Here is a 72,089-nt window from a genome sequence, read left to right as displayed (position 1 = left end):
TGTAAAGAAAATGAGCAGGCATGGGTTGCATATGAGAGCTTGGGGTCCTAAATATTTGGGTTATGTGTACGTAGAGTTTGCTATATGGAAGGATACCAAAAGGAAACAATAAAAGAGGAAGGGAGGGCTTTTTACAAACCTAGGTTAATAATGGACTTTCTGCACATGTTTTAGAGCTTTTACAAAGGCTGAAAACACCTTCAGCATACATTTGTCCTGCAACATCATCTGTTATAAATAAATGGGTGGGAACAGAAAAATGCAAAGGAGGGAATATGCTACAACAGTGGAATAAACAGGCCTTGTTGTGACTGTGTGGTGAGAGAGAGACTTTGTGTGAGGTATAAGCCACATTTCTACCAGATGGCATGGGCAGCTGTCCTGGAGGAGAAGGGATATGACAGGGCCCAGCTGTTAACTCTTGAACCCCCAAGTATCATTCTGATTGTGGAACCATGCAAAAGAGAATTTTGGGAAATGTAAGGCCATCTTCTTTCTTTCCTACACATTCTCCAGGGTGAAATTCAGAAAGGAGCTAGAAGGACAGCTCCAGATGTAGGCCAAGGAGGTCCTGTGAGGATTGGAGACATTCTAACCTAGTGGATATTTGGACCTTTAACTACCATTAACTCACCTCCATTGAGCCACAGCTGCCTCTCCTCTAACACTGTTTCATTATCTCCTGTTCCTTTCAATGTTCCTTTTCTTCTTATCTTTTCTTTTACTTAGTGTTTTTCCCCCAAGTATCACCTCTCTCTGACACTATCACCAGTCTGAGATCTGCTGCCACTCCAGGGGTAATGTTTGTGTTTTCAAATCATTCAGGAATCTATCTTGTCTGTTTAGAGTAGATGCTTTTAGCAGCAAGCTGCAGCTGTGGTTCTTCCAGACCTGCCTCCTAGGTCGGTTTAATGTGTAGTTATTCTCCATTGTTAACACATAGGAATCAATAAACAAGAAATCCATCTTTTTTATTTCTCCCAGTTCCAGAATCACCTTGGATGTCTTATTGGATGGCCAGTGCAGTTAGATGTGATGAAATAACAGAAAATTTTATTTTCCAATAATATTTCCTAATGTGGAAGTTCACTTTCCACCATTTCCCTTCTCTTAATAGATGTGTTTTGCAGTTTCTGCGAATTAGTACAAAAAGTAATAAATTACTTCAGAATCTCTTACTGATTGGGAAGATGTTTATATATGTATTTGAATATAGGTAAATGAACTGTAAATATTTTTTAACCATGGAAACCTGGGTTTGCTGATGACTTCACTCCTACAGAACACTCTAGTGATCTTCTCAGTTTTCAAGGGAGGGTTATATTCACCAAAAGCTTATGGCAATGCTGTTGGGATTTACAGGGCTCATTGGCTGGCACATCTGAAATAGCATTTTTTTCCTCTACTGTACTGCTTGCAAAGATAGTTCACAGTACATTTTAAAATGTGATTATTATAATGTAATTCAATGGTGTAAGCAGTGTGCCTGTTACTTGTGTCTCTGTAGTCACACAGCTACACAAGTGGAAAAAATTGAAACCACGGTAAAAATGTACTCAGAAATAATACAAATGGGAATAATTTGTTTAAGATGCAAGAACATTGTAGAAATTATGCAGTTTATAGCACGCAGCTTTGCGCAAATCTCTTCAGATATGTGTGGTTACTGTCCTTATGAGTGGCAAAATACTTTGGAGAAACAAACAAAACAAAAAAAAAAAAAAAAAGAAAAAAGAAAAAAGAGAGAAAGAGAAATTCTAGTATTTTATTAGTTACAGCAACAACAATGTGTGTCCTCATACTTTACTTAATTCTTATGAAAATGTTCATTTTTGGGTACTTGGAAATATATTTCAAAATTCCCCTTCTGGTCAAAAGGCAGTACAAGTAGACTGGGAATTTTTTTCAAACGTTGTATTTTAAAGTAATATTTGAAGATAAAACTGGTGATTTTAGAGAACAGGTTTTGGTAGAACATGTTAAGAGAGTAATCAAACAGGTAAGTAAATACAAGAAGACTGAATGCTGTAGAGCAAACTGATACTCATCTCCTACAATCCACTTAGCAAGAATGGCACTTCTAGATGACATGACAGGAAAATGGTATTTAGTAGTATAAAAAGTTTTGATTTATTAAAAATTCAAGAAGTAAAATAATGTGTGCTTGCGTCTCTGTCTGGGAATATTTTCCTCATTTTCTTTCCTCTGTTTTTCCTGTACACTCCTCTGCACCATTGTTTGGAAATATTTTCATAGGGTTTAAAGACAGAGTAAAGATCTCTGGCACTGAAATGCAAACTTTTTATGTGGCAAATGTTCTTCAAGCACATCTCTTGCAATCATTTCTATTCTGTTATGTGTGAATGTAGACAGCATTTTTAGAGTGAATTTTAAATTTATTATTTTTAAACACAACTAATTTTTTCTTAGTGTGATGCAATTTCTCACTTAACCATCCACAAGCCTTGTGAAGTCAACTGGTAATGGTAAGAGCTTAGGACCTTGGAAATTCTTGCCTGTTACTGTCTAACAACTATCCACAATAAATACGATTTTTGAGCATGGGTCTGTGAGGCTTATGCAGCACAGAGGGCTTCTGGTGCCTTTAGAGGACCAGTTCTCCACTGACACCTCTCATAATTTCTTCACACTCCTGGAGGGTGACATTCTGCCTCATGGCAGGTACTTCATCTTACCCCTTCTATTCTTCTTCTGCCTTCTCTTCATGTCCCAGTAACAGGTTCCTGGGTTGAGGAGAATAAATTTTACTAGCTTGAGACCAATTGAATAGGAATTCTTAATTTATCTTTTTTTTTCCCTTTGTACCTAGTTTGGATATTGGTGGTTTTGGTTTTGTTTTTTTTTTTGGGGGGGGGTTTGTTGTATTTTCATTTCACTTGATATATTACTATCAAAAAAACTCTTTTTTTTGGAGAACTTGCCTGTACACAGGCAAGCAGCAGAAAAGAGGGAGTTCCTAAAAACAAGCAGCAGATAGTTCCCTCTTTATCTCCAGTGTAAAAAACCCTGCAAACCCAGCTGTTTGATGATAGTGCAGCATTTAAACCACAGTACTATTTTGCTTTTTTAAGAGTTGAAATGCTGCATAAGTACTGAGAGCAGTATACTTTTTCTTTGGCTTTGGATAATACTGGTTTACAAATAACTTGTGCCTATTCTGCCATTTTTATTGGACATTCTGCCATCATATCTGCAGACTCTCTTGAGATCTGACTACTATTAATATGCAGGAATTAGCTGGAAGTTTCATTTCAAGTGACCTTTTTGCCTTAAGATATGATATTACTTATTACTCCTTAAAGAATATTTTCACTTATGCTCTTCAAATTAAAGACAATCCTCTGATATCTAAGTCATTCAAAACACTGTGTATATTACTCATGTTATTGAAGTACAAAATGTCTTTATATTTCATCAAGTATTTTAAACCAAAAACAGGCAAAACATTCAGAATTAAAGCTTTCATTTTGTCCTCAGTTCAGATAGTTTTTTAACAAAATACTGTTTTTTTATGAAAATAAAACAGGAAGAGTTGTGAAATTAGATGTGAAATCTGAAATACTGGGGAAGGAAACCAAAGCTGGCTCCTCAAAATGATGCATTAAGAGTTTTATAGAGTGGTTCTCACTGCTGCTGGCATTCCTTTCCTCCTATAGGCTCAAGAATGCCCTTGGCCTTGCTCTAAAAGAGGCACTTTTGCTGTGACGGAAGTATTTTTAATAAGTTTGATTGGTTGTTGTTTTTTTTTTCCTCACAGGAATGCAGCTTCAGTTTCCTTTTGAGGCCCAAACTTGGCCTGTTGTGTTTGGATAGTACTATTATCTTAACTCCTTTCTGGATAAGGAAGAATTTGAACCTCTGATCACTATAGTCATTTGGAACTCAGCGCAACACCAAGAACTGTTTCACTACAATAACTACTATAAATGCTTCACCTTATCTGAAATAAGGAAAAGTGTTGGTCTTAAAGAGGCAGTATTCATTTGCAGCCTTCTCAGCTTCCAGAAAGTGATTCAAGACAGCCAGCCCAGCTTCACCATGGGCGAGTCCTGTCTGACCAATCCAATGATATTCTGTGATTGAGTGACTCCAACAGTGGACAAGTGGGAGGATGAGGATGTCCTTTATCTGGATTTCTCTAAAGTATTTAACATCATCATCCCCAACATCCCTCTCTCTAAACTGGAGAGCAATGTATTTTGTTCGTGGCCTCTTAGATGGATAAGAAAGCAGATGGATAGTTGTATCCAGAGGATAGTGATCAGTGTCTCAGAGAGATGGACATCAGTGACAAGTACTGTCCCTCAGGGATCTGTACTGTGACCAGTGTTATTTAATATCTTCATTGATGACACAGATGAAGAGGTTGAGTGCACCCTCAGCAGATTTGCAGATGACACCAAGCTGAGTGGTGTGATTGCCACACCTGAAGGATGAGATGCCATCCAGAGGGACCTGGAAAGGCTTGAGAAATGGGTCGATGGGAATCTCATGAGTTTTAAAATAAGACTGAGTGCAAGGTGCTGCACCTGGGGCAGCTCCTGGTATCAATCCAGGCTGAGGGATGGACAGATGGAGAGCAGCCCTGCTGACTTGGGGGTGCAGCTGGATGAGAGGCTGGACACAACCCAGCCACCCACAGCCCAGAAAGCCAAACGTGTCCTGGGCTGCATCCAAAGCAGTGTGGTCAGCACAGGAGGGAGGGGATTCTGCCCCTCTGCTCCTGTGAGACCCCACCTGCAGGGCTGCATCCAGCTCGGGGGTCCCCATACAGGGACAGTGACATGTAGTAAAAAGTCCAGAGGAGGCCACCAAGATGATCAGAGGGATGGAGCACCTCTCCTATGAGGAGAAGCTGAGAATTGTGATTTTTCAGCCTGGAGGAGGCTTAGGGACATAATTGTGGCCTCCCAGTACTTGAAGGGAGACTACAAGAAAGGTGGAGAGAGGCTATTTACAAGAGCATGTAGTGACATGACCAGAAGGAATGGCTTCAAATTGAAAAATACTAGCTTCCTTAATATTAGGAAGAAATTCTTCTCTGTGAGGGTGATGAGACAATGGAACAAGTTAACCAGAGGAGCTGTGGCTACCCCATTCCTGGAAGTCTTCAAGTCCAGGTTAGATGAGACTTTGAGCAACCCAGTCTAGTAGAAGATGTCCCTGCCCATGGCAGGGGACTTGAAATGAGAGCCTGTTAAAGGTCTCTTCCAACATAAACTACTGTGATTATACAAAATTGAAGTAACTTTCAGTCCTCTTCATATTTTGATTTTAATTTCTTCATGTCTAGTTTCTCTTTTGTCAATTGTAGTTGACAATTTAAGTTGTCCCATTTTCCATAGCAACACAAAACAATGGAAAGCTGTCTGTGTACACATTGGAAAAGGCAGAATCAGAAAATTTGTGATTAGTGAGAGAACTCCAAATCACTAATCAGTAGCAAAAGTGTTTGGCATTAATGATGAAAAGCTCGCTTTCTTTGGCAACTGGCCTAAAACTGACAAGTTGGGGCAGACTCCTACACCCATGGAGAGGCCAAGGTTCCCTGCTGATATTCACATATGAAAAAACAGTTCCCCACTGGAAAAAAGGACAATAGGACATCTCCATGCTTCTGGCTTCAATTTAAGTTAATTTTTTTCCTAGTTATACAGTTTCCTAACTGCAGTTATATTTGTATTCATATTCTCTTATGCATAATTTGGTTTATTCTACTAAATATTTAAGCAACTCTCATAGCACAAGTAGTATTTTATGACTCTCCATAGCCGAGATCCATAAAACTGCATTTCATTTGCTCTGTTAATAATTCCCAATTTTTTATCTTTACTTTTAGCTGGTTAGCTGTCTGTTCATTAATTAATTTTAAGGAAGCACATAGAATGTTAATATGATTTTAGTTAGCAAGACCTAACACTTTTTAGTAACTCAAACACTGCTTTTTTGTCTGTTTACAAATGATATTCATGAAGGTCCAGTAGAATTAGCAGTAAAACACTTCCAAAGGATGTTTATAAAGGTAGCATATTTACAGTGCTAAAGGTGTTAAAACAGGCATCTTACTGTCTCTAACATTTATCAGCAGGCAAACCATATAATAATGAAATTATTAATAGCTTGCAGCCTTCTATTTTTTCAAACCTACACTGATGTGGTCACAGCAAACAGAAGAATGATTCATTGGCTTTTAAGTAAAATAAAGAGAAACCATCCATTCAACTGGGTGCTCAGCTGCTAGGATATCATCAGCAACCCCAGAAAAATGCCCTAATTTTCAGATATGAACAGATATGGTTCAGCAGGTTTGTTCAGTAATGAGCAAACCAGTACTGGGCTAAGATTACAGACAATATATCTAATAATATGTGGGTTATATTTTAGTGTTTAGAGGAAGAAAACTATTCCCTGCTAATAATTTCAATTTCGTTTTGTGTCCACACTTGGGCATATCTACAAGGTGGATCAAGAAATATGAATGTGCATGTCAAAACCAGTATGTTACCTAATATTTACAGTGCTTGGATTGACTAATATTTATGACCATCTTATAAGGTATAATTTTAACTCAGACTAATGCAAGCAATAATTTATCTGTGGGATCCTAGGGGTTGCCTGTCTTCATGAATCATATCCAAAATCTCAAACAGCTGTAAGCATGTTTAGAAAATATGAAGTTGTTCCTAAGATTCAGCACCTGTCTATAGAAATCTCTGTCTGAGAAAACATGAGCTGGAAATTGCATGCACCTATGGGAATTAAAAGGTATTTAACCAAGACTGAATTCTGAGTTAGCACTAAATTTAGGTGCATTTAGGGGCAAAATATTTTCAAATATTCAACCATGTTGTAAATTATTTTCCTTTTTTTTTCTGTGTTTGTTTTTACTGAATTTATATACACATGGAAGTTAGTTCCAATCAACATCTGAATGTTACCTTCTGCAGAAATTGCAACAACATATTTTAAAATCACTGAGAGAGAACAAGTCAAAGGCAGAAATGATACATCTTTGAAAGCTAAGAATGTTACTCAAGTTTAGTGACTTTTGCTGTTTTCTAGTTGCTGCCTTTGTCAATATCCTTGTATTTCCATGAGTGCTGCTAAATATAAAGTACATATTTCTAAATGATTGTAAGGATGGAACATAAAAATCAGCCTTTCAAATGTCACTTAAATATATATAACTCTAATATTAGTATTTGTACCATAGCTCCCAGAGAACTGAAACAACAAATAAGCCTTGTTTTCATGTAACTAGATAAATATCTGAAAAGAAACACTTATAGTCAAAACCCAACACAGTTTACAGCCTTAAATTTCCTATAGTTTCAGTTTTTAGGTGGCAGAAACATTTTTTCTGGCATAAAACTTTTCTTACTTGATATTTAGAAGCACTCCTAGTACACTGAAAAGCAATAAGCAAAAGAGTGGGGCTGCCAAGAAGCCCATGCATTCTGTCTGGATAATTTGCTAAACATGTTTTCACCATAAGTGCCTGGTACTCTGCCCATGGTAATAACATAAAACTCAGCATCATGAACATACAGCAGTATATAACATGCTATTTCAAAGATATTCCCTACATGAAGAACGTCAGGCTAAGGAAGGATAATGTGTGAGATACTGGAGCTGGGAGATGTGAAATTGTTTAATTTTTTAGTGGAGAAAAATGCAATCTGGGCTAAACCCATATTAGTGAAATTAATGGTCCTCCTAAACATGTTCTGTGAAAATAAAAATACAAACCTTTATTAAAGTGTATGCAAGCCAACACTTTTTCAGTACATGAAATATCTGCTCACTATTCCACTAACATTTTATTCATACAAGATTTCATAGTAGCCTAAATTTTCTAATACCATTCCCAAAATATATGCTTATACCCAGATTTGTGGTCTCATTTCAGAAAGACTGAATTTTCCCATATGTCCCAATGAACAATCACAACTGAGCTGATTTGTGAATCTGACCTATTTATTTATGGTTCTATCCAACACCAACTGAAAGGGAGAAAATCTTTTGTGTGTGATAAGATGAATGAGTTTGCTATATCCTTTAAATTTAAGCGCTCACACAAAAGTTTGTAGAAAGAATCTTTAAAATACAAGAAGAAGAATGTGGTTAAGGAGTTTGGGTTTGGAGAAAGTTATTATTTCCGATCATTGACACTTATTTTGGGAAATGTGTTTCTAAGTCTTTATTATTGTAATTTATCTTTAATAAAAAGAATTTGGGAAAAAAAATCTCTATATTATTGTACTTCTTACTCAGAATATCACACTCACACAAAAATTTTCCTTCCAAACTATTTGTGAGAAAAAAAGTATTTCAGTGTTCTGCCATAAGGCAAAAGATGTGTATCTCGAGAATAATGAAAATAACCTTAAGCAAATGTACTATAATAATATGAGCAAATGCACTATAATAATACTATTCAAACTATTTTAATTTCTCAGCCTATTAATGCAGGGAGTTTTCTCCTGACCTCTCATATAATCTGTTTAGTGTCTGTCTGAACAATATGTGACTGAGCATAGTATTTATTTTACTTTTACATTGTACTGGAAAGCGTTCATTGCCCTCTTTTAAATAAGCATTTTGAACTTCCTGTGGCTTGTGGAAAAAAGTGTTTTTTTAAATTATGTGCAAAACTGGATGAGTTTGGAGAAAAAAAATCACTTAGTGAATAACTTATTCCGAAGAGCAGAATTATTTGTTAAATAAACCAAACTAAAGTTATTAAATATGTGAAATAAATATGGGAGGAAAAAGCCTTATTAAAAAAAAAAAAATCATGCAATGCCTTTCTAGTAAACAGACTTGCTTGCTAATTTATGAATGTCCATGAGACTTCTGCTTCCCTTGGGGCCCATCCTACATAAGCTACAGAAGCTTTCCAACATGCCTCTGACAACCTCTTACTCTTCAGTTCTTATCTTACTCTGAGAAACCCAAAAACTACAACAAGGTAGCTGCTGAAATGTCCAGCCAAGGTCAGAGAGCAGACAGGTTGCTTTTAGTGGCCTCTGTACCATATGCAGTCTTGAAAGGAATCTAGCACTAAATGATATTATTCCAGTGCATTCCACTCTGTCAGTTATCTGTCATTTAGAGATTTTTAGGAAGTCCACTTTTAATTAAGAAACTTGGAACATATCTTATTATTCAGCTCTGAAGTTACTCTGAGGAACCCAAAAACTACAACAAGGTAGCTGCTGAAATGTCCAGCCAAGGTCAGAGAGCAGACAGGTTGCTTTTAGTGGCCTCTGTACCATATGCAGTCTTGAAAGGAATCTAGCACTAAATGATATTATTCCAGTGCATTCCACTCTGTCAGTTATCTGTCATTTAGAGATTTTTAGGAAGTCCACTTTTAATTAAGGAACTTGGAATTTGCCTTGTGACAATGTGGGTTACTTTGTCTAGGAGTGACCAGAGAAATTTGTCAGTGTGAGAGAAAGTAGAAAGAAGCATTACCATGTGGGAATGTTCAAGTATACACATTATTAAAATCTCGTTGGTGAAAAATGGGGGAAGATATCACAAAAATATCTGTATCAGGGGAGGAAAATTTTAAGTGGTTTAGTCTGGTGAGCAATAAGTGTAGCTAGGATTTTAATATTTCTCCATCTAGTACTCTTCTTCCCCCTTTTCTGTTTTATCTTCTGATTTCCTCCTTTAATTTATTTAATATTTTAATTTATTCCCATCCAATTATCTGTGTGATGCATTTTTTTTTCAAAAGAGATGCCTATTCCTAGGTACCACTCATTATTTATAGCACTATGTGCTAAAGCATAAACTTTTCAAGGCATATATATTTTTGGTTACTGGACTGCCTTATATTTAGTGACATTTACTACAAAATATAATGAACACAACTACTTTGCATTTTCCGTTTTCATCCTCCAATAAGGGCTTTCACAAGTAAATATCTGGATTGCAAACAGTCTCCTCAATGCCAGAAAAAAACCTGTGCTGTCTTTATATGATTCTACAGTTCTGTTGAGTCAAAAATTTTAAGTTGCCTGGCTATTCTTTCATGCCTAAAAATCACATAATTGTGTGTCTCAGCATTAATATGTTTCCCCAGTAACTGGTTCATGTGAAATGGGTTGCTATAAAATCTGCATCCACGATTTCATTGTACCAATGAAAAGGAAAACTCAGGCTCTGTGGCATTGCAAATTTACTCCAGAACTTTTAACTTCAAATGCATTAACAGATAGGAATATCTTTTTTCACCAAATTAAACAAATCATAAGATTTCTCTGAAATAATATGTGCTTCCCATTAAATAGTCACAAATAATCTCTGCAAGGCTAAAAAGAACTGAATCAGTTCCATTAAAATTACTGCTGTAAGCCCAGTTACAATAGGTTGGACATAGCTTTATATTAAATTTTATTCTGCAATATTTACACCAGACAAACTGAAGAAACCCAAGACTGCAATCCCTCAAGGAGAACAGCAATCTTTCTGAATGACTTATTTGTTGTGAAGTCTCAGAAAAATCTTTTACTGCAGAAATTCGAAGTGGATGTCCAGTGTCATTCATTTGCTGTTAAATGTTGAAGTGTTCAGAAATAACCTCCCCACCAGATGTATATTTCTGCTGCTGATCACTTCCTCTGCCTCCAAGACACACACACAATGGAGCTTGGCTCAAATCTGATCAGAACTGATTCACTGGGTTCTGCTTATGTTTACTGAAGAGAAGTGCCTGTGGAGACTTTGGAGCAGTCTTCCAGTAACCCATTTTAAGATTTAATTAAGAGAATCTGGGGGAGAATCATAAATTATTTGGATTGGAAGAGACCTTAAAAATCATAAATAAAAGAATAAATAAAAAATAAGAACATTTGGATGAAAAATGTAGCAAGCAAAATAGTTAGAGAATTAACAGTTTGGAGAACAAGAAGGAAGTGATGACACTTCAAGTACACAAAATGTTGCTATGAAGAAGACTGTCATGAAATGTCTCGTGAAAGTAGAACAAAATGTAATTGGCTTAATTTGCAGCAGATACTCATGTTTGGGAGATATTGGGAAAGATTTGCTAACCGTCAGTAGAGCTGAGTAACTAAGTTAGGCAGGAATAAAATAAATGTGCTTGTACAGGAGTTACTTGGAATCCAGGAGAACCAAGCTTTGAATGAAATTCTTTCCGCAGAATTTTTACATGGAACAGGATGTAGAAAAGCGGTCCATAGTAAGAATGGAATCTTTCATTGATTTTCCATTTGATTGTGTTGGTTGATTTAAAAATACTATACAACCTCAATTTTGGTTCTATTAAATATTTTTGTACTTTTTTAACACACAATTTGGAAAGTAAGATTTCTTCTCTGATGATTTTGTGTCTTTTTACCTTCAAAGAGATAGATTATTATAAACACAAAGAAAATAATATTCAGAAAAAATGGTTTAATTCTACAGTTTCTAAAACATAATACGTGTTGATGTAAAACCATTTTTCATGGTGATAGGAAATATTCTTTTGCCCAGTTACTGTCTATATACAATATATTCTCCAAGAGCTGGGAGATGGAATGAAGAAACGGATGCACAGTTTTCTATATCTTATGTAATCAAGCTTTTATCGGTCTTGGACTTCTGAAAAGCTAACACAAAAATCCAAAATCCAGTAAGCAACAGATCTAAACCAAAACCAAGCTTGTACACTTAAGATAAGCCTGGGAAAAGGGCACACAGTAGGTCAGAGGTTGGTAAAGCCATTGTACATGTCATATCAGTCACTTCTGTTCACCAGCTTTATACGAACAAAATGAAACTAGGGAAAAAATGAGGGTTAGGTGTTCTGAATGTCTAGAAATGCTGTATTCAATTAAGTCACATTTTGTACTAATTTACCATTAAATTGCCAGCTGCCCTAAGTCAAGAGTTCATAGTCACAGGAGTCATAGGGTCAGCACAATATTTTTTATAGTCCCACTTAGCAACCAACACAAGACTTATCTGTCCTCACCACCAAAACACAATTCCTTCTCATTTAGTCTACAAACTGGCAAATCCCTAAATGCACATCACATCTTAACCAGACAAGACGAAAATATACCCTTATATCTTGGTTAAAAACTAGAGTGTGTAAAAGGTAGAATTCACATTTTTCAGGATAGGTCCAGGAATTCTCAGACTGGTAAATATTGTACAAACTTTTGTCACAAATCTGTTATTTGACTCTCTTTTTAATTGATGAAAGACATCCAGTGTTATTTTTAAAAAGTTCTGCCCTGAAATACAACAATGTGAATTTTCATCATCTACAGCTGCTGATCTTTTTCTACAAAGGCAAGGTCATATTATGACTTTGATTTTTAGAAATAAAATATACTGAGATATACCTTTTAAGAAAAGCCATAAAGAAATTGTAATCTAAAACAGGCTGAACCTTCTTTCAAGATTCAAATACTTTTATGAACTACAAAACCCATTTTGCCTTCTCAAGTGTATTTGACAATTACATTTCATACTTTTTTTTGGCATCACTAATATTGTTCTCCTTTAATCTGAAACATACTGTAACAAATGATGAGTTCACTCTTTGAAAAAGAAACCATACAAAGAAGCTGCTTCATTTGGAAAATAGCACCAAACTGTTTCAATGAACACAAGAATGGAGAGGCTGTGGGGAGACTTGCTGGAAAAAAAGGGAGAGTTTCAGTAGATGGTGCCAGCTCCATAACTCTGTACTAAATTCATATAAAATGGCTGACCAGCAACATTTGTGGATGGGAGTCAGAACATATTCAGAAATGAGACTGTGTGCCATGGTGACAAGGGGTGACATTGAGATCTACACACAGAGCAACGTTTTGTTGTCATTGTAGGTGGACACCTGGGCTCAACAGACAAATCAGGTCTTTGAGCCTCTTAGGCTGGCAATGCTTTCTCCTGTGTGTCCTGGGAACAGTTATAACAAAGTGGAGAAGAGATCCCAGTCACCTCAGGTTTAGCACTTCAAAGCCACAAAAACAAAATAATGGTGTATTAAAGTAATTCTAAACCTAAGCAACCCTAGCCTGTCCCTGCCAGCCTGCTGTAGTCCATAATACAGATGTTTATTCTGTTAGAGCCAAGGGAATGCAATATCTTTGGGTCACAGGAAGGAAGAGAGGGTTGCAAAATGAAGGCATTCTAAAATATATATGCTACAGGCCTGGATATTCCCTTGGCAAATATATGGTGATTCTTAGTTAGGCATTTCACGCTAAATATCAGGTGTCCTTCAGGCTGAAATATGACCTAACCTATAGCCATAGTGGGACTTCTGGGGAAAAAAAACCCAATGAAACAAAATAAAGCCACAAAAATAAGAATTTTTTGAGACCCAAAAGGTTCTACAGAGATACCAATATTCAAATCTGATCATAACTTCCCAAAAAACTTATCAACCCACTTCCTTATCAACCCAGGACAACAAGCCACTAGCATTTTCTTGGATGTATTTTAAACCTGCCTTTCTCACCTCTAATAATTTGTATAATAATTGTTTATTTTCTCTGACTTAATTCCATTGTTCCTTTTGTCCACTTTTTCTTGTTTTAAATTGACACCAGAATGAATGGCATTGCATGCTGAAAGTGGGTTAGATACAGCCTGAACTCCTGAGAGAGATGAATTTTCTAATTGTGACTGAAAGATAGGCATTTCCTCTTGTGAAGCTGATTCAAATTTTTTGGAGGAGATACAGTGTGCAGGAGCACAGTGAACAACATTTTGAGAAATAACTGTTCTAACCCATCCCAGTCTCAAGATCCAGTTTGGAGAGGGTTTTTTTAACAAGTGAGAACAGTCTCTGAACAGATTTTTCCTTGCAGGCACATGTGTCTTCTTCAGAGGCAAGCTTTCCATCTTCCAATAAAAAGCTGATACATTCATTTTGAAACATCCTATGTAAGTTTTACAATTAAAGCACAATATATTGATCCTTAAATCTAGTATGTAGTTTCTAACTGGTACAATACACTGATTTTTTCAAAAGCTGTTAGAAGGCATGGATGTCTAGCTGTTTTCTGGATGTGTCCATCCTCCAGTGCATTATATAATGCCTGATTTTCAGAAACTGCACTTTGAAAGTCTCTTTGAAAATCAAAATTTATCAGAGGTATTTCAAAAAACAGTTAGTGACTTTTAGAAATCTTTACTTAGACTTTTAAGGGTTTGTGTTCCTCATATATTTTGATAGATGAAGATGAGTCAAGAAAATCAGTGGCTAGGTTGTGAAATGGCATAAAACACAGGATGTTGTAATTTCAATAAGAATAGAATGATTTGTGTCTTCTGGAGGTGTGTCCCAGCATGCTCATAAATTCATCTATTACATATGCAGATCTAAAAAAGAAACCAAGCAAGAAACAAAAAGTGAGACAAATAAATGCAAAACAAGAATATTCATATAAGAGCAGTTTAACTTTTATTCAGCTGAAACACAATGGATGTGTGATATCCTCTAAATTAAAATGTAGCCCATCTTTTTGGAACATAATATTCCCAAAGATAACTCACAAACAAATTATAAAGAAGGAAATCAAACAATGACTAATGTAGAAGGAGGTCTAGAAAAAAGGATAACCTTATTTTTTTTTTCTGATTACCAATTAGCATTCTGCTGTAATTCAGTAACTGAAGGAATTACCATCACATTTAAAGTTTTTCCATATATAGAATTAAACTCTGATTCATTTAGGAATGTTTTGTCCAGGTTGGCTATGGAAAATTTCTGTTGAGGAACATTAGCACAATTTCTTAATCAGCAATCCTTTGAAGAGCTTATTAACAAGAATAAAAGTGAAATATATCTATACACTTTAAATAGTAGTCAAAGAAAAGCTCATATGTGGTTAAGGCAAGTTAAAGTGAATGACTCTTCAATTACTTAAGGTAATACAATGGGTATTTAAAAGACTCTTCCCAAAATACCCAAGACTTTTATTTTTAAGTCTTTATATTGTAAAAATCAATTTGAAAGCTTCTATTGCATTATTTTATAAACTTCCAGTTCACCCTTCTTTCCTCTTTAATGGCAACACACAGTCCATACAAAACTGGGAAGTTTTATGATGACATTGCTTAAATTTTCAAAGTCACCATTTTGTAAGGTTAACTGAAGTTTTTTCCTCAACAGATTGCCAAAAATGAGCATTTTAATACAGAGAAAAAGATGCAAAACCTTATGTAAATGTCAGGGTTTTTTCTATTCCACTCATTTTTCTGGACTTTCCCCAGTAAAACAGTCACTATCTCCCCCTGAACAAGTTTACTCTCTGTGATGACTAAATTGGAAATGCAGGCTAACCCTTGTATTCACATGTTTTTCATAATCTGGGAATAGGCTGTTCAGAGCTGCACAGGATGTGCCTCATTTCTAATGCTGGTTCAAAACCCATGACTAAAAGAGTACATGCAAGGAATACAGTTACAACATTTGCATGAATTACTGTCATCCTTTTCTAGGGCATTGTGTAATTCAGCTGGGATGACGAAGCTTATCCAGAGCATGATCTAAGGGCCGTCAAAATGAGAATTAAGGTTTGTATTTTTCATCTGAACCTTGGAAAATGTTGGAGTGCATCTCAAGATACTGCAAAATATAGAGAAAGGCCAAAATCTGATGAAAAAGCTGCTCACTGGAAAGAAAATTAATCTTCTCTTACCTAAATTAATCCTCTCTCCTCTTCAGTCATCACTTCCTTTTTCACAACCCACACTCCCAAAATGATACTCTTTTCTGGGAAATTGTCTTTCTCAGGGACTTGTAGATTCCTGGAACCTTTGCTGATGTCAGCACACTCTTTCTTTCATATAAGAAATTTTCTGGACGACAGAAGACTGGTGATGCTCACCTAGAAACCAGGCAGGAACAAAATTTAATGCTGTCTGTCATTGAAGCACAGCAAACGGAACACCTGAGTACTGATATTCTGTCTATCAATGAGTGTGAGAGCAAACGTTTTTGCCTGCATTTTCAATTTCTTTAATTAAAGCTGAAGAAGTGAAGTCGGAGTGAAGTTCTGGGATCTTTGGTCCACAACTGCTTTTACTTTTCCCTCATTCTTTGCTTGTAGCAAGGCTAGGAGCTTGTAGGACTCATACAAAGTCTAGTTTTACCTATTTCCTACACTTTTGAGGGAGAGAGGTAAGATCAATCTGAAAATGTACATCTAAACTACAACAACATGAGGAATAGGCAGGAAATGTTTTCTCCTCAAGGGTAGAAGTTAAGTTCAGAGTGTTTGAAATCATAGTGAGCAGTAAGGCTACATCAATATGTGGTTAACTTCGACTGCTCCTAGAAAGACCTGGACAACATTATGTGATTCAAGAGAGAATAGAAAAAACAGTGGAAATGAAAGCCAGTGTCGAGTTTAGGAACAGATAGGCCTTTCCAAAGAAAAGAGACCAAAGTGAAGGATATGATCACACTGGTCCTCCGAAGAGAGAACTCTGTCTTTTGAAGTTTGACTGAATTTTATTCAAACAGTTATACAAGTATTGCTTTTCACAGAAGCATGAATAAAATGTTACTGGTAGCACACATCCAAAGTCTGATACATTAGCCCTTTTGATCTGTAGAAATGTGAAGGAGTTTAGGCTGATAATTTCTGAGGTCACAGAGCACTGAAGGAAACTTTCATACTCAGAATATCCAGAAATTACATTTCTTCTCTTTAACTACCTTGTTAGGCTGTGCCTGGGTCAATATTTACCTGGATCAGTGTTTACTAAGCTGGGGTACATATTTACTCACATTTTTAGCAAAGGAACTCCACTGCTAGCTGTGAAGAACAGTTTATTACTCTTAATGGGAAGAAATGATTCTGCCTAGTGTGGAAAGAAGAGACTGTAGTACCTAGTGAATGTGGAACATTAAATGCTGTTCATAAACAGCTGTTTATAGGTGTAAGATACCAAGGAGCTGGAGAGGGTTCCCATGAGACAGCCAAGCAGGAGATCTGATTTCACCCCTTCCTGATGGGGATTGGCACTTACCTGATGGGGACTGGCACTTAACTCTCTCTTTTATGAGGACTTTAAAGCAGACTTGCCTGCCCTTCTTTACCACAACAACCACAACAATGCTAACCAGTCTTTGATCATCAAAGCCGGGATTTATTAGAAGGCAGCCAAGAAAATGCCTTCTTCTCTAGTGAAAACTTAGAATTAGTAAGAATCTGTATCTCTGGGACATAGGACACCATGTTCCTGCAGAACAGATCCTGTCCTCCTGCTTTTGTTTCATTCCAGGAGTTTTCTGGAGTGCAATAAATGTTACCCATTTTTTCCCAGACTCCCTTAAAAAAGCCTTTCTTTCCACACCCAGGGACAGATTATGTCAGTTCCTCTGAGGAGTCTTCAACCTGTTCTGGCAGCACTGAGTGCCTGCTGGACATGCCTCCCTTCCAGCCTAGCCGCATGCTCCAGGAGCAATTTCCACAGGAAATGCTTTCTCCTCACAGGGCAGTGTTCATCTCTTTCCTGCAGAGACTTCCACTGGACCCAGGTTAAACCCTTACCAGCAGAAGGGCTTCCTGCCTTCTTTCCCACCACTGCACTTTGAAAGGTCCACGAAATAAGCTAAGAGCAAATGAAGCAGATGCTATCCATCAAAATTTAATAAAAATATTGTTATATAAATAACATTAACATGCGTTGCCTGTAACTTTCTGGGAATCAGTATTTGGAGCAGCATGTAGCCCTAAAAGTTTGTTAAATTTGAGTAATAAAATCACATAGAAACCAAGACTGTTCTAATGATGATTTCTTATATTGACTAAACAGCAGTCAAAGCAGGTCAGAGTGGGAAGGCCAGCTGATTGACAGCTGTGTATGATCAAGGGCCGTAAAATTACATAATCACTTAATATTGTTCTTTGGTTGGTAGTTTTTTTTTTATGGTTGTTTATCTTCTGTGCAGCACAGCAGGGGGCAAAGAGTGGGATTAAAGGAATGTTTGTATCAGAAAGCATCCACATTCCCATGAAAGCATGAAAATACTGTGTGCGCAGAGAAGGGCAATGAAGCTAGTGAGGGGTCTAGAGACTAAGTCCTAAGAGGAGCAGCTGAGGGAGTTGGGATTGTTTGACCTGAAGGAAAGGAGGGTCAGGGGTGACTCTCAACAACAAACTGATGGGAGAATCTGGCCAGGTGGGGGTTGGTCTCTTCTCCCAGGCAACCTGCAGCGGTATAAGAGGAAATAGCCTCAAGCTGCAACAGGACATGTTCAGGTTGGACATCAGGAAGAATTTATTAATGGAAAGGGTGGTTAAGTATGGGAATGGGCTGCCCAGCAAGATGACGGAGTCACTATCCCTGGAGGTGTTCAAGAAAAGACTGGACTTCTCACTTAGGGCCATGGTCTAATTGACAAGGTGGTGATCAGTCAAAGTTTAGTCTCAATGACGTTGGAGGTCTTCTCCAACTTAAACAATTCAGTGCTTCCTTGATTCAAAACTATTAATAGGATATTACATCGACATTCAATGTCATAAGCCCTCTCCCATTCAGTTGCTCTGTTCCACCTAGCTCCACTTTCCATTTCAGGAAGGGTTGGACACCTAACACACAACTCTTCTAAATCTGGGTATCAAGAGGTAGCATAAATATTTTCATTGTTCCTAAAGCTCTTAACATCTTTTCCCCTCTGAACTTCTTGGGATGGACTTCATGAAAGAAAACAGAGCTCCCAGTCCATCCAGCAGGCACCCTGTACTCCACCTGTTCCTACCTATATCTTCATATTTTGGTTTGACTCCTAACAATGCCTAAGACAAGGAGAAGGAGAGATGGCTGTTCATCCCTGCCCTGCCTCCAAAGAAATTACTGAGGCATTCAATTACAGCACCTTTCAACCCTATGACAGATATCAGAACAAATGCATTAAGGCTTTGCTGCGAAAGGATATGAATGGGTTTTGTGAAGCAAACTGACAACAAGTTTACCCTGACCTGTTCCTCATCAAAATCTTGCTTTGAAATGTTTCTAAACACCAGATGCAGCTGGTGACCAAGGTTCAAATAACTGACATTACTAAGATGCAGCCAAGATTTCAGCAAGCCTCATGGCGACACTTCTGGACAAAGATAAGGCTTTGTTGTAAGCATGAAAGCTTGGAACACCACTAATCATATATAGGAAAATGTCACAACAAAAACCATTAGCAGCCTTGAATCCAGTGGAGAGGCAGGGAAAAGAAGTTAGCTTAAGGACTAGGGGTGAATAACTGATCCTTAACTTTTAGAGTGAGCTATATAAGGAATCTGTAATGTAAGATGTCTGATTACACCTTTGTTCTACAGAGACCAAAACTAACAGACAATTATTCTACCATGCTTTCTTCCACCAGAGGAGAACAATTATAAGATCTATTATAAGGGCTCTTGAATTTAAATGAGAAGGACGGCTAAACTTTCAAGAGTGTGTTTCTAAAAAATTCTGACTTCTTTTAACATCATTTTACAGGCTCTAATTTCAGATTTGCACCTGGTCTTTGCCTAGGGGCAGAAATAAAAAGGATGCAAGTCAAAACACAGAGACACAAGCCTTCAGTATTTAGACAGGACAGCTAACAGCACAGTGAGGCTACACATGTTCACAATGTGTTTGGATTACTAAATAAATAGCAATTATTGTATTTTCTCTCATTTCAGTTCACTAGACTTTCAAAATTATGTAGGAATAAAGAAATTGCATTTTGGCTTCCAGTGACATTTGCATAAAACCAGAAATTGCTAAAATAAAATATAAATCTAAACAATAAGTCAGATGTATTTTTCCTCCCACGTTTTTTAAAAAAAATCTCTTCTGTCTTAAAAAACCCTAACTAGCAAAAAAAAACCCCACTAAAAAATTAAAACACACAAAAAACCACCAACACAAAACCCAAACAGTTAAAGTTAATTTCCCCTCTGTTTTGCTATCCTGGTGAGAAGGCAGTGAAGGAAAAAAAAAAAAGAAAAAAAAAAGAAAAAAGCACAAAGTTTATATAAAGCAGCTCTAACCACAAATGTTAGAATCATTTTACTAATGAAAACATGATTTTCATATATATCAAAACCATGTTGTCATTTGAAAAAATACATACAAACTCTATTATTAGACAAGATAATAGTATATTAAACTATATACTACTTAGTTTGACAATGCTTATAACATAGAGCAAAGGCAGGTTGATATCTGTTTAAATAGTTTTACTAAAAGCTAACCCTTTTCTTCTGATATTAATCTCTAGTTTGCCTACCTCAAAGATTAATTTTATATCATTTCCTTGATTTCCAAATACTGTAAACAAGAGGGAAAGCTAAACATTTTTTTTCATTAATGAGTCGTAAAACCCCCAAGAGTTAAAACTAAGAAAACTTTCCTAAATACATTTTGTAGGGACATAAATAAAGTAAGTAGGATGAATTACAGCTGAGAATCTGTCTTATAATGTGCAAGTAGTTTGGGATTGTAAACAGATGAAAGAGAAATAAAGCAAAAGAAAAGGAAAAAGGAGGAAAAGAAAGCAAAAGAGCTGATAAAGTTTCTGGCTGCAATACAGGAGACATATCATTACCATATGATCTAATGTGGGTGTCAGCCTGGATTGTGTTCATTGAGAGAAACATTTTTTAACTGTGCTATGGAATAGAAGCAGGAGGGTTTTCCACCAAGTGACAGTCACTGAGCTGAATTTACCCCCTCCTCCTTTCCACACCTGCAAAGCCTTCTGCCTGGGTTGAATATTTAGTTTAATTACATCTCAGCTTTGAGAGCTCCTGTTGCAAATCCCTGGATTAAAAGGTACGGTTTTTAGTAATTCTCCTGAACTATGCTGCATTAATAAACTTCGAGCAAGTCTATGGCAAGAACTATTTGAATTTTAAGAGAAGCAAGTTAAAAATCCTTCTAAATGTTTAGTAATGTTAAGTTTTCTATGCAGCACTTTTGTTTCTTGGAAACATGAGAATACATTCTCAAAGGCTGTACAGATTTCCTACTGTTTATTTGACTGTTCTGTCTCTTGTTTTGATTTGTATATGCACTGCTATAGTCCTTTCTTTTCCTTTGCTGTAAACTTTTACAGCAGCATATTCTCTGCAATCCAGTGTTTAGAATCGGTGATATAGAGAGTGTAAAAAATACGTGTATGCTTACATTTCTGCTTTAAATTGCACTCTGATTTCTTTCTCCTGTGTTTCTTCATATGTTTTTCAGACACTGATGAAAATAATTTCAATTTCAGAGAAAAAAAAAAGCGTAGTAGTAAGTTAAACGGGCTCTGTGTATGCCTTTGTAATGTTAGAAAGTGCTATGTTACAGGGTACAAACAAGGGAATCATGATTAAAGAAGGTTCTTATGAATGAAATAGTAGAAAATTCATGCAGTTGAAACTCCTGTTAACAGAGTTTTATTCTCTAAAACTTCCAACTCCTGTGTTTGCATATATAGGCTTTATTGCACAAAATGGGCAAAACATAAAATGGAGGGGAATGTTTTGAAACTGGAAAATATTGTTTAGCTTGCCTTTGTGGAATTTTGAGAGATTTCTGACAGTAAGTGAACTAATAATTTAACCTTAATATTAAGGTAAACTGACAAGAAGACCACCAATACAGTGGTGACGTGAACTGATGGAGCATATTTTCAGTGGTATTTTAAAATGAAATGTGGCCAAGCCTATGGTATAGTTTCTTCTGCTTGTGGAAAACTCTTCTTCACTGTAAACACATAATTAAAGGAATTTTAAACAGTTATATCCTACAGACATAAATATTGTGTCACAGAATTCAGATTTTTTTTGTCCTCTCTACTCTTTCTTTGTAAGTGAAGTGTAAACATTTCTTGGTAGTACAGTTTTGTGTATATCTTTTCTTTTGTTTATGTTCAATTACACATGCAAACAATAGGAACAGATACATGTGTCTGCAGAATGAATGCATATATGCCTGAAGATATCTGTTCCTATATCCTGATTAATATGTAGCTTGTGTCTGCTGTTTTCTCTGCTGTATCCTCAGATTATATACTTGATTTCCTTTGTTGTCCTACAGTTTTCCTTTATAGCCAGCTCTTTCTGATTTCATTAAAGTTTTTACAAAACTGGGACCAAAGGAAAGGCCAGCTACAGGGTTTAACTGAGATAAATGAAGTCATCAATATTAATGTGAATAAGAAGCAAAGTGTGAAGACACTTCCAAAGTGCCTTTTTTTTTTTTTTGGCTTTTCTGAATGGTAGTAGTTAAACTCCAGGATAAGATCCTGATTGTGCATTCTTGGGATGGGCGGTACTTCAGCAGTGACCCTGAGAGGGAATAAAGAAATTTTAAATACTTTAAAATGTTTTAAAAATGTATTAATACATAAAAAAGACCTCAGAAAAGGTCCTGGCTGCCACTGCCACTCAAGGATTAGTGTGCAGAATTCACAGTTTTTATTGCTGTTAATATATAGTCTGAAAATTAATTTGTACTGGGGTAATATTTTATTAGTCATTTTCACAAGGCAGCTTATTATGATGAATGGTGGTGGTTTAGCAAATTTTTTTCTCATCTGAGATTATTAATAAATTGCATTGTTATTTTACAATAACTTGCACATGATGATTACTCTTTCAAAAATCATGTTTTAGATGAAACCCTGGTAACAGCTCACTGCCATGCACCAGCAGCACTTTGCTGTGACATCCTGACGTGTCCCTGTGCCCTCTGCCTGCTCTGGCAGGGGCGTTGGAGGGAAAGGGACACAGCCCCAGTGACAGTGGGGAGCCAGGGCAGGAGGAAGCACAGGAGGAAGATCCACATGGGGACACCGCCCACCCCTGCTACATGTCATGAGTTTACACAGCACTGGCTGAGAGGACATACTGAAAAACTCTCTAGCTGATGCTGTGATCCCCCTCAGTACATGCAGCAGGTAAGGTGTCTGTTCCAGGAACAGAAGTACTTTCATGTCCAACTAAGAAAACAAATATGTCCCTGAAAGAGACAGCATAAACAGTGTTTTACTCCATGTGATTTCACTTTGAAGTCTTTGGGATGTCTGAAGATAGTAGATACATGTCTTCCAGTCATGTAGATCACAGGAACATAGGCTAGGATTTTAAGACACCAGCATATTTTATTAGGCAACCTAATCATCTTCTCAAGAAACAGACCTAAAGGTTTCTGGAGGGCTGTATTATTGGCACCTGTAGGTAGAAATTCATAAAGGAAAATTAACTCAGACACCATATAAATTGTATCTAAATCCAGTCTCGTGGCTTTTTTATATATTTAGCTTTTTTCTTAACACTAAGCATTCCTTTTAGAGTAGCTGGTTATAATATGTTAGAAAGGCAGGCTTCAGTAAACTACTCTCACCTAATATAATCTGTTCATTCTTGTCATTTACCTGGTAGGTTCCATATGTCAAAGTAGAGAGGGAGACAGTCCTTCTCTCTGCCTCTCCCAGTTTTTTTATCCAACAATGAATATGGAGCTGAAAAATGCTCTACCACACCCCAAGCTGTTAGATATCTTCTTCTATAAAAAGAAATAATCCCAGCTAGCACCCAGGCAAGATGTTTCTAAGATATTCACCTGAAGATGAAAGTGGACATTTTTGCTTTCATTACAAAGAGCATCATCTCTATTTAAGACTATACCATCCATTTTAAGAAAAAGCTTCTAAATAAATGACAAGTTTGCCTTTGTGTCACTTGGCAATTTGAAGGCAGATTTGGTGTTGGTGGTTATGTTTTGTTTTGTTTTGTTTTTGGTTTTTTTGTTTGTTTGTTTTTTGTTTTGTTTTGTTTTTGTTTGTATTTGTTTTTTGGGGTTTTTTTGGGTGGGTTTTTAAAATCAATTAAAATTAATAAAGTATTAACTTCATTTTACAAAATACACAGTATTTTGTATAATAAAAGAAAATAATATTCAGAAACATAGCTGGTCTTAACAGCCTTGATACAAATTTGTGCAACTTTTCCTTAATGGACAACAAGACAGGTAGCACAAGCAAGAGTGTGTTGAAATGCATCTAGGCCTAATTCCTGAGAACATGTATTTAAGCAGCTTTTCTTGTTAATATCAATGGTAATACTTACTTGTATACAGTTGCTCCTGACCATAAAAGTCTGCAGAATGAAGCCCTGAATCCTATTAGAAAGTGTGCACACAACACTGCAAGCATCAATTCAAATGCTTATGTAATGCAAAGCAGAGGGTCTCTGGGTGAATGTCAAAATTTAGAAAGAAAATCAAGAATATTCAATATAAGACAGCATAATATTCCATTTTATTGTGCTGTTTGAACTAGGAAAGAAGTATAGTGCATTTAAACAACAAAAGATCTTCCCCTCACTTTCCACCCTGTCACTAAATTCTACTCTTTCTCAGTCAGTTTTACTAGGCTATAATTTAAAACACACAGCAAGCCGACACATAAAAATATTTCTCAAGACATGAAATACTGAATTACAGTGAGTTTGGGAACCTCAGGTTTGTCCCCAGGGTCAAACCCATTGCTATGAAATAAATGCTAATGAAATCAAATAGACTGTTATGCTGGCAGAAAACAGGCACATGGAAAATGTGGCTTATTGCTTTGACTCTTTTGCATAACAAAGTTGACAGCACTGCCTGTTCCTAAAAAATATTACTCTAAATATGCAAACAGATGTGTTTACAGTTGCCTTCAAAAAAAAAGGCCTATTGACAAGCAGTTACCAGACTGCTATCACATAACTGTCCTATTTTCACAATTCAGTTTTCTTCTATTGAAAGAAACAGTTATGCAATTGGTGGATGTGCTGGACCTCCTTCAGGAGGAATTGTGCAGCTGTGGGAAATTGCTGCTTTTGTTGTTAATCCGCTGCTTTGAATCCTAGGTTCTGCTGGGCGTCGATGAACTAAGCCATGAGGAGGCTGGCTCTGCTCTTTGTGCTCCTGCTGCCAGCATGCTTGGCCAAGCCCTTCCACCAGCAGGGCCTCTTTGACTTTATGCTGGAGGATGAGGGCTCAGCCGACATGGCCCCAACGGATGATCCCGTCATATCCGGGTTTGGACCGGTGTGCCCCTTCCGCTGCCAGTGCCATCTCCGCGTGGTGCAGTGCTCTGACCTAGGTAAGCCCAAGAGCACCTTCAGAGCCCTGTGCTCACATTCTAGTCACGGGCTAGCAGCTGGCATGGTGAGGCTGCCATGGACTGTCACTCCCTAACCGGCTTTTTTCACAGAAATGTGCTACAGCTGAGGTTAGCCAGAGTTTACGCTACAAAGTAGGCCACATAGCCCTGGCAAGATGGGCATTGTTGTGAACATGAAGAATGTTTGATTTTTTAAAAATTTATATTTTGAATGTGTGCATTTCATTTGTTTGGAATGCCACAGATTTCTCTTGCAGAGAAAATAATTTTTCAAAGTGTTCCTTCAGAGTAATATTCAATAAATGAAATGAGGTCAGGTGTGGGGATGGAAATATCTTAAAAGGTTCTAAATTGTGTGGTCCAAGGTCCAACACCTTTAATCATACTGTCTAGTACCTCAACATTGAAGTCATCCCATTTCCATAGGAATATATGAGCATGAAATAAGCAACTGAATCATATATCCTGGAACCAGCTCTTTGGAGTAAAGAGCTTGGAAACACACCAAAATAATGAACACAGCATGGAATTCCTTATTAAATATCTTTCTGAGCCATTATATAAACTGAAACCATGAGAAAATTTCTCACAAACTTTTTTACTCCCTTATGTAAGGGAGGGGCTTGTGTGCACAGTCAGAGTAGCAGGATATGAAGACATGTCTGCCATCATTTGACTTTTCCATGCAGAAAAGTCTCAAGTAATGAAATTGACTTCAGTGAGACTGTTCTTAGTTTAAATCAGTATAATTCAGTCTTAGTTAGTGTACAGTGCAGAAAATCAATTAGAGTTGGTTTTGCTCACAAAAGAAAGGACAAATAACTTCTCATGATTTTATAGAGCTTTTTTTTCTTTTAGTCCTCCTAGTTCTTTAAATGTACAGCTTGATGTTTCTGTTTTCCAGTTATAACATTGGCTTTGATAATTACTGTAAATCATGGCACAAATCCACCAATTAGGACCTGTGTCTCATTGTATTGGAGTTTGTATAATTACAGAAGGGAGGGGAAACTTTAGCTACACCCCTAGAAACTTCTGTGAATTTATTAAAGTGAGCCACGTAATTATGCAATAGATATGTTTGGCAAAGACCCAGTAACAAAGCAAGCCAAGCTGTACAAAACAGAGCGGGCCAACCCAGCCATACTTTCAGAAAGCTTCCACAGTACTGTCCCTCTTGAAAGACGTTTGGGTTTTTTTACCATATAGGTGCCAGAAAGAGCAAACATGGAATGGGGAGTGGGGAGGAGGTTGCCCCACATGCCATGAAAATCTTAGGTTTTATTGTTGTTACACTTAGTAATGCTGATGGAATTTAAGTTATTTTGAGAACTTGTTCTCAGTCTGCTTCAATTCTGCAGAATGTAATGAGCTTTCACTTGGTGAAAAATTAGAGACATTCACACAGGGACCCTTTGCTCCTGTACTTGCTCCTGTGGTCGTGCACTTCACACACACGTGGTTTACAGTCCATTGCATAAGACACTTCTGGGTTAGTAGAGTCCCATAATGACAAGGAGACTCATAAATACAGCAATTAATGCCACAGGTCAGTGTTTCCCAGATAATTTCAAGTGGGGTGAAAAGAGAGAGATATATTTTGAGCTTTCTTTGAACCCACATGCTGCATATCATGCAATGAAAAGATTGTGCTTTTGGATCAGCTGGGCTGATAACATCCAGACCTTGGGAAAAGAGATCTCCCTGGGCTCAAAATATGCAGGCCTGAAAAATAAATAAATAATATTTCCCTGGCAGAGCTCAAGGAAATATTTATCAAGCAATGCCAGCCTTGGCATTAAGTTCCACCCATCTTTGTCACAGCCCTAACAGGACATGGCGCTGCTGGGAGGCTCATGAAGACACAGGTCTGCTGGCTGCCCTGCAAGCAGGGACAGGAGAGCTGTGTGTCACCTGCTCACAGGCTAACCTGCCCTCTACTCCTCTGAATTCACTTCTGTGGGACACACCCAGACAAAATCATATTGACCTACTGACTTGAGAGAAGGCAGTTGCTAGCCTTTGCTGCAAACTGTGGAGGTGACCTCACACGCTCCTGAGCTGTGGGATGAAGGATGCTCTTGTTTCAGGGACCAGGGGTGCAATTTGCACATGGAAGGCATGAAACTAGCAGTGACAGTTCTGCCTCCCTATTAACCCATGCTCCTGGCCTGCCTCTCCCTTCAGCTCTAGGCTTTTCCAGCCCAACCAAATTAGCTACATCCGTCCTCCAAAATTATCAACTTTAGTCATCTAGTCCCATGGGTACTAGTTGAAGAAAAATTTCAGGCAATAACAATGGTCCTCACAAGGATGTATTCAGATCTTCCTAAATAAATTCTCATAAAGGAAAGCTGAAACCTGAATCAAGATCCTTTACTCTACTCATGTCTGGCATGGAAGGAGCGTTTACAACTCTTTCCTTACATGAGCACATGAGTGCAGGGGACATGCCAAGCAAGGCAGCTGGAGGACCCTAACATGGGCAACATATGGAGATGTTCTTCTTCTTCAACCTGTTTATTTTGTGCCTAAATGGGCATTTGCTATTTGTAGATTCTTACTTCATAAGGAAAAAAACAACCATCTGACACAGGATTATGTGAATAAACCACAGGAGGACTGTTGAATCCAGAGTACAGAGATCAGGTTTGACCCTTTTCTCATGAGCATTGGATGGGAATAACAAAGAAAATAAAATCCAAGTTCAATAAAAACAGTGAACAAAAATGCCCAGTAGTCCAATTACACTCTTGTCAGCAGAATTTTTGCATTCTTATAGTCTTAAACTTCATTCACATCTTCCTAAACACACACCTACAATTAATTTATTTTGCCTCCCAGCCAAGAGCTGAGTTGACAAGAAGGATACTGCTGCCTTCTCACGTCCTGAAAAAGAATTCTCTCTAATTTTTGGCTACTGATGGATCAAAAGCAGAACCTACATTTCATGAGATGTATTACCTTTGTGGACAGACTCAAGGATCTTATTAAAGAAGGCCACCGTGCTATCTTTATAAGAGTGCTGCCTTTTATTAATCTACCTCCTGTTGTTAAAAGGGAGCCACAGGTTCACTTTTCGATCATGCTTCAGTATGAGGCATTGGTATGCTATATCCAGGCTTTCCATAGAAACCACAGACATCTTCCTTATTAGAGCCCAGTACAGGTGGGGAGTAACTGGTGTAGCTGCTCAGAGGCCACTTTTCCTGTTCTAAATAATATGTACAGGGAAGATGTGCAGTCAGCTGGGTGGGCAAACACGCCTCTCAGAAACCCTAGCAAGGACTAACAGTTCCATTTAAAGCCTCATCCTCCCAAAGGGAGTCTCAAGTAAAGTTCATCCCAGAGCGCCCTGGTAGGCAGGAGGATGCATGTGTGATTACTCATCCCTGCAGCAGATGCAGAACGCTTCATAAGCACACTCAGAGGTGGTGGTCAGAGCTTTCTTTCACCTTCAGATAAGTCTGGCAGCCCCTTCTACATGAGCAGTGTCTCTATACAGGATCCAATGAGATTGCCCTTCTTGCAGAGTTGCAGGGCACAGTGGGGGACTCTCCATCTGTGTCACTGGGAGTGTCCATGGAGGTTTTGTGGTTTCCTAAAGGTGTGGGAGAGAGACATGTCTGCAAACAAAATTCAAGTGGTATTACAGCTAAAATTCAAATTTTGCTCACAGCTCAGAAATGCAGGGTTTCTCCAGCTGATATAAAGAGGAGTACATTAGAGCTCAGCATGGATGCTGGAGAATGTGTTTGAAAAGAACTTTGAGATCAGAAGATGAAAGTCTCACAGATATGTAAAGCATTATTAGTAATTATTATCTGGTAACATGAGGCAGTTTATCTGAACAAATAGAGTGTCTCAATATATCAACTGATGGCTCCTCAGCACTTGAGCCATCATAACATGGCAATTTATTTGTTGGCAAAAGATAATTTATCTCACTGTATGAAATCTTCCAGAAATATCTGAACACCCATTTTTCTGATTTTGATTTCATGTGAGAACCTAATTTTTCACTATAAAGGAAATTAACTCCTTTTCAATATGCTTTGTTTTGAAACATAATCTTTAAAACTAAATGATCAGCTCAAAATCCTATAGGTTACTAAATATGCAGTAAAAGAAAGAACAGATCCTTAAGTGGCCAGGCATTAAAAACCACAATTTTTAAATAAAAAAGTTTTTGTAAATTTACATTGTCACTGATGAGCCTTTAGGACAAGTTATTTCATTTTTTATGTGGTTGGTTTTTTTTGTTTTTTTCTTCTTACAATAAAGACTAAAGTCTTACTCCTTTTATGTTCAATAGAAGCTGACACTCTCATGAAATCCCCTGGCTTCACAGAACTGGATCATTTACCAAATTATTATTATTATTAAAAAAGGAGCCATGAAATCTGGGAAAGTATTCTGTAACTTCTACTGAGAACAGCATCTACATCACAAGACCCTGGCCGTAAAACTGACATTGTTTAGCCCAGCATAACTTGGGCTGTCAGCAGGCACAAGCACTGGGCATTCCACATGCTGACTGGGTGAATTGGAATACCCTTAACGTGCTGGAGGTCAGACTGGAGGATCTATACTAATTATCACAGGATGTTAAGGATCTGAGAGTGGTCTGCTTTCCTTTCATAGTCATTGGGTGAGTTAGGTTGCCCATGCAGGGGTTCATCCTATCTAAGGTGGATGTCAGTGATGGAAACATCCCTCTTGGAGAACCAAACTGCCAAGACAGGGCAATGACCACTGGAGGTTATACAACTTACTTTCAGATTAATGAAGTTTTGTGGGGTTTTTTTTTGCCTTAATTAAGGCAAGGAAAAATAAACCTATGTTGCCATCTTTGTTATGTGATAAATTTGGCATGGATTATTACTTTTTTTGTATGTACTCTGCTTTGATACCATTTTGGGGATGCTCTGGAAGTTAAAAATCATTAATTAAAGCCATGTGCTCAGTACATTCTGAAAAAACTTTTAAATGAAGAATCCAATAATTAGAAAATGCTCTTGAAAAATTGCTCTTGAAAAAAGAATATTGGCCTGGATGTAGACTACTTTACATTAACAAAAAGCCATTATCTTGTGCCAGTATGGCAGTAAAAGACAGGCTTTCTTGCATCACCCCCTGAATTACTGATGTTCCATTTTCAGCTGATAAACATGATCCTAGATGAAAATTAAGTCACTCTAAGTACATCCCTTCCTTATTTACTGCTTACTGCTTACTCCAAGGTAACAGTGATCAGCTTTTTATGTTTTCTTTTTTTGTCAAAGTGTTTTTAGATTTGTTTGCTTACTTCAGACTTGGAAATGGCATTTATGAAGTCCTGGTGGCAGGAAAGGAAATTTAGACTGCCAGTCCAAGTGATACAAGAAGTGACTGTTTTCTGGCTTGCTCTGTCACAATGATTCATTTCTAAAGTCTCCCAATGCAATAATAAATAGCTAATAGATAGCTAGTAAAATGTGAGTAAAATGATTATAGGTGATTACGATGTTTAAAACATGCTAAATAATCATTCCTTACATGACCTAGTGTTATGGACTAACAGGTGTGACTGGTATGGATGTTATGTTCTTAACACCTTTGTAGGGAGTGGTAAGAGATACAGATATTTTAAAAATACCTGTGTTTTCACAACAGAAAGACTCTGGTATTTAACTGTAGAAGGTTCCCAGCCAAGGAAGAGATAAAGAGTCCAAAATCTCCTTCCCAGTGTTCACTGAGTACCCATAGCAACAGGGAAGAGATCTAGGAAATCAGGTCCCATGCGAAGTGGTCAAGGATAACAACAAGAAACTTCTGCTATTAGCACCCAGCTCTCCAGAAAAAACTCTGTTCACACAGCCCAGTAACCATGGTATTTTGTAAATCTAATTTTAAGCAGATTTTCAAAACACCAGTTTCAAACCCAGACTGGAGTGTCCCAGCCTTATCAAATTTGCACTTAGTGGTCTATATTTTGCTTTACACATGCCCCGAATCTTTGATTAAAAAGAAGTGGTCCAAAAGAAGATCATCAGGTTACAGGAAAATAAAATATTTTTCTGAATATATTTTAGTAATTTCCTAAAGTTCAAATCAAAATCAGTATTCTTCAAACAATATTGTCATTTTTTAAGAATTTATTGATCCTGTTTTCCGTGTCTGCCCTGACAAAAAAAAAATTGACAAATGCTGGAATTATATGTCTCTTTGGCTGTATTGTATTCATTATGCTCACACAGAGCATAATAGTACATGTAGTCCTTTACACTATGAAAGCAAAGTAGATAGATAATCACAGAACCACAGAATATTCTGAGTTGGAAGGGACTCATCAGGATCATCAAAGTAAAGCTCCTGGCCCAGCACAGAACAGCCCCAAGATTCACACCATGTGCCTGAGAGTGTTGTCAAGTTATTCTTGAGCTCTGTCAGGTTGGTGCTGTGACTCCTTCCCTGTGAAGCCTGTGCCAGTGCCCAGCCACCTTCTGTGTGAAGAACCTTTTTTTAATATCCAGTCTAAACTTCCCCTAACACAACTTCAGGCCATTCCCTCGGGTCCTGTCACTGATCACCACAGAAAAGGGATCAGTGCCTGCCCCTCCTCTTCCCATGACGAGGAAGTTGTAAATTGCAATGAGGTTTTCCCTCAGTCTCCTCTTCTCCAGGCTGAATAAAAGAGTAGAACTTGCTATTGGGCTTCTCTGCAAAAATAGGGATGGAAAAAATAAACACCAAAACACAGGGATCTCAAAACCAAGGACCACGCCTGCATGGGTTTTTTAGGAGGAAAAAAAAATATGGAATTTGTGTTGTAGTTTTCAACTTATGGAGCCAATTACAAGATTCAAACAGCTCTCTACAAATAACCCTGATATTAGTAAGGTTGCATTTGCTATGTAGGCAACTCTTGCAAACCTTGTATGCAGCCAATAGGAATCAAAAAAGGGGGAAAGCAGTATTTAAAGAATTTATGTACTGTCTGCATACATACTGGTATGCATATGAGGGGACGTCCAGGAGAGCATCCCATACCATCTTTGTGTTTGTTACCTGGGGCATACTTGGAGTGTTTTCAGTTTCTACAAAAATCTGTTAAGGAGAGGATGCTTACGCTTTTAATTTTAATAAGAAAGAGAATGCCATAATTATATTTTACAAATAGCAGTGAAAGCAAAAAACCACTTCTGCCCACATAATGGCAGCAACTTTAAGGACTTCATGGCAAAAACTCCAAATGGAAAAATTATTATAGAAATGTCACAGTTTTTGAAACATGTACAAGTGTAAATGGGGCTACAGTCTGGTCATGTAATACAACATTAGCACAACAGAAATGTACAATAAGACATCCCAGAACCAGTTTTTCTTGCCCCTCCTCTACCACCTAAAATGTGAAAGTCTAGAATTATTTCAGTTTCTATGCTAGAGTGCATGTTTTTCCTTCTACTGCTCCAGAGTGGACCTCAGAAACTAAAGAGTTTGTCAATGAATTAATGTTTTAGGGTGACATGGAAGAAAAATGTCCGTAGTGGTGCAATAATCAAACTCATTGCTGAATATCTCTACCTAACAGATATAGAAGCAAAGGCAAAAAATTGAATTAAAATCTTAATGTTTTCAGGATTAGGGGATAAAATTTGCTTTCTGTTCCTTGGTCTTTCACTCTGTAGCAGGGAGTTTACATCTTCTGGGCTGGAGATGACTGACAGAGTTACAGAAGACCTGGGGAAGCTCTATCACTAAATGTCTGACAAAAGAAAAGGAGTTACAAAACAAATACATCTAAGAGTTACAAGGGTATATATAACACCCTTTCGTAGAAAGAAGCAGATAGCAGGTCTGCAGATTTCCTGATTCGGTCAGGAAATTCTCTTCCAAAATTTGTTTGTTACTCACTCTGTCCAGACATGACCACAGCAGCTTCTTCCATTTTATGATTGCGTGAGAGAAGGTTAACAACAATTCTAAAACATTCATGAAAAATGGCTGTGTTATGTTTAGAAGTACCTGAAATAACCAGGAACATATCTCTGCCCTCAGGTTATAAACTAGGGCTATGTAATGACCATGTGGTCAGAACAGGAAGGAAAGTTTACTTGAAACCAGAGAAGACCTCCCCCAGATGATTATTTATGACATTATGTTAGAGCCAATTCTGGTAAATCCCAAAGTAAAAATTGAGGGAACTATCCTCAAATTGTCATCTATTGCCTGTTGCTAACATAACTGCAACAGAGGTAAACATCAAACTGCATTTCTCCAAAGGGTCATTCAAAACGTAATTTGCTATATAATGCTCACTTTTCTGAGTCACTGAAATTCTCTCTTATGTCTGCTGAAGGAATAAATGTTTCACCCTACTGCATGAGTACTCATAGATAGCACATCTGTGTTGCATCCACTTTAAGTGAAGCCATCACACACATGGTGCTGGCAGATTGCAGGAATCACACGGGTCACTTGCTGCTCTCTGATGGGATGTTTTATGTCTGCAACCATGGCAGTGGGAAATGTAAAACTGATGATTCTAGGAGTTAACTAGAAAACTCATAATACTTGATTTTTATTTCAATTAATGTCTTAATCCCTGAAGTCTAAAGATTACTTCGGAATATTTTTCTGTCTATCTAAAATGCTAGTGTTCTTCAGAAGGCATATACATTTGGGATCATTGTAATTAAAAGTCAGAAGTAGAAGCTGCATGAATTTTAGCTTCAAAAATATATAATTACTCTTAGCTATTAACTTTTGGAGCCAAGAGAACAACTCTATCTGTACCAAAAATGTGACTAGCACTGAAAAATAATTCATAACAGCTGTGGCTTGCAATATTCATTACGCTTTGAAATATGTATTCACTACTCAGAGTGGGTGGAGTGGAAAAGAGCAGATAAAGGCATGTACTCACTTTTATACCTTTGCTAGGGCTTTTGTAATTATTAGTACTAACACAATGGAGAACTATGCATTTGATCTCAGTGTGTGTGAATTTGTTTCCATTTTTCTGTGTTTCTCACTCTGTTCTTGGAGCACTGTTATAAATGTTTGAGGGGGAAAGAATACTCCATGTAATAATAGGTCAGTAGGTCTACCCTTGTGAGGGGCCGTCTCAGCAGGGAATGTAGTTTGTTTTCTTGTTCTTTCCAATGGGAAGGGTCAGACATATACAAAAGCAATAATCTGGGATAAAAATAAGCCTCAAATGGACCTTATGAGATTTTCAGACTGCTGAACAGAAAAAATATCTAAAAATTTTTTGTGAATCATCAAGAAAATATATTTTAAGAATCTTATACATTCCATTGTGGTTTCAAAATCTGTTAGAAAAAAAATACTGCTTATTTAATAGCATGAGTGGAGAAAGTAGAGAAGGAACTTTTAGTTTGAAAGTGGGAGAGAGAAGGAGGCCATGGATACTAGTCTGTAGAAAAACACAATTGTTTCTTATTTCATGGATGCAAATAATGAAATTAGTCCTATTTGCAAATCCCACACAATAGAGAACAAATTTCCAGTAAATACTGTAGCACATAGCCTGGGAAAGTATCAGTAAACTTTTCTAAGTCAAAGCAGTTCCTTGCCATCCTTCCAGAAAGCAGTCCTTGGATCCAGTTATTTTTCCGTGAGTAAGTATCCTGACCCTGTAAACTTGCCTTTCGCCTCGTTTGCCCCAGAGTCCACTCAGGGCATTGCTAAGGTCATTCACCCCTGGGAGGACTGCTGCCCTTCAGTGGGATGCAGCAGAGCTGGGCTAGGAGCAAGGAGAGCACACAGCAGAGACAGCCCAGGCAGCTGCTGGAGAGGCTGCCTCCACTGGGAGTGCAGCCACTGATGATCACGGCTGGGAATTACACAGAGCTCAGTCCAAATTCCTCAGCTGGCAGCAGCTGTTTGCGGAAACTGAGAGAGTCTTGAAACGAGCCCCATTTTATGGCCCCTGTGATAATAATCGTAAGTGTTGCAATGTAATAACACATGTATCTGAGCTACAGCCTTCAGATGTCTCTCTGCCTTTTGGCCCGTGCTCTCCAGCTGGGAAAGCAAAGGTTTATTCAGAGGAATAAGCCCCATCCCTGCTGCTTCTAAAATGGATAGGTGGAGGGAAAACCTCCCAAAATACCCTAAAGACACCAAAAAAATCAAACCACAAAATTGTAAAAATTTTTTATTACTGTCACTGTTCACATATTTGTTACTTAGACTTTGTGGTCCCAGTGTGGGAAAGATGCAATTGTCAGGAAAGCGTCCTCATCTCTGGGCTGCAGACTCAGACTTCTACTTGCTTGGTCTCCCTCGCTGGCCCCATAAATCTTGCATTCCTTTTTTGCACAGTCGTATGGCTTCAGCAGAAATGTGGCTCTGTGCCAAGGTGCAGACTAACTTGTGGCTCTCGCTGCTGAGAAGCTAGAGCAGCAAACTGAAACCTCTGCATAGCCAGGAGGGTTCAAAATTCTCCCTTTGTGGTTTAAAAGATTCCATGGCCACTTGATCTCAGCTCCTGTAACAGGTTATTCCTTCAGCTGCAGAAATAATAAAGCCTGCTGTGTGTACCAAAACCCATAGAAACCTCACACTATTCCCAAATTCTTGCTGCATCCCCTACACCTGTTTGGCTGGCTAAAGAGCAGCATGTGTTGGGCTGGTGCAGTGCTGCACAGGAGAAGGATAGCTACTGATTGATTCTCTCTCAGGGACCAAATAAGGGGTGAATTATACCAGTCTTGGCCCTTCCCTCCCTCATTTCCCATCTCATGAAATCTCCAGGCCCACCAGCCTTCATTCCTCTCCAGGTGGTGAGGCAATCACAGCTAAACAGACAGACACTGCCATTTGCTTAAGAAATTATAACAAAAGGCTACAAGGATGACATCCCACAGAAAAAAGCTTGATTTCTGCAAAGTTACCTTCTCCAACCTCCCACTAAGCAGGGATTCCTGGCCCATGTAATATCTCCCCACCAAAGGTAACTGTGGATGAGTCTTTCTTGTGTGAGAAAGAAATTGGTTAACAATTTAATTATTCTGGATTTTATTGAATATATTTTGATGGTGCATGTTATCTCAAATATCTCTTGTGTAACAAGGAAGTGTACAAAAAAAGTTAAGAAAACTTCTGTCATGAATAATGAAAGCTCATCTTATCCTAAGAAAAGGAAATATCCAAACTTCCTTGCACAATTTTTTGCCATTTTGTAGTTCTCTGCCTTATTCTGTTCTTCATGTGTTTTCATGTGCATACATTTTTACACATGTAAATGTATACTGGTGGGAATAATTGTTTGCTCCAGGTTGATAATGCAGAACAGTAGGAAATGTCTGCTTATAAAGATTCATGAGGGATATTAGGGATCTGATCTGGGCTACAGGAACTGATAGCTGTTAAGCTTCTATAAGGAAGTAATGATTTCTCCCAAAGAAATATTTTTGTCCATATCAAAAGGGTATTTTGACTAAAATACCTGAACTGCTTAATTAAATCTCTTTTACTTCCAGAAACTTTAAGCTCTTAATCACAGTGTAAATAACAATTTTAAAAGGGTGGAACTATATAATTTAATCTTATTTGTGAATAAATTTATTTTTTTAAACATTATTTATCAACTTTACTAATAACTGACTTAATTTTATTTGAACAAAATTTAAATAAATATATATGTGTTTTATACCTATAAAATATGTATAAAATGCATATATGTATTTTCAATTTAACGTTGGAAAGGCAGATAAATCTAACTTTTTGATCAGTTATAAGTTAATTTTAGGAACTAGAAGCCTGAAATTCTTCCAGGGAGTTGAATACCAAACTGTGTAGCACTGATTATTGGCATAAAAGCCTCAAACTGCTGTGAGAGATCTTCATATGGCTTTTCAAGAAGCAAGTTTTAATGTCTGAAAACATCACAGACAAGAGCTGGAATATCTGTGTATACTGTTCTTAAAATGATGGAGAGGAAACTCAATTGATATTTTCTGACAGCAGTTTTCCTTTTGGTTGGCATTACATAAATTTCACCAGCAGTCATTTGTAGGTGGGTGTGTGATCACACTGTACAACATGGCTTCAGAAGTACACGAGCATCTACTGAGTCTCTCAGAAATGAGTAGTAAGGACTGCCCACAGTCACACTCTAAACTTCTGTCTCCCAGATAGAAGAACCAAAAAAATCTTTCTGGGACATGATACTTCTGAGCTTCCAGTGGGATTACAATTTTCTCCATTTGATTTAAACTCTGTCACACTGTCACGTCAGTTCAGGCTGTCCCATTCATCTGAGCTGGCTGCTGCTGACCAGAAAGGTTTGAAGCTTTCCTCTCCAGGTTGCAGCAGAGGGATGAGTTTGCAGTACACCAATACTCCTCCTGCATGTATCTCTCTGGAGGCTCACCAACTTATACAGACACCTGGAACTGCAGGCTGAAGCACAAGGTAGATGTGGATCTGGTTTACACCTCAAATACACTTTAGTCTCCTGAATTATTTAAATTTTGCAGGTCATTGTCCAGGTTCACCCATTTATAAACTCTTCCTCCACTGGAGAGCTTTAGATGATGTAGGTTTCAGCTGGAGGATGTATTCAATTGCTTTCACTGCTAATGCAAGGTCTCCTCAATAGCTGGTGTGCACCCTGTACCCATCTACACTTTGTTCTTCAAAATCCACAACAGTCAACAAAAAAAAAGACATATAATGTCTAGAGCTGGTTTTGAAAATATTTTAAAAAACAGTTTCAGGAAATGCATTACAATGTATGTGGGATAGGTAATAAAGTTAAAATCTTCAAGTGATGGCAATTATACTCTGCATGCAGAGCTAATTATTTTATTGTACATCCTTCTAGTTTCTCGTACAAGACAGAAAAACAATGTTATAAATTATTTTCAGAAATGGATTTCTGATTATCAAATTTGTCTTATCTTTATAACATGAAACATTGAAAGTCTAACTTTATTGCTCTGAGAAATTATCAGTTCTACCATATTAATGAATAACACTTAAGCTTTTAGAAACTGAAAATTAAAGCTGGAAGTTGTGTGTGAAGTTTAGTCTCTGGCAAATTATCCCTTCAGTGGCAAGCCAAGTGTTCACCAAGTGCTCTTACAAAGTGCGTTCCAAGGCCATTCCCTAAAGCATGGCTGCATAGCTCTTGCACTCTATTGTCTGCATAACACCTATTAGAGGTACCAGCCTACTAACACAAACCTGCTGACAGCCAGAGCATACCAATGCTACTTTGAATATAAGCAATTAAACCCTTTTGGATTTGTTTGTCATTTTGTTTTTTTTTTCATATGTGAAGAATGCTATAGAAGTTGCTAGACTGTAGGAAGTTATAACAAAATTATGGTTTTGAAAAAGCAGTGTTTTTTGGGAAAGAATTTTTTAGTTGCTGACATCAGTCCTGTTCACTGAAGACAGAAACTGTCCAAAGACAACCAACATGCAAATTATACAGTATCATATTCTTATATATTTGGAACTCTAGTACTACACTTCTGGAAGTAATGAGGGTTTTGCAACTGTTGAGGCAAGAACAAAGTCCATGCCTAAATGAGGAAAAGTTATTTTAGTAATATGAACAATCTTAATCTGTGTCAAATATTTGTGCACTGAACATCAGTAAGGTAAACAGGATGAGATGTGAGTTTTGGCTGGTGTCAGTTTATTAAGTTTTACTAGTTCATCCCAGGCCACATGATTCTGCTTTTTAAAACATTTCACTTCTGGTGTAACTAAAACTCAGGCAAATTTTATTGCATTCAGTTTTAATAAAAATCTGATCCAAATATTTTAATATTTTTTTATCTTACCATACTTTTCTCTTTACATATAGACACATATATTCTAAGAAAGGATTGAAAGAGAAGGAATTTTGCTACACATAGCAAGATTTTGACAGAGAAACCAACATTCTGTGCATGAGAACACATTTTTGACAAGCAATTAGTACCACAGAATCACAGAAGTGTTGAATTTGGGCATCAGCTCTTGAGACCATCTAGGCCACTCCCCTGCTTAGAGGTTGCTTGGGACTGTATCCAGACAACTTTGGAGTATCTCCAGGCATGGAATCTCAACAGCCATGGTGGCCAAAGCAGCTTATCTTTGGGAAGCATATCCCACTGTGTTTGCAATGCCATACTTGGGATTAGTATACAGGTTTAAAAAAATAACATATATAGGGATATATCTTTCTTCTGAGATGAATATTGTGCAGTTCACCATCATTCTGGGGAGACACTGGAAATACTTAAAGAGAGATCTTTCCCAGAAGAGTTCAAATACAGCTTCAGGAATACCAGTTAAAACCTTTACTGGTAAAAAGGCAGTTTTACCCAAAGAAGTTCCACTTCTGATACATGCCCATATAGAGATTTTATTAGTGTCTAGGAATTTTTTCCTACCAACTATTCATTTAGCATTTCACATTCTGTTAAAGAAAAAAAAAAAAAAAGCTAGTTAGGAACGAACGTTTTAATTTTGTGGTAAATCAGAGTGACTGTAAAAGATTTGTTTTATTCCAAGTCACAGTATGAAAGGAAAGCTGGGTAAAGCAAGTGTTATTTAACACTAAATAATTTCATTTCCATGACTTCATCAGACTTACATATCAGCTATTCAGAAAATAGTCCCAAAGAGAGTCTTTAATTTAAACTGTCTGATGTTCTTTTGGCAGTTGTAGTGAAACCAAGAGATTTGTTCTCCAGAAAACTTGGACATAGTTCCAGTTCAAAGAAAAGGGGGGAGGTGGATTGGTAGTTTGGGGTTTTCTTTAAGGTGGACTTTACTGCAATTTACTCAGTTACTGTCAAGCAAACTGTATTTTTTCTGGAAATTATTATCATTAACTATCGTCCTTCCTTCAAAAAGCCTAGTACCTTTTAAAAGCAGGAGAGGTTCTCTGTCTACAAAAGCTAACACCCAGTGAAAATAATAAATACTATATCTTTGTACAAAAGGATTTTTATTTACACAATTCAGTGGAATAAAACTTGTTAGAAATTATTTTCCCAAATTAAATTCTTTGCTTCAAGCCATACCTCAGATATTTTCTCAGAAAAGGCATAATGGAAATGTGAATAAATAAATGTTGGTTCAACTTAGCAAAATAAAACTCTCTTTGACTGGCTGGAGACAGAAACACTTTCAAATAAGTCTTCATAAGCTGCTTCAGGAAATTAGTTCTAGAAATGGTGTTTACTGAAAGAAAAATGCTACTAAGAAATGTACTGTCCCTTATTTAAAGTTTCATTCAAAGTTAATTGTTCTTTTCACTGTCACTAGGTCTGGAAAAGGTGCCAAAAGACCTTCCCCCAGACACAACCCTGTTGGACTTACAGAACAACAAAATCACTGAAATTAAAGAAGGAGATTTCAAGAATCTGAAGAATCTTCATGTAAGTGTGCAGATTAACTGGTATTTACCAACAAAAATGGGGAGAAAATGTGACTTTGGCCTGGTAATGCATTTTTTATGGAAAAGTCATTAAATAATTTGTGATCTTCCTCCACCAGCCCAGCCTATTTATTCCTATCTCCATTTCTCTCCTGCAAGCTTTCTTGCCAAACTATGGAATTTTCTCACCTCTTTTCAGCTCTTTGTACCTGTCTCCTGTACATTCAGCCCCCTGATCTCCACCATAGCTTCTCTCACATATTTATTTATGTTCTCAGTCTCTTTGGCACAGTTACTTGGTTATTTCCATCTCAGCCCTGCCACCTCACTCACTTCTTACTGTACTCTTTCCCCTCCCACCTCTGAGCTCACAGAGATTTCTATGTGCCACGTTTGTCAGCAGACATTCTGTACTAATTTTAATTCAAGAATCTTTCCAAATTAGTCTTCTGCCCCCTGCACTATGATGAAACTGTGTTTTTGCAATAACCTTCTCCTAGCAAAGCTCCATCCTCATCCTGCTCTACCTGCCAGTCTCTTCTAACACTTTCTGTCTGGTTTCCTCTTTGCTGAAATATTTTCCTTCCTGGTTTCTGTGACTTTTTTTTTTTCCTGGTTCACCTCTTCTTTTCCAAGTTTCCATCAGACAGCTACCTTCCTTTCTGTTGCTATTTTTTTTCTTTGTCTGAGATCCTCCTTCCTGTCTATAGTTTTTATCAACTTTTTAAAATACACACCTCATACTTTTGCCTAAATTCCTTTTCAGCAAAAAAAAGCTATTTTCTGTCTTTGAAAGCAATATCCTAATTCAGGCATATGCCTGAAAATATTACTTTCTAGGCTTTCAACAACTCATTTTATTCTGTGTATTCCTGCATTCAATCCTTTATTATTATAAACAATATCTTGTTTGGCTTTTCCCGCCTGGCTCTTTACAGGCTATTCCTATTCTATTCTATTCTATTCTATTCTATTCTATTCTATTCTATTCTATTCTATTCTATTCTATTCTTTCTTTTACAAACAACAAGCCAACTCCCAATGTTTTATCCATAAGTGGTGCCAATATCATCACTCAAAGAATCTTGTTTCAAACAAGAATCTACATTCAACCAGTCATGCTTGGAAAAAAACCTATACAATTTTACCTCTTTCAATTTCTTCCAAAGTCCATCTTAAATATTTGTTTAAAGGCAACATCAAGAAGAAAATTTAAAAAAATATGAATGCCAGACTGTCCATAGTGAAAGGATCTGCATGAGTGAATCATGATGAGGTTCATGTAATCTAATTTTAGCATAGGTGTCTATAGTTGATCTAGTTCCAGAGATAACCTCTAAAGACAACAAAACATGTTCTTCCACATCACATTTCAGAGGTCTAGGTTTAAGAATGAGATAATTTGTTCCCCCTTTTTTTTTTTCAATTCCCTTCTTTGGCTACAGGACAGAGTTGACACTGTAAAATGTTCCTGCCCATTTGTTTTGGTTTTCTTCCACCTTGGAAAGAAGTCCTGTGTTTTCAGTGAAGATTATCTATGAGGTGCTAAAATAGACAAAATTCTTATCAGTGAAATTAATCTTTTGGCAATCCTTCTTCATGACACTGTATTAAATGAGTCAGAGCATGGTATTGCAGATGAAAATCACTTCTCCCAGTGACTTCTACCCACTTGGCATTTGGTCCAGGTCTCAGTTACACATCCTGCTGTGAGCTATGCTCACAGTTGTGAACTGTTTTAAAATAAGTTGTGAACTTATTTTATCTCATTGAAGTTAACTCTAAGGGGTTTTCTTTATTTGTTTTGTTTTGTTTTTCCTTCTTTTTTTAAAACAATTTAATAGTGAACTAAATTAGTAACTCCTCAAGGAAGAAATTATTTGTTTGTCTTACTCACAAAAGTACTCAGGACATGCTTAGAGACCACTGGAAATCATACATTAGCATAAGTTTTAACAAGTAACCTTCAAAATTGCAATTTTCCTGGATTTACTCAAGAACAAATAATGAGTCTCTCAGGGTCCCCTTCCAATGCAAACCATACTATGATTCTATGATCTCCTCCCCAAAAAAATAATTTAGTCATGCAGTATATTTATGTAACTAGGCACCATCTTTGCTCTCAGCAGGAATATTCCTGTGTAATATCTGGGAATGATTCCCATTGCCTAACTTGCTATTGAATATTTTTCAGTGGGAGTATAGTTTTTAGAAAGTAAAACTCAAAAGCATTGTTGTTGATAGAGCTCTATTATCTCATTTATTTAAAGAGTGTGTGAGGTACATGTATAAAATGTATGTGCTTTTTAATCTTGTTTCCAGAGAAACATGGTGTGGGTTAATGTCACATTTGACAGTGTGATGTTCAAAAATTTCTTAGACTTCACTAAAATTTCTTGTATTCTACTAAAAAATTGACAGTAGTATTGTTCCAAAATCTAAAATTAGAAAATGGACTTAACTTCTTGCATGAATGATCACTTAAGGGAACAATTCCTTAAACACCAGTTTTCATAGATCTTGAAAAAATGCACAGCTTATACAGTTTGTTACTTTTAAGTAGTCCATTAAAATACCTTAATACTTACAGCTGTCACCAACCACAGGTGTATTAGTTTTAGAAGTGCTTTTCATGAACAAGTTGGGTTGAACCCAAGGTTTCACTGGTACTAAAACCCAGAATATGTAGCAAGAAAATAAAGGATTCACCTATAACTTGTCCATGGCTTCTCTTTCAGTACAAATGTAACTGCTTATACTACACATCACTGGAGTACACAGCACTGGAGATGAAAGAGAAATTAGAACCTACCAAAATACTCTTAGTATTGAAAATTTTCCTAGGTGGATTTCCCAAGCACAGGTAAAATTTTTAGCTGTGGAAATATGGCAAGCAATTAGAAGAGGACACAGCTAAAGGAATATTTACCTGCAAATAATAGATGTCTGCCAAGAAACATCAGAGTCAACAGTTACAGTGCACTTGATATTTTCATAGCTTCAAATTATCCAGGGAAAAGTGGCTAAACTATTAATGTTGTACTGTTAAAACTCAGTGAGACTTCACTCTGTTTGAAAATAGATTGTTGAAAGATTGTTTGTTTGTGTGGTTTTGGTTTTGTTTTTTTAGCACAGGGATTGAGAGAATAGAGGAAAAATTGAAGATTTTTTTACAGACTGAGGACTGAGTTTCACATTTTCAGAAAACTGTCTGATATTATGTAAAAAAAACTTGCTTATGACTTAGACCTGTGGCAAAAAAGTCAGACAGGAAAGCTATTGGAAAAGCCAGGAAAAAAAAAGTCTCTATTTCTATGAAACAGTCAGAATTTTCCAGGCAGACTGACACTTCTGGATGGAGTTCAGTACTTTGACCCCATGGACACAATAAAGAATCCAAAATACTGCATGAGTAAGCTCTCATGCAGAGTCAAGGAGGAGCCTACACAAACAGCACATGGAGTTGCAGGCTGTGTGGCAAAGCCAAAGCAAACCAGCAGAATGCCTGCACCTGGAAAAAGAGGTGAAAGAAACTGCTCTGTGTTAGATCATTATAAGAGCAGCACAAACAACAGAATGGTGACTGCATGTTTCTCCAACAAGAATTTTTCAATTGGCAGAGCGCTAGTACAGTGAAGGAAGATGAGTGAACTATTGGCCTGAAATCAAATGGAGCATTACCTAATTGAAGCTAGCAGAACTGCTCAAAGCCATGGCTGTACATGCAAAAATGCTAAACCCAACTTTGTTTAAACTGAAGGAAAAGATCTAAGAGATAAAAGATTTAAACTTGGAACTTAAAGTATGACCATATCCACATTAAATGTGCAGGCAGAGAAACTGAAATTCTTTTTGTAGTAACAGCAAGTGGAAAAATAATGTATGGCAATAGAAAATTTAATGCCATCCTTTTCTTACAAAACAAAACAAAATAAAAACCTCAAAACACCCAAACAAAACAAACCAAACCTGAAGAAAAGTCTAAGATCTTTCAGAGATGCAGAAAAACCCTTGAGATCAAAAAATATTAATTAAATAATCCAGTCTTCTGATGACTCATTACATCTTCAGTTCCCTCTTCTCAGGCATAAAAAGAAGTTAACATTTGTCTCTGTAAATCTCATATAGAAGAATCAGTAGTCGCCACCCTCCTGTGAAAATACTAAGACAGATATCTCTGTCCACATTCTACCTCTGAACCCAGTTCCTACTATCATCAGTGGCAGGACTGAGGTGCTGCTTTAGGTTTCTAAAAAAATATTCAGTAGGGGGAACAAAAAGTTAATCTTCCTGAAATACAGCACTCCCTTAGAGAATTTTCATTTCCTCAAACTCACCTTCGCATTATGCTTATGAAACAGTGAGATTTTCCACAGAAAAAAGTATAAAACAGACCACATGCATGGAAAACATTTTTCTTGTACAATGGGTAAAGATTTTTTCATATGTGAAAAAAAACCAGGACAAAATATTTTGAGGTCCTTGAAATTCTGGAGAGAGTCAGCATTATAGGCTAATGAAAAAAAGGAAATTTTTATAGAATATAACAATAAAAAAACCAATAGAACAGCTGTAATAAATTTAATGAATGACTAAAATTTCTTGTCATAGTAGACAAGGTCAGGGTTGAAAGAAAAAGCAAAATGCAGAACCACCTGTTTCCTCATCATATGTGCAAGTCATGTGTGAGAGGTACCAGTGGGAGCTCAATGGCCAGGCAAGCTAGGTCTGCAGCAGGCTCCTTTGCTGTGTGAGATTATTCAGCAAGGTCCTGTGCACATGATCAAACTCTTTCCACACACTTCTGTTGTTTTTACTGAGAGGCTGCTCCTTCAGTGCCTTGACATCTCCTTCCTTCACAATTCATTCATCTCTGTTGCTTTCACCTCATCCCTGTTTCCTTGCTTCCCTTAGCTATGTCCTCTTCATCCTGGGTTTAGATGATTAGAGAAGAATGTAAAGTTCTGGTTTTGGGGGGTTTTGTTTGTTTGTTTTGGTTTGTTTTGTTCTTGGGTTGTTTGGATTTTTAGTTTTTCCATAAATGTACATACATCCTTAATAATTTGGAAGAAAGCCTTCCCTCTATGTTCAGGTTATAAGTATGACTTAACTGAAAATGTAAGGTAAACAAAAGGGATGAATGTTATTATTATTTTTTTATATTGGGATGCCTGGCTCCTGAGGTTAAAGTTCTTGAGATATAACTATTCCTAGCAGAATGTAATAAAAAACAGGTAATAATGTAATATATAACCCAGGAAATTAAGGAAATTCCATTGGGTCAGGGATTGACTTTTCAGTTTAAACCCTGAAGGATGCATGCATCAGTAAAGAATTTAAGTTAGATAAGAGTTCCATCCCCAGCTGGCAAAACAGGTGTATCACTATGCAATATGGCTGATGAAAGTTTGCTGGTAATTTTCCATTTTAATTCTGCTTTTGGCAAGGCTCTCACTTCTAAATATACCAAATTAAGATGAATGGGGATTGAAACCACTCAGAACAGTCTCCTCAGATTCTCAAATAATGAAATTACATCAGAAAATTTAATTCTCTGCTCCCCACCCCTAGACAGGGCAAAAACTGGAAGTTTTAGTAACCACAAGAAGAACAACCCTTTGCTAATTCCAGCCTGCCTGCCACACACTGCCCTTGCAGTTTGACAAAAGCCTGCCAACAAGGGTTCCAAAATTTTCCTGAATTGTGAATCCTCCTTTTTGTGTTGGGAATAAATATTTGATGTAGAAACCAGGTCAGAAGGAGCTGAATGGCCAGACTCCCACTGACTTCAATGTAGCCAGCATCTATTCCTGTCATACAGTGGTTCTTATTTTTTATTACAGAAATATGAGAGGTGTTTCACTAAAAGAGAAAGTAATCTTTGGAGCAAAGCTTAATTTTTTTTCCTCTCTGAACACCACTTAAACTGCTGGTCATTATAAGGTGGTGCAATATTAAAACTGAGTCAATGTTTACTGTGCAGTTTACATGATTTATTATGACAAAGGAAAAAATGTTTTATCTCAGGAAAATGAAGATGGAAGTTGAGTTTTCTCTTATCTATTGCTATGAAACATCTAAGTTTAACAAACTGATGTATTAATACTTGATGTATTTTTGCCTCTTTCTTTCTTTCTTTCTTTCTTTCTTTCTTTCTTTCTTTCTTTCTTTCTTTCTTTCTTTCTTTCTTTCTTTCTTTCTTTCTTTCTTTCTTTCTTTCTTTCTTTCTTTCTTTCTTTCTTTTTCTTTCCTTTATCTTTCTTTCATTCTCTTTCTTTCTTTCCTTTCTCTTTCTTTTTCTTTCTTTCTCTCTCCTTCCCTTCCCTTCCCTTCCCTTCCCTTCCCTTCCCTTCCCTTCCCTTCCCTTTTTTGTATCCATACCAGGTCATGTTGAAAGCTGTGCATTTGTTTGCTCAGTCTTTTTTATTGTGAATTCATGATGTGCTTCAAATTTTTGGGTGGGGAAGTTAGGGTTTAGGGAATATATTTATTCTAAATGAAATATCCTTTGTTCTCCATTAAAAGTGAAAAGTGTAGAATAAGGTAGATTTTCAAATAAGAGCATCAGTTCCTGTGACATTTGTTCTAGGATGTCATTTCTGCCAAATTATTTCACACCAGCAGCACTGCAAGTGATATCTGAACCTAGGGCTCCAGCACTCTTGAACATATTCAGGATAACTTTTATTTTTCTCTCCAAGTGCTACTTGCCCTGTACAAAAATGTAATGTCCTTAACACACTGAATATAATGTCTCATCATGCCATCTGGGCTTTATTCTGGATAGCTGGTCCTGTGACCTGTTTTTGCCTAAGATCCATTCCTCTGTAACACTGCCTGCAGATGTTTTCCCTAGGTTTTTGTCCCCTAGTTCCTGTTTTCATTGACCTTTAAATCCCCTGAGTTTTTAATTTTATTTTATTTTGGTTTGGTTTAGCTTTTGTTACATGCAAACCATGCGGGACACATTCTGAGGAAAGCAAACAGCATTGCTGCAAGGCTCATAACTTAGTTCTTTAAGTATGGGATATAATAGAGGCATTGTGAAGTGGGAAAGGAATCCAGGGCTATGGCTTGCCAGGTGCGATACTGGTGTGTTATCCTCATCATTTGTAGTTGCTCTGGGAGACAGCAAAACGTCTCTTACAAACTGCAGTGTATGTGTTTATTTTTCCTTCTTTACAGCTGCACAACAATGGAAAAATAATGCAGGTTTAAATATTGAGAGCAGAGACTTGCAGAGAGGGGTCTAAGTGGGAAATAATATTCTGGCAGAGAAAAAGTTGTAAATTCTGAGTTGTGGTACTTTCCCATCTTATACCATGAAACATGTTTCCACTGTGAAATTAGTGTTTTTATACATACCTTTGATAGAATACCATCATTTCTAAGTGAAAAACTCCTTGAGTGTTTGAATTTAAAAAAAAATCTGTGTGTTTCCCCAAAATAACATTAACATATTCAGGAGAAAGCATTGGAAAAGCATAACAAATTAAACCTAGATACCTAGATAACTTCTGGGTTTGGTCAGGGGTATCAGTTACACTCTGAAGAGATGTAACTCATATAACAATCGACTACTCAGAGAAAATTTAGAGACTAGCTGAATGCATGCAGAAATATTTCACACCAAGTCATCAGCTGTGATTACTGTTGCCCTTTTATTTTTTATTTAAAAGGTAACATAGTTAAAAGAAATCAAAAAAAGGCAGACTTTTAGCTGAAACAAATGATTAATCAGTACAAAACAAGATACAGGATAAAAATTTCAAATACTCATAACATGAGCCCAAATTCACTGAGTGTTGACTTAGAGATCTATTAAAAAAATATACAATGAAATTAATACAAATAAAGAACAATGTAATTGGCAGTTGCACATTTGATTATTGAAATAAAAACAATGTAAAAGACTAATCTGCATAATTCCAACTGTACCACTTTTAAATAACTTGATTGTTTGCCTTGTCCTAATACTCTACAGGTAGCTGAATTTCACTATGGGCAGAATCTATATCTGTGTCACAATTCTGGCAATCATGAATCAGAAAACCACTCCCATTGTGTATTCATGTGTTCTCACATCAGTTTTTATCATTCGGGCCCAAATAAAAGAGTTAGTGGCAGAGCCTCCACTGACCAACATATTTATTTTGGGATGGGCTTATTGTTAGGGAAATACTCTGCTGAACTGTGGGTGACCTCTTCTACCTCCTCTTGCACATGAGTTATTTCTAGCTAGCATGCAAAATTAAAACCAGATATGTTCAGCTTTACGTGCACTCAGTGAAACCATGCCCAGTACACACTGCTGGCTTTGCCCAGAGTGATCTGCAAGAGAAGTCCATCAGGGGAGAACACACATCGCCATTTTCATCTGCCCACTTCTCTTTCCAGTTTCCATGATGGAGAGGTGCTGTCACAGAGGCTGATAGCCTTGTTACTGTTTTAATACTTAACTTATTATGGAATGAGTCAGACACTCCATTTTCCTCCAAGAAACAGGTTAAAGTGTAATTCTGAAAATATTGAAAGTGTATAAAAATGCTCTGATGTTCACTATAGTATTTACAATAATTTTTGTCTTCTGAAACTAGCACAATGGAGGTGGTGAAAAATGATGGCCTATTAATAAGTAGATATTATAACAATATTTACATGGCCCATACTACATAATACGTGCAAAAACATGCAGCACTGTAAATCTGATAAGTAGATAGCAAACAGGTGGAATGATAAGTCATTCAAGTATCTATTATATCTGAAATACTCTCCATTACTGTAAGTCCTGACAGTAATGAGACCTTCTCTCTACTTGTGTTATGGTTAGTTAATCTATGAGATTTAGAAGTAGTGTAAAATTTCAGAGGCATGCAGAGAACACCTGTTACAGATAAAAGTGCTTTCATGGAGGCCTTTGTCCCTTGGCTGTATAAAGAGGTAATCTTAGAGTTACCCTGAGCCTAGATATCACAGTTGTGAGAACTGGATTAGGCACCAACAGGGAAGGCAAAGTAAGTGTGGTCCATGATTGCCAACAGCAGGACTTGGAGCCTGATGCTTCAGATTGGTCCCCTTACATACAAAGTTTTTCTTACCAAAAAGATAGCTTATATCTCTGAAAAAAAATAAATTGTTATTCATCAGAAATCTAGTAAGTGCTGTTTTATAAGACTAAGAGGAATGAGGTGGAGTTATGCAAATTTTTATTTAGCTGGGTTGTGCCTTCACTCTATTGAGTAATAGAATTTCCTGTTCAGGAGAAACTGGTTAGAAGGGTCATGTGATGATGGGTAAGGTATAACAGTATCCTTAGGGTAAATAAAATCAGGAAAAAATTACCCAAAAAAAATTATATTCTTTGTGACTGTCTTGTTCTTCACAGATTTCAAATGGGTCGATTGTACTTATTCTTGAACATAAAGAACTGCATTGCAGTCTCAGCAATGAAGTAACACTCGCATTTGTTCTATAGGACTTTCACTGTTTCAGGAGTTTATAACCTTTTTTCAGTACTGAATTTCATTTTCTTCAGCTCACCAAATTTGCCATCAGAAGACCCCAAAAGGCACTAGAGAATAATAATAATAATAATAATAATAATAATAATAATAATAATAATTTTAAATATTTCACCACAAAAATAATTTCCCTTGTGATCATCTGAGATCTCCTTGATTCTTACTCCACAGGCATTGATCCTTGTCAACAACAAAATCAGCAAAATAAGCCCATTAGCTTTTGCTCCTCTGAAGAAACTGGAAAGACTTTACCTGTCCAAGAACAACCTGAAGGAACTCCCAGAAAACATGCCGAAGTCTCTCCAGGAGATACGGGCTCATGAGAATGAGATCTCCAAGTTGAGGAAAGCTGTCTTTAACGGGCTGAATCAAGTGATTGTCTTAGGTATGAGCATGAGAAATTATAACAAACAAAACTGAGTGGTTTTTTCAAGATGCTATTTGTAGTTTGATCAGTGATTATATGTAGAAAGGCAACAAATGCCCCAGTAAATTGTAGCTCCAAATTATCTTTGACCTGAAGAATATAAGTGACCTACACTGCAGCCCAGCTCACAATCATGTTTTGTTGGCAGAGCTGGGCACCAATCCAATCAAGAGTTCAGGCATTGAGAACGGAGCTTTCCAGGGGATGAAGAGGCTCTCCTACATCCGTATCGCAGACACCAACATCACAAGCATCCCAAAGGGTAAGAAATTTAATTATTATTTCAGAGATTTGCACAGGTGTAATGTAGTAATTTCTATTGAATTGGAAAAAAAAATATTATGGGAGCTTTTTGAGTCTGTCCTTAAAGTATCTGTTTTTAAACCAGATGACTTTTATTAGTTTGGAAAATTTTGGTTTTCGTTTGCAAGATCCATGAGAGGTGCACTGTGAAATGTCATTTTATGTTATTTTGCTTTTCTTGTTGCACAGCTGAAATATAAAATGGAAGATGTTTTCAGCCTCCAAGCCTGGTTATTGAGTCTGACTAACATTACACAACTGTAAAGTCATGTAAAATTTACTGAAGTTGTACAAGCATAAAATCAGCCTTCCACAAATCTGTGGATTTTAAGCCAAAAATACTGCCCCTATAAAAAACCAGAAACCTTTGCTATTTTCCGAAGTCTTTAATTGCAAATTCCTACAATAAAACAATTTCATTGTAATTTATTAAAAACAAAACAAACAAACAAGAATGATTCCAATTCAGAGGAAATTATATTCAATTTATTCATACTTCAGTCAACAGATGGTTTTGAAATGGCTGAAAATTTTTGAGAGATAATACTGATTTTTGTTTTTCTCTTCCCATATTTCCTGGTTTGGATGTTCTTTTGAGGGACTTCAGATAGGTAAAATGTGTTTCCTCTATTTTTTTCCTGATAAACAGAATTTGTAAACTAGTATGCATCTTAACAAAAACAACATTAAAATTATTTTGCCTCATACTTACGGTATGAGTTTCTACTGCTGTTTCTTGTTAAATATCTAGGTGCCACATGTTTGCAGATTTATGTATATGAATAGTCTGGCTAAAATCAGAGATATTTATATGTCCCATTTACATAATCATGAAGGGTAGAATTAATAAATGAGAAGAATTTAAATGAGGTATTTTTAAAGAGATAACTGTTTTATAATGACACTAGGAGCTTGGTCTTATTTCATCATAAATTAATTGTTGGTGTCTGTTTTCAGTTTCCCTGATTGTGAAAGTTCTTTATTTTATTTAGTGAATAGTTCATGGCCATGTTTGGAAAAAATATTTTGTCAACTGTGAATAAGCCTTGTTATGGTTCAAGCATTTTTTAAAATATAAGAATCCAGTTCTATCAAAAATAATTTGATGGTGTTCTCTCTTTCAGGCCTTCCTCCATCCCTTACTGAACTTCACCTTGATGGCAACAAAATCAGCAAAATTGATGCTGAAAGTCTCTCTGGACTCACCAACTTGGCAAAGTAAGAATTAATTTCTTCTTTTCACATAAAATATTAGTTGAAATTGCAATCACCACCCACACAATTATAAAACATAAGTCTGGCTTTCATGAGTATTAGAATCACTGAAATAATTAGAACTTAACAGGAAAGGCTTCTAAGGATTTGTGTACTGATTGAAGAAAACAAACATTTCATTTATTTTCCTGACAAAATTTTTCATATGTTTTCAATTAGGAGAGCTATAGGCTCAGGACAACTGTTTGATTTACAAAAAACAAACAAACAACAAAAAAAAACCCAAAAAAACCAACAAAAAAAAACCACACAAAAAAACCCACAAAACAATAGCTCAAATAAAGAAAAGCCCAAAACAAAACAAAAAAAAAAAAAAAACCCAAAAAAACCAACAAAAAAAAACCACACAAAAAAACCCACAAAACAATAGCTCAAATAAAGAAAAGCCCAAAACAAAACAAAAAGAAAAAAACCCCCAAAACCAACAACAAACAAGCAAAAAACCCAAACAAACAAACAAGAACAATTAGACTTTTTAAATTGTATCATGTTTCTTTCATTTCATGTCCATCTTTGGTTTATGCAGTTTTCTTGGAACACAGCAATGCTCATGCAGTTTGCCTGGAAAATGAGGGAAAAAGTACATGGGAACCAAAACTTCCCTCAACAGTGGTTCCTTTGTTTCTCAAGAAAGGCAAATCTGCAATGAGTCCAGGAACATGATTAAGAGAAAGAAATCATAAAATTTAATTGAAAAATTGTTACTGTTAGAGTGACTTTACTCTGCCAATCTGTGACTATGTTGTTGAATAAATTTCTGTAAGTGTAGGAAAATAAAAAGGACAATTCCCAAATAGTCTTTATACAGAATGATTTGTGAATTCATTCACATCAATAACCTGTAGCAGGGAAAAATTGTCCTTTACTACAAGTAATTTTTATAATTTAATATTAAAAAATTACTGTGGAAATGGTTTTTAAAAGGATTGACAATCAGACTTTTTACCAGTTTACTGGATTAATGGATTTTCATCTTCATCATTCTGTTTGTCATAATGAGAGTAGAAAACAGAAATCAGAGAAAGATTGCTGAGCAACAGGAGTTATGTTTATGACTATTTGTAGTTGCTTGGACAGCAGTTCAATGGAATGAAGTAATATTAGTAATATAGTAATAGTAATTAGTAATATATAGTAACCTAATACTTGTTTTGAATCTGAAAATTCCAAGATATAAAGCTTAGAAGACCTTTCCAGATTTTATAAATGAAGATATTTCATCTTATGTTTTATGTTAATATTTTATCACAGACTCAAAAAAAATTCCTGTTCTAGATTTTAATGAAAAAATAAAAATATTGTAAACATGGATTAAAGGACCATGAAGCAGTTATTATTTGTTACAGAGGCTTGGAATAGATTATACATTCTTTGGAGAAATTATGAAAAAAACTTCCAAAGCCAAAACAAGATGGTAACTACTCAGGTAGAGAGTAATTTACATTACTGGAGGTAGGGTTGTGGGGCATGGGAGCTGTCCTACAGGTGACACAGTTTTTCTGTTTTTCTCATTCACCCTTGGAAAACACCACAGGCAGCATCACATGGACAACATTGTTGGAAGTCTGCCTTAAGACATAAAGTTTTAAAAAGCAAGTGCCAGTGGAGTACTAAAAATATCTAAGCTTGGGCTGCTTCTATTGTGGTTGTTCTGTATGGAAAAAGAAGATACTCTGTTGATCATGATGTGGAAACGTGGAGCTGCTGAGAGCAGGCTCCATGTTATAAAGCACTCTCTGCCCTGTCAGGTAACCTAGGCATAGTCAGAGATGCTCTTTTGCAAAGGTGGGAAGTAAGGAAGAGCACGGAGTGCTGAACAAGGAGCACATCACAGAAAACAGACAGATGGGGAAAGGAGGGAGCTATGGAAGAGCTCTAGCCCACCACAAAGAACCCCAGCCTTTTTTTATATGTCTAAGTTTTCAGAGATATTAGGACAAGGTCAGACAACCTTGTTCATGCCTACTCAAGCTTGACAGGCTAATAGCTGCCCTAAAGCACATATAATCTTCGAGAAACAGGTAATTTTTCTGGCTGTGCTACGGAATTTTAAACTGTAAAATGTTTCATGCAAGAGCTTGATGTAGATCTATTGTTCATTCCCTTTGAATTTTCTTGCATTTTAGTATATGTACAATATTTGTCCTTTTCGTTTCTTTGTTTTCCTTGTAAAATTAATCCTAAGTCTTTCAAAAGCCTTCATTGAGTGACTCGGTGGAAAAGCAATAATCTTCTGCAAGTAAACCCAACAAAGACTTTGCTGATTACATGCAGGAATGAGTTGCAAGAGGACATTCACATTGTACATCTAATATTACCAACATTTATATTCTAATAAAACTTACTGAGATGGTCTAGCTCCATACAGTGGAAGTTGAACCAAACAAAGCGACTTTTACATTAGATATCAGGAAAAAATTTCTTTACTGAAAGGGTAGTCAGGCATTTAAACAGGCTGCCCAGGAATTGGTAGAATCAGCTTCCCGGGAAGTGTTCAAAAGGCACGTGGATGTGGCACCTGGGGACATTCACCCTGGCTTAGGGGTGAACCTAGCGGGGCTGCATTAAAATTTGGACTTGGAGGTAACAGAGGTCTTTTCCAACCTTAATAATTCTGTGATTCTAAACCCATAATGATAATAATGGTGTTGAGCATCATGAAGTGTCTTTCAAAAACATAGTGGAAATGATTCAGCAGGGATGTTGGAGAAAAAAGGTGAAAAGGTATTTGAGAATTTCTTAATTTTTGAGATATGTTTTCGATTATGCTCTTCAATCATTTAGAACACTTGGATGAGATTTACTGACATGCTGGGAAAATGCTACTTACTCACTAATAAAAAAGGAAGTAATATATCAATGTATGAAGCAATAATGATTTTTGAAATTCTTCCTTTCTTTTCCTATGGGAAGGGTGATGAAGACCATATCCTTTCCAAATCACCCTCTGTTTTACACAATAGTATTGACTGTAAGCACAACCCCAAGTGACTAAGAGTTTTTGTAAGACATTTAGAGTAGATGTAATTTCATATAATTTCATTCCTTCTGGGATTTAGGTCCACTTTGCTACAGACTCCTATAATTTCATTCTTTCCCTAAAAGACTGTGTAAAGGGACTATTTTTCTTCAATAGATTAATATGAGAGTCAGAACTGGTTTTCTTGGCACAGGTCTCCCAGGTTTGACACATCTGCAGGTCTACATATGCATGTAGAGAGCACATAATTAGATATGTGTCAAACAAGAATTTATTGCCCTCTGACAAAACATGGAGGGTTTTTATCCAATCTTTTCAAAGACATTCACTATGGGTACCCATCACTGAAGTCTATTGTAAGCATTCTGTAGAACTTCAGACTGAATTTCTATGTAGGATCCAATTCCTCAAGTTTACTAAATCTTGGTATACCCTATTCAAAAGAAAGTTCATTCTAATAACTTGCAATGAAAATTCTTCATTATCAAATTCTACCTAGGAGATGGGATACTGTGAAGTGATTTCTAACTGAAGTAAATTCATGTTGATATAAGTGGGAGCTCTCATTAAAGTCTCCTTTGTCATTTAATGGTTTGAAATCATTGCCATATTTAAATTAGAAGGATAAGACTATTTGCATTACATGTAATGCTAATTAATACTAGGAAACCTCTCAGCCATAAAGATCAATCAAGAATTTTCAGTTCTGTAATTTTATTCTAGTTTCAGGTCCTGACTTCTGAAACTGCTACAAGCCACAGAGAAATACAGGTTATTAGATAACTGTGAAGAAGACTTTCTTAAAACTCCTCCTCCATAGCAAATTATTTTAACATGAGGTTTCTTATTAACTGTATTAAATTCTCTTATTGATTAAGCTGTTAAGAAATTTCAGAGCATTTTTAACCTAGCTCTATGTAGCACACATAATTCTGAAAATTAGCCAGGTCTGTTCTGCAACAGTAGTGTAGAGAAGCAATCAACCCAAGAAAGATAGCTATGTGGGCAAGTTTAACATGTGGTTTTTTCTTTCCTCTTTTTTTTTTTTAACTTTTTCAGACTGGGTCTCAGTTTCAACAGTATTTCTTCAGTTGAGAATGGCTCTCTTAACAATGTACCTCATCTGAGGGAGCTCCACTTAAACAACAATGAACTTGTCAGAGTACCCAGTGGGCTGGGTGATCACAAATACATACAGGTAAAGTTCATCATACGGTCTCAGAGAGCAATAGTTGAAAGATTCCTAATGATATTTGTGTCTTTATGCAGTCCTGAACAGGATTGTATTCCTAACTTGATGCAAGTTTCATAAATGCTTGAATTATCAAGGAAATTGAATACAACAGGAAGACTCTTATTCTGATTTTTTTGTGGAAATGGTTATGAAGGTGTGGAGATCTGGAGATGTATATTTGTTGTCTCTGTATGACTGAAGGGCCACAAAAATATGGGATTATTTGTGTACCCTGGTTTCCTCTTTACTGAAAAACTAATTTCTAAAATAATTTAATCTCTTGATTTTTTTTTTCTACTAAGTGACATTTTGCAACCTTTCCCAATAATCTTTCCTTTGTTGTCTCACAAAATAGTACCATCAGGAGGGCAAATAGACAAAAGAGGCATTTCACATTGCCAGTATTTTTGAGGTCCTTTTGGCCAGATACCTAGAAATATTGCCTCTTGGGAACGATTTAAAATTCTCTTCACCCAGACTAAGATTTTACAGCAAAGAAAGCTCCCAAAGAATGAAGACTCCCAAATGTAAATTAGCCCCTGCATGTTCCTTGGAAAAACTCTCCAGAAGTGGTGAATCTGGAGCAAAATTATATTCATCAGATACTTAAAATTGTCATTAGTGGTTACTTTGGCTCTGAGTCCTGTATAGCTACACTTACGAGAATGAAAATATTAGAGCTGGAGAGAAACCAATTAGCATCAAATACATTCTCTGTACACAGCACATGCTCCAGAGCCACAGTGCTGTATTCAAAATTTCACATCTTTGGCACCTCTTTTGGTTACAGTACCACCAGCTGACAGTAACATTATTAGATTGCCTTGCACAGTTTGTGCACTTTCTGTAGAAATTATGTCAATTGGATGCATGCAAGGTGTTTCAAAAGGTAAACAGAGTCAAGGATTTGTTTGGCAAGAAGACATATTTGCATAATGTTGCTAAAATGCATGTGAAACATTTAATATTAAATAATTCCTGTTATTTGCCATGATAGCTCAATTTCTCACTTCAGTACTTGTATGCTTTTCAGGTGGTCTATCTTCATAACAACAAAATTGCTTCCATTGGTATCAACGACTTCTGCCCTCTTGGCTACAACACCAAAAAGGCCAGCTACTCCGGCGTGAGCCTCTTCAGCAACCCCGTGCAGTACTGGGAGATCCAGCCCTCTGCTTTCCGGTGTATCCATGAACGCTCCGCAGTACAGATTGGAAATTACAAATAGATGTCTAAAGATGGGGTTTGCTTGTGTTCCAAAGTGTCTGTCCTTATAGGCCTGTCCAAAAAACCGTTGCTAATAATTAACGTCAAATGCCATTAAACGCCAGAAACTTCACTCTAAAGTGGAGATGATCCTTTGAGGTAGAATAAATGAGACATTACAGATGTACAAGAGCGAGCATACCATCAATAAGAATTGCCCACTGTGCTTTAAACTGACTTATTTCAGCCTTCTTTTCCAGCATGCTTTCTGTGGCATTTTTCAGTTTGCTGAATGCTACAGGTTTTCAGATTCCACTGTATATGAAATTCGGAGTAAATATTTGTCATTATGATTTATTAAAAAAAAAAAAAGACAATGATTGAGGTTATTTTTATAGCCACACACAGAGAAAAATAGCAGAGGGGAAAAAAGACTCTCAAATCATCTTGAGACTTGAGAAGGTAAGAGTTACCTCCTTTAAATTTATTTCAAGCCCTGGAGGTTTAAAAATATCCACTATAAAATAATTCTGAATGTATCTATTTAGCAGAGGCAAATAAAGTTGTTGCTAATGTCATTATTTTTGAAAAAATAAAATAAATTTGTATTGTACACATAGTTTTTTAAAGTTTGCCATTCTTCTAGAGCAATGCTATTCAGAACTAGCCTAACATCATCCTAATGAATAAAATATTGAGTAGTCTGCAGTAAAAACTTGTAACCTATGTCTGGAGCTCAATGACTAAATTTCTCTAGAGCAAATCCTTCTCACCTTAGTCACAAGGGCAGTTTTTATGACTGTACTGCCTTGCAGAGTATGGTATAAGGGTTTAGTAATTGTTATCAATCCATGTATTTATCTAAACAAAAAACCATAGCAGTTCACTTTGCACTTGTTCTTCATTGTACATTTATCAGCATCCATTACTAGTTTTGGTTTTTAAAAAAGGACTTAATTTAGAAGTAGAGATATGCAGGTTCTTCTGTCCGACAAATTTGTGGAATTTAGACTATAGAAGCAAAACCATAAGTATAGAAATAGATGAAGTGAAATAACTGCTATTGTGGACATTGCTGGGACACCATTTGTAGTTGTATCTATTTAGAGTTATTTGGAGCCCTCTGTAAATTGGGATTCTTCAGCCCATACCAGTGGGTAGCAAGCACATCAAAGGTAGGCTGCACATATCTACTGTCAATCTTCAAAGCTAAACATATACTCAATAAAACCATCACCTGAAAAGAATCTTCTGCAGACTCTTAATACTCCAAAGTCAATCTCTCTAATTTGTAAAACTTATATGTCATTTATATTAAAGAATAATGTAATACAGGCAAACTCCAAAGTGTTTGTCTTTCTTCTTTTGTTTTGATAGAATAACACAAGTGTGTCAGAACTTTAAATAAGTCTTGAAAATTGAACACCTTTGGCATGGTGAGAGCTAAATTAAGAATAAGTTCTGTGAAATTCTTTTACCTCAAGGAATTTTTTCATGCCTAACTCTCATAGGTAATTTTTTAGGACCAAACAAATATAGTCTTTTTATAGCTGTCATTTATTCAGTAGAGAATAATTGGAAACAATTATGACTCACTGTAACCACTACACAGAAAAAGCATGTTTGCACTCTTCTGAGCTATCTTATTCATAGAGTTACCAATTATTTCTCTGCTTTCTGCCTGTTTTCTTCTGGATTTCACATTTTCAGAGAGTTATTTTTAAATAAAACAAACATTATATGATATCTTTCTGTCACAGGAGGGAAAACACTCCATAAAATCATCAGTTACGGTTCTCTTTTTCCTTTTGGTTCTTGGTTGGATATCGACTGTTGTGCACACAGAGACTTCATGCAGAAAACTAAGCACTGGCATTTCAAGTGATAACAAAGGCATTGTCTTAGCCTGAAAAACTCCACAGAGTTTGTATGTACATGGTTACAGAAAGAGATTCACACAAAAAATAACAACAATTACATAAAGCATCATGTAAACATATGCAAAACTCTCCATTTCTCCATCCACAGATTTAACATCTCACATACTAAGGCTTTTCTTTCAAATTAGAACAAACTTCAACAAGTCCAGAAGAAAATATCTGAGTCTGGTCCTCCTCTGTAATACCCACGATATGTCCCCTCTCAAGCTTGCTGCTAAAGCATAAGTTATTTCTCATAAAACACATTCCCTTCTAACAACCAAAGGCTGCAAAGATAGCAGGACTTTCCTGATTCCCAGTCTTCCTCAATGAAACAAAATAAGCAAATCCTGACAAGAGACCTAAGCAAGATCATGACAAATTTGAAAGGTACACACACTGTTGGTTTTCTATAAGTTGTGCAGCCACACCAATAATATTTGACTGATGGGATTCTATCCACGCACAGCATTTGCAGACTTCAAAGCAGCGGGAAGCCAAATACTTTCAAAACTGCTTTTCATATAAATAAAGAACAGATGGTTATTCCACTTAAAAACAAAACAAGAAAAGAAAAAAAAGGGAAAAAAAAGAACAAACACAAACAATCTATAAACAATTGGGTGGAAAGAAATAATAGAATTAAAGTAGAAAGCCTTTGGGCCTGCAGTGCATCCTCAAATTCTTTGTAAAGTATGAAGACATTGAACGGTCACAACTGTTGGACTCAAACACCTAAAGAATAATTAATACCCTTGTTTCCTGGTGCAGCCTAAAGCATCTTATCCCTTAGTGCCAAACAAGGGTGTGGCCATCTTTTAGTCTGGTTTCCCCTACAGTGCACCAAGTTATGGACAGATATCATATACTCAGTTGCTGATGTAGAAATGAATTTAATCCAATTTCATTTCCAGGAAAGGACCTGCTCTTAAATCCTTGGCATCAGTGTGTTTCTCTCATTTCCAAGACCATCCATTTTTTCAATTGCCTCCACAATCTATTTCTAAAATTATCTAAGCACCAGGTCTGGTAACAGGTCTTTGGCCCATAATTTGGTTTTGGGGGATTTTTTTTTGTTTGGTTTTTTTTTTTTTGTTTTTTTTTTTTTTTTTTTTTTTTTTGGGGGGGGGGGTGGGTTGGTTGGTTGGTTTTTGAGCTGCTAGTGAACCTCTCTGTTATAATGTATTTCTGCTCATGTTAGCTATTTTTAAAAACAGAGAACATTTTCTACCTCACACTCACTCGTGTCAAAAATAGGAAAAAGCTGAAAAATTGTGTTTGTTCAAAGCAAGCATTAACTTAATGTATTTCTAATATCATATGCAAAATAACTAAAAAAGATTACAGACCTTCTCATCCCACCACTACTCTGAAGTGCCATCTAGTGTCACTGAGGGACAGTAACAAAGTTACTGTTAACTAGAGAAAACCAGAAGGAAAAAGGTTTATGAAGCTTTATGAGAAGAGGGCACTCAAATTCACCTACTCTTTTGTTTTGGTTTTCTCTTTTTATTAAGTCAGAGGTGCAGAGATGTGAAATCAATAGTCTTTTTGTACACCTTCAATCAAATACATTTGCTTTGAACAAGGATGGATTTGTGCTCATTTTCTCTGTATACACACATTGCTCTGAAGTCAGTTTTTCTTCAGAGATTTTCCTACATCTGTGTTTTCTGGCTTGTGGGTTTTTTTTTTTTTTTTGTTGTTGTTGTTTTGTTTTTTTTTCTGAAGAGTTTTTTTTTTTTTTTTTGTTTGGTTGGTTTTTTTTTGGGTTTTTTTGTTTTTTTTTTTCTGAAGAGTTTCCCTAATTCCCTAATTTAGCTGAAAGTATTTCATTCGAGAAACAGGAAAATAAATGAAAGAGTAATGTCTGTGAAAATTTGCAGAGAACTGAAGGGGAAATATGGCTGTGAGACAGAGGTTCGATATCAACTGCCTCATCTTCGAAATGAAATTGTAAAATTAAAAACAGTTGATAATTTTTAGCATAAAACATTATCTGAACAATGCTCCAGCAGCTCCATCTGCAAAAGAACAGTTTCTGTGGATGTCCTGAAAAGGCACAAAAACTGTTTAGCTGTTTGGATTACACTCAACACAAACACTCAAACAGCTAGACTCATCAATGGCTGCATTTTTAGTGACACAAACCAGCCTTTGGCCTCCTGCCCTGCTTCCTGCTCTGGACGTTCAGGGCTGTTACTGTGCCATAAGTGCATAAGAGGATCAGTCTGGATACAGGCATTGCTGAAGGCTGTTTACCCTGCCTGTTAAACACCACACTTTCCTTTCTGAGATTTAAAGAAGTGGTTTCTTCATAACTGCTTTGTCAGCCAGTTTTCTTTCTCAGTGTGTACATTATGCTGCTTGAAAGCTTTGGAGATTACCTCTATGTGGGTGTCTTAAGTCAGCAGACCAGAAGAATGTTAATGCTCTGTTACTGCCTGCTTGAGTTGGACTTAATTCAGCAGGAGAAAGAATGGAAAAAAACTATGAGAAATTTTATTGTTCTAATTATATATTTATTTATGTATTTCACACAACTTTTCACACTACAGCAGAAAACTAATAACAAAATTACAACAGTGTGATGAGAAGCAATGATGGTTGTGTTTCTATATCCATGTGTATTTCTGCAGCATGAAAGAAGTGAAGAAGCTTTTGAAAAGCAGCAATAATTGTAGGCCTTGCATCTGCAAACACTTACCCACAAGAATAGTTCTAATAGTTTCACTCAGAGGAGCTTAAAAAATACAGATGGGCATCGATTTTGAAGGTAAACTAAAAAAAAACAAAAACAAAAAGCTGTCAACTCTTTAAATACAAATGGTTGTTTTAAAACAAAAAAAAAAAAAAATCCTGAACTGTCTAAAACACCTCAATCCAGGAAATTTTCATGCCAGGAAATGTCCCAGGTATTTTCTTTGGCTCACTCCCAGAAAGAGAGAAGGTGAATACTTGAAAATAATGATTTCTAGTCATAAATGGCATGATATTTTGTTTAGATGCACACATAATAATTCATAGATTATGTTGTTCCTAGGTTTTGGCAGAAAGGAGAGTAGAATGTACTGCTTTATTCTGGATATTCCCTGGATGAAAAATAGAATGCACCCTCAGAAATTTCGCTGATGATACAAAACTGGGGAGGGGGCTGTTGGCTGATCAGCTGAGGGCCGTGCTGCCATTGAGTGGGACCCTGATAGAGTGGAGAATTGGGCAGAGAGAAACCAGTGAGGTTCAACAAGGGCAAGTTCAGGGTTGTGGACATGGGGAAGAATAGCTCAAAGTGCCAGCACAGACTGGGGGCTGACCTGCTAGAGAACAGCTCTGCAAGGACGGGCCTGGGAGCGCCGGTGGGTGCCAAGCTGCCCATGAGCCAGCAGCGCCCTTGTGGCCAGGAGGGTCAGTGGTACCCTGGGGTGCATTGGGAAGAGTGTGGCCAGCAGGCTGAGGGAGATGATCCTGCCCCTCTGCTCAGCCCTGGTGAGGCCAGTCCTGGTGCTGTGTCCAGTTTTGGGCTTCTCAGGACAAGAAAGAATAGGACCTGCTGGAGAAGGTCCAGTGGTGGTCTACAAAGGAGATTAAGGGGCTGGAGCATATAAGTCTTCTCTTATAAGGAGAAACTGGGCATGCTGGGCCTCTTTAGTCTGGAGAGAAGACTGAGAGGGGGTCTCACCAACACCTTAAATATCTCAAAGGTGGGTATCAAGAGGATGGTGCCAGACTATTTTCCGTGGTGCCCAGTGACAGGATGAGCAGCAGTGGCCATAAATTAAACTACTATAAGTTTCATCTCAACATGAGGAAGAACTTTACACTGAGGGTGGCAGAGCACTAGAACTGTGGCAGAGCACAGAGCCCAGTGAGGTTGTGGGGTCTCCCTTTCTGGACACATTCAAGAGCTGCCTGGACAAGTTCCTGGCAACATGCTCTAAGTCACCTTGGCAACTCTCAAGGTCCCTTCCAATTGTGATTCTGTACAAATTATTACAATTTACAAAACTTTCTACATTCATATTTAACGTGAAATCAAGCAAATATTTTCCAACTCTTTATGTTATTGTCTAACCAGCATTGGAGTATATATTTTGTGACAGATCATACTTACTACTTTTATTCATTTTCAAGTAGTGTATTAAATCACATATTATATTTGAATAAAAAAGCCTTAAGAATTTTGTTGCTATTTTTGAAACTACAAGTTTATACAAGTTACATTATTGTTTCCAGATGAAGACTTAAATTGAGATTAATTAGGCTAGTCCTGCTCTACAGAGTAATTTTTTAAAGTGTTCGAATCCCAAAAGTCATGGAAAATAGGGACCATGTGTCTGCTACTAAGTGCATGTTAGAAAACCCTTTCAATGGGAAAAGCTCAGAACCAATTAAAGTAATCATGTAGCATTCTGATGCTGAATCCTTTAATCTTTTAATTTCAAAGTATTGAATCTTTGCAGGAATCAAAAGCTTGCAAAGAATAAACCAAATTCCAGAGTGTAGAAAAAATAAGATGTATAAAATAATCTCAACAAAAAAGACAGAATAATTCTAACTACTGCTTGCCTATGCTAGAAACTCCAGACAACTGAAATGCTTCAAAAGCATTTCATATTGCCTTCTGAGAATAAACCTCCAGAGGTTTGTCCATACACATCATTCTAACATGGAAGGGAAACATGGATACATTGCAATGAATTCTTGAAAGAAAGCACTGACTTTGAAGTGTTGGCTAACAGAGAGTGATTGAGAGATCCTAAACCTCCAGTGACTTAATATTCCATCATGCCATCAAGAAAATGACGCAAAAAGATTAGCCTTTTTGCTATATTTTAGATATCTATCCTTTAATGCTTATTTTCAGCACCAAATTCTTTAAAGACATGCCAATCTTTTATATACAGGAGATCCTTTGCATGTGTAGATTACAGAGAGATAGAGAAGACTGTGTGAATTTCTCTTTAACAGATACAGATAATTGGATTGTTATGGAAAAACTTAAATGTATTAGCTCTTTACTGCTGTCAAAGGACTAAATTATAACAAAGTGGTAATATTCCCTTTGAACTGCCTTGTTAGAATTCTGACACACAGTATTGTCATGTTTCTTACATCTTAGACAGTTGGAATGGTTTCACACTACAAAAAAAAAAATGCAACAGCACAAGGATTTTAGATTATTCAGCAGAGCTGGGAAAGAAATAGCATTAATATGAATTGAAGAAGACATGTTCCATTTACCAACGCTCTGTCCTACAGAGGAGGAAGCTGAGGATGCCTCCAGCCCAGCTCCACCTTCCCTCACATTTCAAGTGAGGAAGTTGAGATAAAAGAGCTTTCCAGACCCTTGGTTACCTCATGGACAGCTTCTGGGCTGGTATGAGAGCATGTAGTACATGAACACATGTGAACTTCAGGAGGATCAAAGCAATCCCAGCATTGGTACAGACTGGGTGATGAATAGTCTGAGACCAGCCCTGCAGAGAAGAATTTTGGGATATTGGTGGATGAATACTTGGATATTAACTAGCAGTGTGCATTGTGGCCTAGAAAGCAAAACATATCCTGGGCTGCATCAAAAGCAGCATGGCCTCCAGGGAATCCAGGGAGCTGGGTTCTGCTCCTCTTCATGTTCCTGAAAAACCCACCTGCAGTTATGCTTACAGTGCTGGGCTCCTCAGAACAGGAAAGAGCTGATGGAGTGAGACTAGAGGAGAGCCAAAAGAAGGGTCAGAGGGCTGAGGCACCTCTCCTGCAAAGAAACTCTGAGAGAATTGGAATTTTTCTGGTGGAAAAAAAGGCTAAAGAGTGACATGATTGCAGCCTTTCACTCATATAAAGAAGGCTTATAAGAAAGACAAAGGCTTTTTCCCACAGCCTGTAGTGACAGGATAAGGTGGAAAGATTTTAAGCCGAAAGATGGTAGAATTAGGTTGGACATGAGGAAGATTTACTTTAAATTAAGGTTGGTGAGGTACTGGAACAGGTTGCTGAGAGAAGCTGTGGCTGTCTTGTCATTGGCAGCATTCAAATCCAGATAGGATTGGATTTTGGTCAAGCTGGCCTCATGGAAGGTGTTGCAGGGAGGTTGGACTACATGATCTCTAAAGGTGCCTTCCAAACCAAACCATTCTGTGATTCCAAATACAATATCTCAGGACCCTGAGCACACCAGTAGGCTCTTGCTGGCATGATCACCTCTTCCACAGCCTCTGTCCACCTAGACTTCTACCACTCATTATCCAAGAGCTACATTTAAGTTCGATTCCTTGTCTTTTCCCTGAGCTTACGGCTAGGTTTCAGAGGAGAGAGCAGCTGTGCCGGAGAAGGCAAGCTGGGAGCCAGCAGTCACACAAGGCAGGGCAGCAGCCTCAGGATTGAGGTAACAGGGCCACAGCACCCATGAAGCACAGCAAAGATGTTTGGGTGACTGCAACCACGGTGGGGCAGCCATCCAGCAACAGATGTCCACTGACAGGGCAGGCTTAAGGTCAAGCTCAGACTGCAAGTCAATAAAATAATGCCAGGTACAGAACTAGGAACAGTGTACCTAGAGCAGAGCTAGGACTGGGATTCAGCTGGAATACAGCTGCTGGACAATGGGTGGAGGCAGTGTGCCTGGAGAATGTTGAAGAAGGTAGAGAAAAATCTACATCACCTGAGTTAATTAGGAACTCAAACCCTGTTCTCCAAAGCCTTGGAAGGCACTTCTCTAAAAATATTTTGATATATGTGACAAGTCATTAGCAGTGGCTTTCAGAAGAAGGACTTCCTGCTAATTAGTAAAGCAAACACCTTCTTCCCTTCACCAAGCTTTGAATCAAAATGTTGTGGGCTATCACCTGCACATCTATTCCCTACTTGCTTGAAAGAACAACCCCCATGTGGGCCCCCTGGAAAAGTAACCATTCTGAGACAACACATATCTGATGGATCTCAGGGTTATTCAATTTTGGCTGTGTAAAAAGGTCCATAATAACAGCAAGGATTTAACTGCTAAAACATGGTGTAAAACCCCTCCCTTTATGAGTGAAGTTATTAGAAATACATGATCCTAGGTCTCATTCTATTTTCATGAAATTGAATAGGAGCAATGGGTTTGCTACACCACAACTGAGTAGTCATATTATCTGTGTCTATCTAGAAGCCATCTATGAGTTAAGAAAATCTAAATTATAGTGTTCCTCACCGGTACTGCTGTGGCTAAATTTGTGTCAGCAGTTTTATGTGTAAACAGCTTTTCCACTTAAATATTATTCCTCTGCTAAATCTTGGAATCAGATCTTGTTTGTCAAGCATATATTTTTCATCTTTGAAAATTAAAAATAGTTCATATTATCTTCTTCAAAATTTCAGTGTAAGGCAAAATTATATATAAATACAAGCACACACATGCAAACACACATAAATGTTGAGAAAATGGAGAAAATAATGAAATTATAATCTGATAAAATTCAAATTGTGGATCAGGGCATGTCAGCAAACCTTAGGAACTGAATGTCTACTTTCTTATTGATGGCTTAGGTTATATTCTAGAGTCTAAAGCTACATTTATGGCATTAAGTGAAATCATTCTATTTTCGAAGCCTGGAACATGATTTAGTCTCATCTTTTTTGTAAGGCTTTCTTGCCTCATGAAACACAGTGGCTTAATTTAAGCTCTGTGTTGGGAGTGATAAATCCTAAACCCTGGCTAGGAATTGTTCAGGCTAGAATCAGGCAAAAATACTGCAAAGAATAACTTGCCATTGTCAGGGACATTATTTACAGTGTAGGTAAAGCCTAAAGAAGAGTGAAGTCATCAATTTCCTTTTATACAACAATTTTTTTTTTTTGGATCATTAATATTTTTCTTTTACCTACCCAAATATTGAAAATGCTGTTAATCTGCCTGTTATCTGAATGCTTTCCTTACCTTTCCTTAGTCAGTTGTAATGCTTTCTGCAATCCTTCATGGTAAAGTTTATCTCTGGGTTTTTTATATCTTTGAACAGCTGATAATATGGCATTCTGATCTGACTGAGACTTGGGAACAGTTACAGGATTTGATTGCAGTACTTTACTTTCCATACCCACAGCCCAAAAACCATTGCAATCCAGTTGAGAAGAGAGAAGGGAAGGCATTTCCTCTAAGTTAACTTTCTATCACTATTCCAAAAGACACAGTGTTTTTCAAAATGCTATTCTGTTTTGTAGCATAATGTAGTTATGTACTAATATATATATATATATATATATATATATGAATTAAAATTTCATGAAAGTGTTAAAAGGTCTATTGGGAAGCTAAAGGGGCAGATGTTGATTCCAGTTTTTGGTACAATTCAGTTTACCATTTAACAAACAGACACTAATTTATAAAAATATACAGATACTAAATTATCCAATACAATAACTAGGTGTTTGCTGAAGTCCAAAAAAATACCAGATGAAGAAAAAAGAATTAGTCTAAGTAGACAGAGATCTGAAATCTATGGAAGATGAACAAGTTTAATTGAGAAATGTTGTATTCTCCTTAAAACATTGCAGGATGAGGGAATGGTGCAGCTGGACCATTTTTGAGTTGGATGGAGATCAGCTTAGACCTTAAGCACATTTGTGCTCATTCAAAATAAGTTTATGAACACCCATGACACAAAATGTCTTAAATAGTTTCTCTCCTTTCCAATGTATGCAACTGATACAGTTATATATGAAAATGTTTGCTTGACTGAAAAAAAGAAAACTGATCAGTGAGGCCTCAGGTGATGGTCTAATGGAGTCAGAAAACTGTCTTCTAAGTTTTTATTTGACCTTTCAGAGAATTGCTTATTTTAGCTTTTTTTACTATTGTGATTTCTAGAGGTGGTAAGAAAATGGAAAATACCTGTGGGTCATGACTGCTTCCAGTCTTGTACATGCCATTTTGCTTGGCTCTATTTTTGTGACATTTCATTGCAGATATTCTGCTGAATACACAGCTAAGAGAAGACTATGGAGGAAATCGTTGGAGACTACTATTCAGACAGTTTATACAAAGTGAGGCTATTACTTAGGAGACTGATTATTTCCTGGACTGGAGCTCCAAGGGCACAATTTAGGCTCTAAAAGATAAGTGCCTATTATCATTCCGGATTGTTTATATGTGCCTGGCATCGTGCTGCTACTTCAGGACAGGACAGGCCTCCTCAGAATCCTGAATCACAGCAGCCAGACCCCCTTGGCTGTGCTGTGCAGCCCAGGGCATGTCAGAGAGCAGTTAGATGTCCTTGCACTAGCTGACTGAAACCCCTTGAGCACAGAAAACTGCCTAAATGCAGATGTCTTGCTATTAAGCACTGGGAAGCTCTTTGCTTTGCCCTCAGCTGCCATTTGAAAAGGGCACGAGTGTTAAAGTCCTCTTGCATAATCTATAAAGGTCAGCTGGACACCTGAGAGCCTCTCACATAATACTGGATGCTTACTTTTAGGTAAGTGAATACTGTTACAGTGTCTGTGTTGGGCAAGTGAATCACTCCCCAGGCTCCAGAACTGTTCATTGCATCCCCACTGATCTTGAGCAGTGCCTGGACTCTTATCACATGTGTAGACACCTGTGTTTGCTGTCTCAGAACCAAAATGTCAGATACATCACATACCTGACACTGTTTATAATAGATAGATAGATATAGGTAGATAGACTCCACTTCTCTGAAAGATGCAGACTTAGTGAGATATAAGGTGGAGTAACTAAAAAAAAAAAGCTTTTCAAATGAGAAATTTGATTTTTGAAAGATGCAGACTTAGTGAGATATAAGGTGGAGTAACTAAAAAAAAAATAGCTTTTCGAATGGGAAATTTGATTTCGTGAGATGCTTTTAGCAGTGCCATGTAGCCACTTAGTAAAGTATTAGTAGAATTTCTCAACACTGCACAATTCTTAAGACAAAAGGTATTTTTTACAGCATGGGGTTAATCCACTCTGGATCTCCTGATAAAAATAAAGACAATTAAATCACTGGATTGGAATCTGTGGTTGCCAAAGCTGACCATTTAATATGGCCAAAAGCATATTTCCAGCCAGTCTTTCAGAGCAGCTCAATGTCTCCAAACAGGAAAAGGATGAACAAATTTGTCTGGAAGGAAAAAATTTGTAAGAAAAATAAAAATACCTCTTCATATACCTCTTGTTTCTTGACATAACACCCCAAAAAGGCCAGTTTTAACCGTAACTTGCTTTATTTCTTGATAAGTAAAATGTAAGTAGAAAGGAAAAAATCATGAGACATGAAGAAAAAAAGTTCAAATTAAATAATAGTGTCCCTGTACATACTATTAATAAGGAAAAAAATAAAACAGTTGCACTGAATATGTCAGTGACAGATCTACAGTAGCGTGGCAGAAGATAGTTGGAAGAAGATGGAGATTTTGATGAGGAAAAGAAATTCTAGTAATATTATCTACAATAGTAGATATTACTATTATCTATAATAGTAGATATTAATATTGTACTCTTACTATACATATATAATAGGTATGTACAATAGTAGATATTACTATTATCTATAATAGTAGATATTGTACTCCTACTATACATAAATAATAGGTATATCTATCTTTAGTACAGCTAAACAGACACAAACCAATGGTTAGTAATGGAATATGAATAAAAATAATAATTGTTGGCTGCATTTGGAAAGGAATAGATCAGCTTTTCTAGACTGATGCACTTTTATTATATCATGGTCTTTATAAAGGAAAAAACCCACAAAAATGTTTGATAGTGAGAAATATTTTTAGATTTGGTTGTCACAAAAGTCTGTACTTAAACATCTCAGGAAGACATGTAAGAATTGTTTGGTTCATTTACAGTCCATTTTCATGAAGCTGGGAATACCAGAACACTGATGTGGTGTTGCTGTTCATGGATTTTAAATAGGTAAATGCTGTCTTTACCTCAAGGCAATTATCTGCCACCGGTCCTAGGGAAAATAATGCAAAAATCTCATACAGCATTCAGGGGGGAATGAACTAAGTGATAGCTACTGTCACAATAGATACTAATAGGTAGCCACTGATATAATAGGTATTATCTATCAAACTTTACTTGCTGATGAGGTTTTAATTTTGTTAAAAGCATCTTCTGTAGTTTCAGTAGATTTGTCCAAGGTGCTTCATTTTAGAAATGACAATGGGCAATATTTTTAAAAGCTGCATGTTAAGAGGCTCCCAAAACTGTCCCACCATCATGGCAAAGATAATTTACGACTTAGTGGATCTGTTTAAGTCCAGGGTCTCATAATAGCAGAAGGCCAAATGCTATATTCTCATTGTACAGCAGAATCCAGATGACTTAACATCTCTTCTGACCTTAATCTGTAGTGATCTGAATGCAAACAAACATTTATAAAGCTTAGATTCTGGGAAGGTGTTGCAATGATTGCAATGAATGCAATGAATGCAATGAATGCAATGATTTTCAAAGCAGGTCTGTGTTGGTACAACATAGCATATACAAATAATAGATGGTGAACTAACCAAGTTGGCCAAGTCCAACTCTTCCTTTTCCATAAATTTTCTGTACTGTTTACAATACAGAAATACAGAGTAACCACAACTTACAAATTTAACAGCTCCTTGAGATACTCTTGGATTCCTTACATTAAGAATCATTTGAATTGTCTCGTGCTCCAAGGCCACCCAATTTTTTTTATACATGGATCGACAGATTTTAAATGCTATGACAAAACATACAGGATATATTAAGGAGTCTGGTTTAAAAACAGACTCTTGCCTTCATGTTTAATCCTCACCAAAAAAAAAGCTTTGATCAGATTTTGGATCAACTCAAAGAAATTTTGTTGTTGACCATTTGAATCAAATCAAAAACAGTCTGGAAAGCAACATAGAGGAGGATAACAGTAGTAGAAGACAGACACTGTCAAGTTTGAAGCAAAACAGTGAGCAGTCTTTCAGAAGGACAAAAACAAAGATTTGTGCTCAACTAAAATATCTGTTGCGGTCTGCTAATAGGTTGTAACACTGTTACCATTTTTGTAATTTTCCATAGCTGGCATTTCCTTTTTAGGAGAAAGGAAAAGAAGGATTTGGATCACCGCAAATTTTGTAATGCTTATAGTATGTGCTCTAACACTTTCCATTTAACATGTAAGTCCAATGTAGAGACTGAAAAAAATTCAATTAGGAGGAATGGAAGTTTTCAGATTAAAAAATAAACACCTACAGCCTCCAGAACCTGGAACTGAATTGTTTTTAGTGGAACTCATTAAATATGAGTCAGACTTCAGTAATATTTTCAAAATACTGCAGAACTTTAGAGAAATACTAACTAATTGTTCCTGGAGATTTGTGACAATATCACATTTTTGTTTATTGACTAGATATAGGCTAACAGGCTGTACATTCACTGTCTAGAGACATACAAAACATCATGTATAAACCCTATGTTTCCTCTTTATAATTAAGTGGCTTGCTGCATGGTGTCCATGGAAGCCTTTTCCCTTAATGGATGTTTCTTAACCCCTGCTGCAGGTAGCCAAATAAAATGAGCTAACCTTCATTTCATCTTGAGAGTAATATTTAGTTTAAATTCCGAGTGATCAGAGGAAAAATCTCATTGATTATTTCACGTGGCAGAGTGAAAAGTTCCACCAGGAATTTTTCTGGAGCTGTATGCTCCCATGGGAAAAATACCCTAC

General features: G+C 36.9%; 1 protein-coding gene across 1 annotated transcript; it reads left to right on the top strand.

Moving 5' to 3' along the window:
* The first annotated feature begins 20,699 nt into the window (after nucleotides 1–20,699).
* DCN (decorin) lies at nucleotides 20,700–58,833 on the top strand. The gene is made up of 8 exons (XM_039704072.1): nucleotides 20,700–20,829; nucleotides 24,897–25,132; nucleotides 40,436–40,548; nucleotides 50,240–50,453; nucleotides 50,644–50,757; nucleotides 51,923–52,016; nucleotides 56,113–56,251; nucleotides 57,321–58,833. The coding sequence occupies exons 2-8, from the start codon at nucleotides 24,925–24,927 to the stop codon at nucleotides 57,513–57,515; spliced, it is 1,077 nt and encodes a 358-aa protein (XP_039560006.1). The 5' UTR covers nucleotides 20,700–20,829; nucleotides 24,897–24,924; the 3' UTR covers nucleotides 57,516–58,833.
* The last annotated feature ends 13,256 nt before the right edge of the window (nucleotides 58,834–72,089 follow it).

This window comes from Passer montanus, unplaced genomic scaffold, assembly GCF_014805655.1.
Source record: "Passer montanus isolate IOZ18808 unplaced genomic scaffold, ASM1480565v1 scaffold17, whole genome shotgun sequence".
Taxonomy (NCBI): Eukaryota; Metazoa; Chordata; class Aves; order Passeriformes; family Passeridae; genus Passer; species Passer montanus.
Note: the sequence above shows the minus strand (reverse complement) of the source record. Positions and strands in the feature narration are given on the sequence as shown.

What these genes read in the sequence shown, in the direction of transcription:
- DCN (XM_039704072.1), top strand. Translation starts at nt 24,925, where the DNA reads ATGAGGAGGCTGGCTCTGCTCTTTGTGCTCCTGCTGCCAGCATGCTTG. An exon ending in GAATCAAGTGATTGTCTTAG is followed by an intron (nt 50,454 to 50,643) that starts GTATGAGCATGA and finishes TTTTGTTGGCAG; the next exon opens with AGCTGGGCACCAATCCAATC. An exon ending in GGACTCACCAACTTGGCAAA is followed by an intron (nt 52,017 to 56,112) that starts GTAAGAATTAAT and finishes TAACTTTTTCAG; the next exon opens with ACTGGGTCTCAGTTTCAACA.